Genomic DNA, 68,773 nt, shown 5'->3' with positions numbered 1-68,773 from the left:
GGGTAATAGGCCGAATTAGGTCAGTACCGCATTTAAGCGGTAGTCGGATAAGTTGCATATCATATCATGCATATACACCGAGCCTGAATTGATTTTATAATGGTCAAGCATTGATGTGGTGAATTATGTATTGCACATTGTGGATAGGTGGTGAGCAAAGTACACTGGTAAAAGTACAGAGATTGTGCTTGGAGATTGGGATTAGAAGTACATTGACTCCTAAAACTGTGAGTGAACTTATTATCGTCTTAATTATTTAGAGTAGTTTTATACAATTGTGTGATTTTATGAAAAATGGGTTTAAATGGTAAATGCTATGTTTTAGGAAAAATTGTGATTTTATAAAATAATTTTATAAACTTTTTGAAAAACTGAATACTGGTTTTGAAAATAGAGTAATTTGATATTGCCTGCTTGTGTTGTAAATTTATGATTTTAAATTGAATGGTTTATGACAATAAATGAGCATGAATGGCTAAAGTGATTTTGATGTTAGAATTATTTGTACTATGTATTCAGCCTTAAGAGGCTAGGTTGCGATAAATTGCCATGTCATGTAGAAAAAAATTTTATAAATCAGGTGGTAGATAAAATAATCCATAGTCACTGCAGTGGTGGGGGTTTTCGTGGACTGCCTATGAGAGGGGCACGGTAACCCAATTATATATTTACCTCCGGGGGGAGATGTTGGATGAAGTATCTCCTCAGGTAAAGATTTGAGTGCACTTCACGTGCACCACCGCGTGAGAGTGAGACTCAGCCAACGCCAAGGCATGGATAAAATTTTGGATGTAAAGACATTTAACAGCCTTGGTGGACTCGGTTGGGATAACTAATAATAACTGAGTATGAGAATGATTTTTGGTACGAGCCAAGCTTTTCAGGAAATCATAAGCCTAGTTGTTTATTTGGTTGAAATGAGTTAAAAAAGTAATGAAATTACAATATGATGACTTATTTTAATTCGTCTCCATTTACTTGCCTTTAAATAGTTTAGATGGTGTCGTATACACATTGGGATTTTATAATCTCACCACCCTCATTTCCTCACATTTCAGGCTCGAGGAATTCTATAGTTAGCTGACTTTGACAAGGACTTTCATTTGGACTTGAATCAGCAAAAGCTGTAGGCTTTCAGCTTTCGATGCATTTTGGTTAGATGTGAGCCCACATGTCACTGTAAATGTAATTTTATGCTTTGGTTATTTGCTTTATAGTATATATGAATATAATTAACTTTTACGCTATAAGAATTATTTACCGATAGTTTTATAAAAACTATTTTACAAAAAAATAGTTTATTTTATTGAATATTTTTATTATATTCAAATGGTCAAATTTTCACTTCAAATGAACGTTTTAGATACTTAATTTATTTTTAAATCACTAAATATATATTTTCTGCTTACCTGCTACATTTTTAGCAAGTTTTGAGATTTTCGACGAAAAATGACGAAAATGCCCCTGTGAGCTAGAAAATAATATGTTATGTTCTGATTTGGAAATGACTCGTAATCTTTCGAATTACGATGTATGATAACTATTGCTCACCGGGAAAGTGCGAAAGCTGATACGAGAGCCTTGCGAGATTTCGATCGGCATTCGGGGTGAAGAATGTCTGTCAAGGCTTCGCGGTTATGTTATGGGCTCGATGGAAGTTTCGGGTCGTCACAATTCAAGTGGTATCAGAGCTTTTGGTTTTAAAAATAAGAGTTTTTGGTTTTAAAGTAATTTTAAAAATTTACAATATCAGTGTGGCCCAGAGTTAAGTTAGGTTAGATCGAATAGAATGCATGTATCTGCATATAGAGCCTAAAGTTGCCTAAACTTGCTCGTTTTCTCTCATAGATTATAATGTCTCCTCGATGCGAACACCCACCTCTCACTAGATCAGTTGGGAGAGGAAGAGGTAGTTCCCAACGTCACCAGCTAGATGCAATAGAAGAGGAATCGACTGCATCCACCATTCGGGTAACACTTGCTGTTGAGCAGGTCGATAGTCCTCAACATCCTCCGCCACCTTCGAGCATTCCTGTCATGCCTCCTGAGGCAGCGCAGGCATTGGCAGCTTTCTTTACCGCAATGGCTGGTCAAGCTCAGATTAGTCAGGCTCCACCTATAGTGCCTCCAACTACTCCTTCAGTTCCGTCAGTACAGGATGTATCTATTTCCAAGAAGCTGAATGAGGCTAGACAATTAGGTTGTGCTTCTTTTACGGGCGATTTATATGCCACCGTAGCCAAAGATTGGATTAATCAGGTTTCAGAGACACTGTCAGATATGAGGTTGAATGATGACCTAAAGTTGATGGTGGCCACGATATTACTAGAAAAGAGAGCCCGTACATGGTGGAATTCAATAAAATCCTGTTCCACTACTCCTCTGACCTGGTCAGACTTCTTAAGAGAATTTAATGGTCAATATTTCACTTATTTCCATCAGAAAGAAAAGAAAAGAGAATTTCTGAGTTTGAAATAGGAGAATTTAATGGTCGAGCAGTATGAGGCTCGTTTTAACGAGCTGATGTTATATGTGCTAGATCTGGTAAAATCTGAGCAGGATTAGGCCAATTAGTTTGAGGAAGAGCTCTATAATGAAATTATAGAGCAGATGACAATGACTGGTAAGGAGCCGCATAAGGAAGTAGTGCAAATGGCTTTAAGGGCTGAAAAGCTCGCAAATAAAAATAAGAGAATGCGAGCTGAGTTTGCAAAGAAGAGGAATTCGAGTGTATCCTCCAGTCAGACGCCAAAAAGGGGCAAGGATTCACCTGTATCAGGAAGTAATACCTCTGTTCCAATAACATCTTCCCAACCTTCATTTTCACAGACGCAGTTGAGGCCTCCGAGATTCGGTAGGTCTGAGATGACTGTTTCTGGGAAAAGATCCCAAAGTTTTGATAAATGCAGAACGTGTGGGAATTATCATTTAGGGCTGTGTGAGGGGCCGGTACGATGTTTTCATTGTGATTAGCCCAGTCACATTAGGAGTAACTGTCTCCAATTAGGACAGGCTACTGTAGCTGCTCCATTCCCACTAGTTCGTGCGAATATACAGCGGAGAGATTTGGTTGAATCACAACAGAGGCAAGGTGTGAACATACAATCCGAAGTGGAGAGTAACACTCCAGTATATCCACCTTCTAAACCACAAACTCGTTCTTCGACAAGAGTTTTTGCTGTAACGGAAGATGAAGCACGAGTCCAACTTAGAGAAAGTGAGTGAAAAGTTATATGAAGATGTGAGATAGTGACAAAGAATGTTAATATCAAATGAGGAGAATGTAAATAAAAGTTTCAAGAATAATATAGTAAATGAGTTCATATGGAATATTACTGTAAGAATTTCTTATTATATTGTGGAAATTATAACTCAAAAATGCTTGAGGTATACAAAGTTTAAATGAATTTAAATCTTAAGAAACAAATTAATGTCGAAGTATAAAAAAGATACAAAGCAATATAGAGGCATGAAAGATGACTGAGGACAAAGGGATGACTTTGAGAAATTGTGATACTACATCGTATTCGATGATCAATGTTCCGATCATACATCTATAATAGAAAATTTACCTTTGCTAATTGTGGTAAACAGCGGAATAGTGGAGTTGACGTAGAGTCTTGTTTATAGTCAGTGACTGCAGCACCGATTATAGACAAAAGGCTGCGTAGACTCTTTATCTTGGGAAACCACCTAGTATAATCCTAAATGACATAAAGACTCATGATTGAGAGGATTATTGCTAATCAAATTCTAAAGGGTAATAATAGATATAAGTGAAGTATTCAAGTTGAGTTGGAAATAAATACGATGAGCAACTCAAGATTTCCTATAAAGGAGATAACAGGAGAAGTTGAACATCGAATAAAAGATAATACCCCACCTTTTTTTTGAGTTTGATAAGAGATTTTGAGGAAAAAATTTTATTTTAGGGGGGGAAGTGCTATTAAGCCCAGCCCTAAATTATCTACCATGTTACACATGAGACTGATAGAGTGATTACATATTTGAACAGCCCTAGAAGAATATTTAAAAGTCGATATTGTGCTTAGAAGTACAAGTAAGTCGATTTATACCTTGAACTAGTTCAAATAGAAATTTTAAGGTGAAATTAAGAGTTTCACAGTCCAAGAATGACTCAAAATGGTAATTTCGAGGATCAATTTGGAGTCAAACTGGAATTTTCACTATCTAGGGGTAAAATGGTCATTTGCCACTTGAGGACAAATGGGAATTTTAAAAAAGATTTATTTTGACCCCATTTGACTTATTGGAGTATGATTTGAGCATTGGAGTATGATTTGAGGTTTAGATGTGAAAAATTTTAATATCCGATATAATTTGGAGTATAGGGGGGAAATGATAATTTTACCACCTCAAGGGCAAATCGATAAATTTTCACCCCCTACACTTGTCAAGACCAAGAAATTTTATTCATCATGAAAATTGATAAACATGAGAAATGTGTGGTGGAGAATTAAAGAATTAAAAGTCAAATATTTAAAATTTAAATCAATAAGGAAATGTCATGTGTCATACTTTTATTATTTTATTGTTTTTTTATAAAAAATGCATAAAAATCAGCCCATTTCTTCCATATGGTCAGCCAAACCAAGAACAAAGAAGAACAAAGGGAGAAAAGAAAAACAAAAACCCTAGGTGGAGAAATTCAAGGAAATTTTGGTGAAAATTCAAGGAAACAAGTGACAAAATGTAAAATTTCTTGATTTTGACTTGTGATCTACCTTTTCCATGCAATTCTCCTCATTTTTCATGGTTAAATTACATGTTTTCATGATGAATTCATGGCTGGTTGGAATGGGTATGGAGAGAGAATGATGTTAGATTAATTTGATTCTAAGTTATGTTAGTGTTTTTAGTTAGTTAAGCATGTTTAAAAACAAAACAACAAGAAAAGAATCCATTTTCCCCATGAACCTTCAATGGCCGAACCCTATGTGAAGTGTAGAAGTAATGAATTGATTTTGTGATCAAGTGAATTGGTTGAAAAATTAATGAAATGATGATTTATGGTGAGAAAATGGAATGAGAAAATTTTTAGTGATAGTGCACCACAATGGCCGAAATTTTCAAGAAGAATTGTGAGGGTTGTTAAGCTGAATTTTAGATTATTGGAATTGTATTTAGTGAATTGAAATATTAGATATGAAATGGAGCAATTTGGAGCCAAATCGGACACAATTGTCATTTAATCGGGTAATAAGCCGAATTAGGTCGGTACCGCATTTAAGCGGTAGTCGGATAAGTTGCATATCATATCATGTATATACACTGAGCCTGAATTGATTTTATAATGGTCAAGCATTGATGTGGTGAATTATGTATTGTACATTGTGGATAGGTGGTGAGCAAATTACACTGGTAAAAGTACAAAGATTGTGCTTGGAGACTGGGATTAGGAGTATATTGACTCCTAGAACTATGAGTGAACTTATTATCGTCTTAATTATCTAGAGTAGTTTTATACAATTGTGTGATTTTATGAAAAATGGGTTTAAATGGTAAATGTCTATGTTTTAGGAGAAATTGTGATTTTATAAAATGATTTTATAAATTTTTTAGAAAATTGAATACTAGTTTTGAAAATAGAGTAATTGGAGATTGCCTGCTTGTGTTGTAAATTTATGGTTTTAAATTGAATGGCTTATGACAATAAATGAGCATAAATGGCTAAACTAATTTTGGTGTTAGAATTATTTGTACTATGTATTCAGCCTTGAGAGGATAGGTTGCGATAAATTACCATGTCATATAGAAAAAGATTTTATAAATCATGTGGTAGATAAAATAATCCATAGTCACTGCAGTGGTGGGGGTTTCCGTGGACTGCCTATGAGAGGGGCACGGTAACCCAATTATATATTTACCTCCGGGGGGAGATGTTGGATAAAGTATCTCCTGAGGTAAAGATTTGAGTGCACTTCACATGGACCACCGCGTGAGAGTGAGACTCAGCCAACGCCAAGGCATGGCTAAAATTTCGGATGTAAAGATATTTAACAGCCTTGGTGGACTCGGTTGGGATAACCCTCGATCAAGGTATCTCTGATAATTGAGTATGAAAATGATTTTTGGCACGAGCCAAGCTTTTCAGGAAATCAGAAGCCTAGTTATTTATTTGGTTGAAATGAGTTGAAAGGTAATGAAATTACAATATGATGACTTATTTTAATTCGTCTCCATTTACTCGCCTTTAGATAGTTTAGATGGTATCTGTTTACTCATTGAGATTTTATAATCTCGCCACCCTCATTTCCTCACATTTCAGGCTCGGGAAATTTCATAGTTAGCTGACTTTGACAAGGACCTTCATTTGGACTTGAATCGGCAAAAGCTGTAGGTTTTCAACTTCCGATGCATTTTGGTTAGATGTGGGCTCACGTGTCGCTGTAAAAGTAATTTTATGCTTTGGTTATTTGCTTTATAGTATATATGAATATAATTAACTTTTACGCTATAAGAATTATTTACCGATAGCTTTATAAAAATTATTTTGCAAAAATATAGTTTATTTTATTGAATATTTTTATTATATTCAAATAGTCAAATTTTCACTTCAAATGAACGTTTTAGATACTTAATTTGTTTTTAAATCACTAAATATATATTTTCTGCTTACCTGCTACATTTTTAGCAAGTTTTGAGATTTTCGACGAAAAATGATGAAAATGTCCCTGTGAGCTAGAAAATAATATGCTATGTTCTGATTTTAAAATGACTCGTACTACTTCGAATTACGATATTTGATAACTATTGCTCACCGGGAAAGTGCGAAAGCTGATACGAGAGCCTTGCGAGATTTCGATCGGCATTCGGGGTGAAAATGTCTGTCGAGGCTTCGCAGCGTTTGTCACGGGCTCAATGGGAGTTCCGGGTCATGACACTAGTTTTCTAAATTCATTAATGACCAGACTTTTATAAGTCGAACCCATCGAATATTAAACCCAAATTAATAGAAATGTCCCAAATAGAGTTGGCTTCCTTAGTTATCTCTTTATTGCTGTGGGCATTGTCATCATTCGGAGTTGAATCATCTGGCCCCATACTTGGAATTTTATCCCACCCTTTCAATACCTCTCTCAAATTTCTTTTTACAATTCGTCCATTCCTAACCGCAGAGATAATTCTATTGCTTTGAGTTTTTAAAGAGATTAACCCCTGTTGAAGACCATCGACATTCAAAGAACAAATGGATAAATCTGACCCTTCTAAAAATTGATTCACATTGACTTGATTGCTTGGAGAAAATCCTACCATGATATCTGAGGCCTTGTTAAGTTTAGTGATTTTAATAGAACTGAATTTACTAGAATTTTGAGGAAAAGAAGACTCGACACTAAGAGAACATCCATCTATAGTAGAAGACCTGGGCAAATCATTGTGAGTAACAAACAAGTTATCCTCATTGCAAGCTTTGAGAAGAGACTTACTACCATCACCAATGGAAGATAAACAGAAAAACCCCTTTTCACCTAAGCAGAGTCTTCTCTGAATAATTTTGTAAGAGCTTAAACCTTTACCACTGACTGATACTTGACATAACTCTTTTTCTTCACCCATTCTTTGGCTTTGTTTTATAAACTTAATTTCTTCCTTCCTCCCTTCTTTTTGTCTCTTTTTTTTTTTACGAACGCCACCCGTGTTCATCTTTTTGGTTATGTGTTTCTTAGCTTTCCCTTTTGCTTTCTAACCAGATCTTCCACCTTTAGTCTTTTGATAAAAAATCTCCTAACCATCAAGAAGGCTAGAAGGAGCATCACAATTAAAGGGAGTTGAAGTATCCAAGGGGAGATAGTTCGAATTAAAATTGAGCTTAGGAGAAATAAGAGACTCATCATGACAAAGCCTAGCCCTAAGGGAATCTTCCCTAGTAACCACACCCCTGCAAATGAGAGAAGGGTCCAAGCCTGAAGCCAAATCATTCCTAGAATTTTGCCTACCCAAAATATTGCCCAAAGGATTAGAAGAAAAAATAGGGTTAAACCCATGATCAACAAAAGGAAAGTCAAGCCCATCAACAGAGTTAGAAAACGACTCTTTAAAAAATATCCATAGCATTCAAAGTATCAGACTGGCATAAGACAAGGGAAACCACCAAATTCTGAATCTCAAAATCCACATCAAAAGACTTCTTTGACTTATCCAGCATCCAACGGCCTTGGAAAAACTTATCAGATACACCATCAACTACTTCATTAGTTTCCTGGGGGTAAATAATTATTTTCAGCAACAACTACTAAAGAACAGTCGCTTTCCTCCGATAGATGCTTAAACTACAATTTGACTTCAAAGTGAGATCATTACCATTGCAAGCAACCTTAAAAGCCTCACTTCTTTTCTGTACAGCTTTCTCTTTACTTAAGACAAGAACTTTAACCCCAAGAAAAAAGGAACCTTAATCTTTTTAGGAATATTTAGCAACCTCCACTAGAATGAAATCTCCCTCGAAGCTTTCCCTGTTGATTGTAGACTTATTAGAAATGATGAAACATCCCCATTGATCCACAACAGATTTAAAGAAATCATAATTCCACAAGTGAATAGGAACATCAGACAATTTGATCCAACCACAAGCTCCTGTCTCAAAAACATTATAGTTATAGGGGTGAAGAAACTGAAACCATAGCTCAAACAAATCACCATAAAACCAAAGAATAGTGTCCATGTCATCTTTATTACAGAATGTAACTAGAACTTTAAGGGCTCCCATTCTTTTTAATTTAACTAGAATGCCTTCTCTAACGAAGCCTGATCCAATAGAGCTTAGCAGGAACTCCTGTCTTAGGATCCTAATGGCACTTCTGTGGATCCATTCCATATCATCTGAAGGAAGGGAAGAGTTCCAACAAAAATTGAAATCATCGTCTTTAAATCCTTGATCACAGGAACATCACATCTTTTTGCAGAGATTGAGCGAACTTGAGCTTTTGAATTAGGAATAGTCTCATAGCACCATTCATCGGAACCTTAGGATTAGAAGACTCACCATTGACAAGAACATCTTTAAAAGAAACAAAGTTACGCGTAGAGTTGTTTGTTTTCTCACTCTTCAAAGTAGAAACATCGTTCCTCTGGATCGAAACTGAATTCATATTCTTGCCATACACTGCCTCTTTGGCCAAAATAGATTTAACATTGATTTTCCTTCCATTCTTATATTGAATCGCATTCCATATCTCCTCTTTCAACTTATATCTGATAAAACCAAACCTAGAGTCTTTCCTCCTTATATTAGAACTAAATTTAGGGATGAAAACATCCATGACAACTCTAAAATCCTTAGACCTCAAAGATAGACTTCACATCACTTCATGGAACCTTGATGTTGATATTATCCACAAAAACAAAAAACAGGCTTGATCTCCAAAGGTCGATGCTTCGGGCAAATTCTTGGATACCAAAATCTGTTTCTTGTAAAGCCTCCAATTTGGTTATGCCCCCTGAACTCTCTCTCTCTCTCTTTCATCTTGCCTTACTTAAGGTTACCTTACTTGTAGAGGCTTAATTGACTTTTTTAATAGAATTCAGGGACTTATTTGAGTATTTAGCGTAAAGGTTTACAATGAATATTAATTTTGTTTAATGACAGAAATACTATTTAAGAGAAAAAAAGGAGTTGCACCAAAGTAGTGAAACTGTCCACCAACGTAGCCAAAAGTCTAGCAAAAACCAATACCCACATAAGAAACGATCACAAAACAAAGACCAACCAAGATAAAAAAAAAAAAAAAAAAAAAAAAAAAAAAACCACCCACAAGGACATACAAAACAAGGCAAGAGCTGGAAAACAAACCAAGACTAGTGTCAAGTCCGGCAAAAAAGAAAACTCAGAAAAAACCAATAAAACCAAACAAGAAGGACAAACCTGCAGAGAGGTTAGTAGTTGAAAACCGGTAAGAAATCCTCAGATTGACCAATGCCGACCTTCATAAGACGATTAGCAAGTTTATTACCAAAATGAGGGAAGTAAACAACAGACCAATTGACAAATCTTCTTTTAAAGCAATTACTTTAATCCAAAATACCTTTAAAACACCAAGGGGTTGAAGCATGATGGTTGCACCATTTAATGGCGTTGGAGGAGTTAGATTCGATGATGAAAGCATGTGAGAAAACCCAAGAGGAAGTAATAAAAAGAAAAAAGGCTTCTTTTATAGTCTTAATTTCAACCAAATTTGAGTCACTAATCCCAAAGATTTAGAGAAAATAATTTTCACATTACCATTGGTATCATGCAAGGCACCTTCCATTCCCAACTAGCTTGGGCATCCCCTAACAGCAAGATCTACACTAAATGTCATGGAACCCTCAGGCGGAGAAATCCAATCACAAGAGATCTTGACTTCTATCAAAATAATAAGAATAATGAATATTAATTTACAGAGAACACCTATGTTGACACCTGAAAAAAGGGACATGGTTTGGCTTTTATTCTATTTTTTAAAGATATTTTAGTCATTTTATAAATTTTGGGACACTTTGGAAAGAAAAAGAGGAGAAAGAAACGAAGGTGAAATAAGAATTGCGAAGCTAGAGAGGGAAAGAAAATGAAGCAAAACTTGTTGCTATAATTATTTTTATTCAATTATTTCATAAGAATTATGTCATTGTAATTATTTTTTTAACATATTATAATTTTTAATATAATAAAAAAATAATTAACGTTAATGAAAAAAAAAATTATATGAAATAGGAAATAAACTTTTCACACATGAAAATCTCTCATTTCATTTAATTTCTAATTTATGACAAATTAATTAGTATAACAATATGATGAGAAATAAATTAATGAAAAAGGTTAAATATTATATATATATATACAATATTTTTAATGTTGAGAAAAATATTTTTGAAGTATTGTATAATTGATAAATGTTGATATTTTTATAGTGTTATTGTAGAAAATTATTGGATATGAAAAAAGTTTTAAAAATGGATTATGATGAAAATATATATATATATATATATATATATATTTTTTGGAATGATTCAAGCAATGAAAAAAATTGTCGAGAGTTAATCCAAATAATAAAAAATATTAAAATTGTTGATAATATATTTTACAAAGTAAAATTTATTTTTCGATTATCAAACCATGCTTAATATTAGTATTGACAACAAACAACATAAACTAAGGAAAACAGAAAAATGAGGAGAGACAAAGTGGGTGACGTGTCAATACCTTGAATGAAAGGGAATGGATAATGAATCCAAAGCCCCTCTTTCTACTCACCAACCCACCAAGTCCAGGTAGGGAAACGTCAATGAAATCTAGAACTCAAACAGTAAACCAATGTGGATCAGCTCTTTGGGTCCATGATTTGAACCCTTGACTACCAAAATAGTAAATAGGAGCTACGAATTTGGAATACTAAAAAAGATACAGAAAATAGAGTAAATAGTTGCTTGGAGGAGGAGACGTTTGTGTCTTTGTGTTTCTGTTGATGTAGCATTAATCTCCTGGATAAATGGTTATGATCTCCTTTTTCCTGGTTTTTTTTTTTTAAATATTTCAAAAGTCAAGGGATTTTACTGCGTGTGATTCATTAAAATAGTGCAACAGAGGCGAGGGTGGAGCATTAAACAGCTTAATGTTGGAATCAAATGATTACTATCGATTAAAGATGGGACGACGTCTCAACTGTTGAGGTAAAAGAAAAAGTTATGTGAAATGATTTTTAACTGCCAATGACATGGTGAGGTGGCCATTAATCTGTTCATAGTCATATAATGTCGCCAACCCCATCAACCCATTACCCAAGTAATCGTCATTGGCAACTCCCTCAAATCTCAATGACACCACTTGTGACTTGACTACTTTCTTTTCTCTCTTTTTTGGCTAGCTTAAATACTTCAATATTTTATTAACCGTGAATACTACGATTCTATCAAAGAAGGCATTTTTCAACCTTAGTATTTTCCAATTAATTATGATTTTAGATATCTGGGATGTAATTTTTAACATGACGTTGCCCATCTGCCATTGAAATTGCTCTTTCCTTTATTTTCCGCTGTGAAAGTCGGAAAGATGGAATGAATATTGAACCACTTACCATAAGTGGGTAAGCCTTTTTCCCAATTAATAAAGTTGAATTCATTTATTCAATTTTACCTAATTAATTATTATTATGTTTATGGTGACTTTGGAAAAGAACTATATAGATATATGCATAATTATTATATTATGGTGAAGGATTATGTGTTTGTTTTTTATTTCTTTGGGTATAATGAAAGATTATGTTATTGTTAGAATTAGTAATATTTTGGAATTGCGTGGGAAAGCTCTGGAGTGTTGCAGGGGTAAAAGCCACCGCGTAACAACCGACACCAACTTATATATGCTGAGGATTGGATTGGATGGACTATTAGGATTTAAGTGAACATAACATACATACATTATCATACTTTTTGAGACCAAAAGAAAAGACATTATCATACTGCTTACCAACCACTGAAGAAGCAAAAACCAGAAACCAGCCAATAGTTTCCGAAAATGGGCATAAAAGAAAGATTGGAATAACTTTAAAAAAGTCTTTAAATTATTTAAAAAATTTTAAAAAAATTATTATATTTAATTAAATCTTTGTAGATTTATCTTGAATAATTAACTAATATAGTCATATGATAAAATGATAAATAATATTTTATTGATAATAATTAATCTATTGTTAATCATAAAAAAATTAATTTAACTTAAAATAAAAAATATATATTTATTTCTTCTCAATTCCCGAACAATTTCCCCAACTCAGTACTTTGTTTCTCTCAACTGTCAGACCCATCTCTCACAGAATCCCATTCCACCAACGCCGATGATATCTTCATGGTTTCTCCATCAACAACCGCCCGTGAAATGCTTTAGAATCCCCCCTCGGCGTGCAGAATTTTTCTGTTTGTTGGTATTGGAATGTTGTACATGTTATTCTTGGGTGCTCTGTTATGTTTTTATCAATTGTAAACAGTTGCTTTCGTGTTCCATCTGGGGCTGTTGAGGTGTTGCGCACAGCTGTTCTGTTTTTCTAGTCTTGGTTCTTTATGACCAGATTTATGCATCAGACCTTGGACCCTCCTCAGAAACCAAAAAGAGGTGCATAAGCAGAACCTGTAAGGTCACCACACCCCCACCAGCCACATTAGTTCTGCATAATTAATGGAAACAATTTATTAAGACTATTTTTGAATTTAAGAGAACCTACTATAACCACAAAGGAGGGAACAGAGCATGGTTGATGAGTAAATTCATCACAATGAAGAATGGATGCCAGACCCTCAGCTGTGCGTCCACGAAGAAAGGCTTGAAACACAATCAGGTTTAACATATATAAAAATACCCAAAACCAAATTGAAAACTGAGAACTGCATGCGTTGCCTTGGCCATTTATTCTTCCATAGCAGCTGACCAAATCCCTTAGGCTTATGTAAGTATTTTTTGTTTGGTTTATGATGATTAACACGCTTCATTGTCGACTTATAATTCTTCCTCAAAGATTTTTGGAATTCTTCATGAATTTGTGCTTATGCCAAAGTTTCTCCACAAAAATAAAAACCGATCATAGGGAAATAAGGGCCAAAACAACATCGTTTGGTCCCTAAACCCAATCTACTAAACTTCATTATTAGTTTTATTAATTGGACCATATGCATTATGCAGGAAAATCTTTCTTTATTTTAATGAGTATAACTGAAATGACAAAAAAATAGTCAAATTGTAAGTGTAGAAAGGTATGGTAGAGATAAAAGCAACGGAGGAACGGGGAAAAGAAAGCTCCCCACATTCATTACGACTCATGAGTCAAGTCAAACTGTTCAATCATGAATTTTTAATAAAAACAATCTCAAAATCGCTGTAAATTCCCACTATCAACAAGACTGAAACTTCCTTTCCCCGACCCCACCGCTTTACCTAAATCACCCAACCCCACATTGGCACACGTAAGCACCATCCTCTTCGCCGCCCTGCTCCCATCACTCACCGCCGCGTTCTTCAAACTTCGCCACCAGCGAAGCCCTTCGCCGTCGATCTCACACACCACCAATTCCTCGGGCTCTCCAGGATTATATATATACAAAAATTCACCCATCAAACTTATTCTTATTGAAAATAAATTTGTCTGTTCCCCTTTCAGCGTCACCACCAACTCCTTTGGCATCACCCCCATTTCTTTACAAAACTCAAAAGACTCGCCCTTTAGTTCCCAGATTTTGACATCTTTAACATACTCGGAATTTCCAAGTAACCCCACCATGATCAAGCTATCCCCGTAATATCCAATCGCCGAAAAGTAAATGTTCTGGTCATGACGCAGATCGAACGGTTCAGACCAAATCCTGGAACTCGGATCAAAAGAGTACGTAACACCAGAAACTTGGTCCATGGCGTACAATTTTTTAGCATTGGCTGCGACAGAAAGCCACGTGGAAGCTGCAGAGTCTTTGAGGATTGCTGGCATGGACTCACACGTGGTCCACCTGCGTGTGTCGAGGTTGTAGATTTCAACCGAGAGTGGATCATCCTCGAAGTCGCACGCGCCGCCAGCGACGACGACATGGCAGCCAACGACGACGACGATGGGGTCGGTGCGCCAGACGAGGGGTGGGTCCACGTGATGCCACAATAGGTGGAGGGGGTCGAAGGAGAAGGAGAATTTAGAGAGAGAGAGCATGTAGAGGAGCGTGGAGTTGGAAGAACGGAGAGCGGAGACGTATTCGATGGGTGGGTTTTGGTTGATCCGAAGCCAAAGGTTGGAGCGTGGGTCGTAAGCAAGGGCGGTGGTGGCGTAAGGGGGACGTGAGCTCTGAGCATGGACAAGGAGCCAAGGTTTGGGCTTGTTGAAATGGCGAAGGGATGAGAAAACGGCGTGGTTCCATGATTTAGACACGTGAGTGGCTGGGAGGAGATGGATGAGAGGAACATGACACAAAATGGATTCTAAGACATCGCCTCGAATATCAGCAGCTTCTTCTGTTTTCCTCAGCTTTTGTTCGTCGGTCATCGTGATTGGTGAAAGCGTTGGAATAGTCGTATTTGTTTAGAGGCGTAGGCAGCAGGTTGGGCAATTTATAAAGGCATGGGAATGGGATCCTGTTGGGTGTTGGAAGAGAATAATGGCGTTCTTTAAGGGTCAGCGCTTCATTTCTTTTTTTCTTTAATTTATAAACCATATTGTATGTTCTTTTTTTCTGCCATTTATCTTCCATAAATTCGCTACTCATTCACGAAGGTTTCATTCGATTTATGCTTTTTTTTATTGTTTATTGTTTTTTTATTTTCTATTTAAATTTTGTGTTTTGCCTTTTCTTTTCTTTTTTTTTTGTAAAAAAACCAAAATATCAATAAAAGAAATTTTAATTATATTTAAGTTTGCGATAAATTACATCACTGTATACCTGAGTAAGTGGGACGACATGAAAACATCATTTCTCTAAGGGTGAAATTTTAAATAATTTTAAAATGAAGGCATTTAGATTGCATCAATTTAAAATAATAACATTTATAATTGCATCTTATGGATAAGTGTTTTTTTTTTAAAAAAATAAAAAGTTGACTACTGAAATTTTATAATATAAAATAAATAAGGACAACTATGTTAGGGATAGAAGAAAAACAATGAAAAAAATATAAAAAAGTTTTTATAATTAGAATTAAAGAAAATAAAAAATTATGACCCCTAAATAAATTTTGTGATGCATCCTTGCATATAGGGATTTATTATCCTTTAATGTGATGGTGGTCAACCTATCATTAGCTCCATTGAATGTAATTATGTCAACTCAATTTTATAACATTGAAAAGGCTAGACTAAATTTTTTTAATCTTATTTTTTGAGAAAATTTGGGTTATTGTTAGATAAGTGATTTTCATTTTTCTGTTTTATAATAATTTTGTATGGGTTTTGGGGTGCAATGGTATGCACGTTGCTGATATTAAGAGAAGAGTGGAATTAGAAATGAATTAATGGCCTGCCTTGTTAGACCGGGGTGTCAAAACTCAATGTTCCATATTTGGTGTGTGAAATTAAATAGGACAAGGCACAGGCCCAACTAAGACGCGAGTGTAGGAAACGCAGAGTGGGTCATCCCAGTCTCTGAGGAAACAGAATTTGATGGGTTTTTTACCCTTCCAGCCAGCCGCTTTGGACTAGGGTCGAGCATTGACGATTTCAGCGAATATATATGCAGATTGGCCTAAGACTAAGAATAAGATAAGTCTCAACAACCGGAAACAGTTGGTGTTTTTCCTTTTCCTATTTGTTGATGATTGGATTGACGAGAGTTTCCTCCAGTCAAGTCATCAAACGCATTCCCCTTCTGCTATTAAACCAAATAACCCTCTTTGACATACCCGAATTATGTCCCTTTTTTTCTACTTCTTGACAAGGGGAATACCCTCGATACAACAATACTGTTGAAGTTGTACCAATTCAATTAAGCACCAATTTTAGCATTTCACGGGATCAGATTGTTAAGCAAATGTGAAAAATCATTCTGGCACGGAACTTCTCAATTTTAAATAATTTGAATTCGTTCCATTTATATTTTTATTATTATCTTTTTATTTTATTTTGTATTTATTCTTTACTTGTAGCGACTCTTAGTCTATATTCTTATAACTGTATGATATATCATTGGAAGGAAAAGAAAAACTCAATCAAAATACCTAATATGATATACTCAAAGTATGTGTCAATTTTTGGACATAAACAGCAATAAATAAGTGGCTCCACAGCTTTGATTTTGAACCATATGTATCCTATCACTTGGATTCAAACCATAAGCTGTAGATCAGCTCTCGGATAGTTGAAATGGATCTTTATAAATTTATCCAGAATTCATTACATTAATAGAGATTGTTAAGAGTCAGTGGACCATTCCTTAGACATACGGTTACGAAGTAGAATGCCTTTGGTCACTTAACATGCCATTAGCTTAACTTTGATGTTGACTTTCCAAAATTGCAACATTCGAAGAATTTTGATATTTGATTGGAAAACCAAAACTGGGGACCCACCGCCACCAACCTCGTGATTTTGAAGAAGATGAAGAAGAGGCATTTACGAGTTAGGGACTGCTCACCGACCACCGAACAAAAATGAAGCCATTCATTGGATTTCAGCAGATAACAAAAGCTACTAAAAAATAAATAGATCAACTCAGTTTCCAGCCAACCAAAATTTTCATATCAATTTTTATTTTTTTTAATTATATCTAAATAAATTCATGAATCTTCGTACTATGAAAAAAATATTATGTTATACTTATGATTTTATTAGCCGTTAGGTTAATAATCAATTGATATTTTTTTTACATTCATTGTAAATGATATGAATGACATTTTTAATATAACGAAATTGATTAACTAGAATGATTTTATAGGAATGAAGGATTTTTAATATAAAAAATTTTGAAGCTAAATAATTACAATTTGGAGTAAACCACGCAAGACAGCCCAACATATTTAGTATTCAAAGACCAAATGAATGTGGCTTTGATGAATATTGCGAAAACATTCTTATACAAACTCAAAGTAACATGTAAGTTCAGTTGTCTGAAAGGGTATATAATAGATTAGTACTAACGGATAACAATTGATGTATTATCATCTGTCTCCCCATGAGAGTAGTAATTGAGCCAAGTTCCGTTGGTGAGGGGGAACCGTTTGGAAAGATTTATTAGTGATAGAGGTGAAGGGAGTTGAGTTACTGTTGGGCAGATGGAACTTCCTCCGTCAGTACAAAGGGTAACGTAAGCATCACATTATGTCCAGCTCATCTGGATGCCATGATCTGCCCCAACCCATGTTTCCCTCCACCAAGCTTCAATAATTCAATCAACTATCCTCTTTAATTTATGATTACCGTTTGAGTGACTGGCTAGCCTTGCTATCACACCATGCATATGAACACAAGTGAAACGTTGGGCCTCCTGTAGGCCCAAAACCTACTTCTTTTATAAGGAAAGTTAGGCCTCACCAAAGTTTATGTTCGCCTAATTTAATCAGTTTGCATTTCAAATTTTGGTCCAAGTACCTAGTAAATTCTTGTACTTTTAAAGTTTTCGTCAATTTAATCTCTTAACTTTAAAATTGATTAATTTAGTCCCTTTGTTTTGAGAGCCGACGTAATTAACATGGGGATGTAAAAAAGAAAAAAGCATAAACCCCCTTTTTTTCTGGAGAAGTGATTAACATCAGATTTTGAGGAAAAACGTATCGGTTCTAATTACATAACTTTATTATTACACAAAGGGACAGAGCTTAAAAGATAATATTCAAGTCTCAGAATTAGATGAATAGGAAAGGGTTGCATACGCTAGAAAAAAAAAAAAAACTAAATAACCCTAAGGTCTATTGCAAAAAGTAGAGATTAAGAAATAAAATGGACATAAACAAGAACTGAAAGTAGATATCAGAACAAACAAGGTCTAACAGTATGTTGGAAGAGTTGATCCCAAGTGCGAACAAACCATACTAGAATACTCCTTCAAAGACAAGACAAGAGGCTCATTTTCTGTTAAGACAGTATTTATAAGCTATGTCTACGCATGTTTTAGACAATTAAAGCGGTCAGGTGAAGGCAGGTCTAAGCATGCCGTGAGCATCAATAAGATTGGTAAATGTACATCAAGCTCATGGAAAGTTAATGGCATTAAGAAAATTAAGGTGAGGGGACAGAGATGTAGAACATTCTAAGAAGCTCTTTATTGCTGACAATGCCATCTACCTGAGATCTCATGTTCGTTCTCAGCAAACAATTGTAGATGGTTCATTGATATGATCTAACATTACTTTGTGAGGTTTCTAATACAATTGAAATGGAAACCTAATGAACATGTCCCACTAGAAAAGGTAACACAATCGGAGGTTGAACTCAAGAACCAAACAACTTATGCAGTTGCAGTGATGTACTGGATTGCCTGCTGGCATATACCGGTCATTGTTGCTTCAGGACCATAAACCTATGAGAAAAGCACCAAAACAGGAATACAACTATCAGCAAAATTTTGTTTTGGGGAGCAATTTTCTTCGATTCATTGTTTCTTATTTAAATATACAGTATTAAGATTTAGAGTAATCATCATTTACATGTTGTGGTTTATATATAGTTCTATAATATATACCTCAATAGGGATACCAATTTCCTCTCCAAGTGCCCGCATTTTTGCAAGACCCCTCTGGTAATTTGGACCTCCTCTCCTCACATATATGTGCATCTGCGCGGCTTTAAGCTTTGGTTCCTATATATATTTGCATATCCAGTTATTCATAAGAAATTAACAAGGACAAGAAGTAAAGCAAACGCCACTATAGTTGAGCTTACCTTCTCCTTCAAGGCTCGAATTATGCCATTAAATGTAGCACCCACATCAGTAAAGTTAGCTATTCCTCCACCAATTACAAGAGCCCTTTTGTGACCATCAGGGTCTGCAGTTGCACACTGTAGAGGAATAATGAAATTATTTGTACTGCCTAAATCAAATACTTAAACCAGTTTGAAAATGTGTGTGAGTGAGCACTGAAACTGTGCCCATAATGCTTATTAATGCACAGCTATTTTTCTCTCTGGAATTACTTGGCAAATGTTTCATAGGATCTTCAACAAAAATTAAAGACAGCACTAGTTGGTCATGTACAATACCAAGGCTTCTACTCTAATAACATTTTAATGAGAATTGAGAGCCAGAGTCCTTACATCAATTACTACTCTGGCATATTGCAACACTTCCTCTTCATTGGGTGCTCCACTATATTCTGCATAGTTCCCAAGCTCAGATGCAAAGCCAAGATCTCCAACCTGATAGGGTAATAAACTGTACTTAAAAGTAAATTCAAAGAGCATGACTCAAAATTACAGGGTTTTTGTCCTATAAAGAAAACCCTGAGAGTGGAAAAAAGAGAACCAACTGTATCAGCATAGATGACACTTGCGCCTCCTCCAGCTACCATTGTCCAAATGCGTCCCTTAGGGTTCAACACTGTAAATTTCAAAGATGCACTTGTCTGCAAGAATTTTTTTTCTAAAGTTAATACCATATTTGTGGATGAAGCTAGTAAATGAAATGCAATGTAGTTTACCCTTTTTTAATCCAAGAAGAGTTCCTAGGTTGTAAAATGGATAGTTAACCATTCATGGAAAATGAATTGAACATTCAGGTGTACTTAAAGACAACATGTATGATGTGGTGACCAATAAAAAAATTCTCTTATCTGCCTCAATATTTCTTCTTAAAAAAATGATAAAAGAAAACTCATATACAGCTTAAGTTTCCCCTGCAACTGGGTGATTATCTAGTCAAAAGAAGATTTCGGATACAAGGCCAACCATTTATCAAATCTAGCATACCTTCTCATCTAGCCCATGAATATATCTTTCAGTTGCACTCATTACTCTTCCGAATGGCATTGGAAATTCAATACTACCCCACCTGTAGAAAAATAAAATGGCATCAGATGATGTTCATCCCTACTAAAATTGCATTGAAAAGATAAATAAAACAGATACTAAATAAAAGGGGATATACTTCTTGAAGTTCTTGAAAGTGGCAGTGTCATCCAGCTCCCCTCTCATATCCAAAGGATAAGGCTTTCCATCAACAAGAGTGAAAGGGTTCATCTCAAGGAAAGTGAAGTCAAGATCTGACATTTTGAAACTTGAAAAAGTTAATGACAAGTTCCAAAAGTTAATGTGAATAATCTTAGATTCGACACAGATACATGACAAACCTTGAAATAGAGCAAAAATCACTTTGACAAACTCCTCAATTTCTCCTTTGACCTATGATAAAACAACATACATTGTGACAAAGATTATTGTATGCATATATATTAATTTTCTGATGTATTCGGCAAATCCATCAAATGAACTTGTCTGTTGGAAGATGAAGGAATGTGCTCAAGTTATGAAAAGGAAAATCTAATTCTAATTAAACTGCTGACATAAAAATTCTAGTGAAACTACAATCAAGATTTAAGAAGCAAAAACAGGTCACGAAATAATTAACTATTGGGAAATATTACCTCCAAGGGAAGGGTTGCAACAAGTGGAGCACAAGTTTCTGATGTGAAAGATGACCCGGTTGGGACAAATATGGTCTTGACCTATATAAAGTTTAACACCATCTTAGTTATGGAACTATAACGCAAGATAACACAAGAAACAAAGGTGAACTGACAAGGAGTGTTAGTTATCTAAGAGTACCTTGTCCCAGTTCTCTTCAATTTCAATTCCTCCACACTCTGAGAAGCTAATGCTGCAACCAAGTCGGTCAGAGACAATGTTAAGGTAGAACTCTTCATTGTGAGGAATGAAAGGTTCAACGATGAATGTTGTAACAGGTCCTTTACATCCACCCATTTCTACCTGTAAGTCGTGAGAGGTAAACATAACGCCGAACTCTCAACCTTATTAATGTCAAATAAAGGCTGTAAAAGAGGAACAAAAATAGAAAGTGAACCTCTTTGCCAAGGCGCTCATTCACAAAAGCAATAACTTGAGCGAAATCCAGATTTAAGCCAACCAAACCACTCTTTCCACGCTTTCCGAACAACATGTCAGGTTTAACAACCAGTTTCTGCGACGAAAGCCATGGCTCCTTCTCTACTAGCTCATTAAAATCAGTCGACTCCGTAACCTGAAATCAGCAACGGGACCAAACAAATCATTGAAATAATCATTAACCAACGAATCATGGAGGATCAACATCTTAAATTCATGTTCATATTTCGATCTAGAAAGATTTTTTTTCATAAAACAAAGAGAAACAAAAGGAGTGACAAATTAAAGCAAACAAAAGTAGATCCACAAATTCCAAATCCAGACAGGGAAATGCTGATGCTCATTGAACCGAAAATCGAGATCTAGAAGGAGAAATTTGAACTGACTTGCGCAGATTTGATTGGCAATTCTTTGCCGCAAAGCCTCTTGAAATGCTCCTTCAACAATCTCTTGGAATCGTACTCTCTGATCTTCTTGCGTGCCATTTTTTTTTCTTTATCTGGAAAATTGCATCCAAATCAAAACTTTCGAAACAAATTAGAGAAACCTTCTTGATTCAGATCTAAACAAAATCTAATAAAAATGTGGAGAAAAATGGGAAATAAGTACCGTTGAAAGACCAGCGAAGTGGATGGTTGTCCAAATACGAGGCAGGCTGAGGTGGTTGGAGCTACTACCAATGAAACTTGAAAATGTGTTATGTCACCTTATATTTCTTTGGCGTATTTATAGCTGTGAATTTGGGTTTTTTTTCTTATATAATTTGTCAAACTTTGATTCCTAAAAAAGAGAAAAATATATAGAATATCGAAAGTAATGCTATTTTGTCTTAATTGTTCAGAAATCATATTCACACCTAATAAATTATATATTTATGACTATTTATTCACAATATTACTTTTTGGGAGTATTAATATTTCAAAACATTTAGCAGATCATTTCCAAATTAGTAATTAATCCGCGGGAACTTATTGGAGATGGACACATGCGGGTACCTAACCGCTCCAGACCAACGCTTCAACTGGTACAACAACAAAAGTAATAAACTAACCAAAAACTGGTTTCGGAAGTTTTTTGGTGAATGAGATTCAGTGGATCTCCGGCTGATTGAATGGACAAGATCAAGTGCAGTTAATCACCGTTGATTTCTCTGTAGTACGACATTTCTCAAGGCCAAGGAGGCTGCTGCTCCAGTCCAAATGTAAGAACTTTAGATGGACAGTTAGGTTGAAACACTGGCTGCTCACATTATCAAAATTGTTGTTATTCACATTTTACATGTTTAGTGCTTGAAAATTTTATTTTCATTTTTCAAAATCTTTAAATCTTTTTTTATTTTTTATTATTTAGTAGTAGTATTTTACATGTTGATTTTAATATTATAAATATAGTAAAACGGATTGAATGTGTCAAATTAGTCAAACTTCCAAAAAAAGTTTAATTAGTAAAAATTTATGGAAAAAAAAAAAAGAAGAGAGATACTTGTTTACGTACCCTTAGCTTTTGACATTTTTCTATAAAAACTCCAAGTTGATCTGCTATCATTTTGACCAATGTAAATTAACATTATTCTATATAAACTTTAATTTGAATTTCTAACTTGTTTAGACTAAAGTCCAACTATATATATTTAATTAGTATTAAATTAATGCTCAAATATTGCACAAAAATCAACTACTGCTTATGGCCGAGGCAAAAAGAAAAGAAAAAAATAAATAACAATTGCTTACTATGAAAACTCTCATCGTATAAATGTATATCCTTTTATTATTATTATTATTATTATTATTATTATTATTACATTGGACATGTCGTTGGTAGACTTTTTCTTTCTTGCATATATATATACATATATACATGGCTTGTGAATTATGAGTTGGTTGCAGTACCATCTTTAGGTAGTAGAGATGACAAGCTGCCTAAGTTGGTTAATTAACTTTCCTTTTACTGCGCAATAGAGAGCTGCCTAATTCCCTAAGAATAGGTTTGGCCAGAAAAGATTGGATACAAAGGACACTTGGCCAAATATTAAACAAGGCAAAATTAATTAGTGCAAGTAACGAAATAGTCAAACCTAATCAATTTGGTATTTAATATAATTAAATCATGAATTGTATGAATTGACTCGTTATTTCTACTTATTACTTGAATAAATATATTCTTTTTCGAAGTTGATTAAATTTAAATTTATAGGAACTTGTCTATTCTAAATTTAAACCCCATTACTTGGAGGCATATGGCTTACTCTATCAAGGACCTGGATTCAAATCCCATTTTATTTTTGTTTTTGTTAGGGAATGAAGAATTTATTGAGAAGGGAATATGTATATCACTTTCTGTCATATAAATGTGGGCATGCAAACATCATGCACAGAAAATTAGCTATAAACAGAATAGCCAAAACAAATTCATTTTCAGATCGGACAACCAAAATGATCGCTGAAAACAATCAATCTGCCATGTTCTTTTATTGTTTATTTTTTTTAAAAAAAAAAATGGGATTTGGAACCTCACCAACCCTTAGTCAAGAATGAAGATAAAAGAGTATTGTTTAACCCATGATGAAGCCAAAACCCCCAGTCAACACTGGGCAGCTGCTCTCTCTCTGGTTGACTTGGTTTTGCAAGTTGCTTGGTAAATCTTTGCCAAGAAACGGAAAAGAAACACCCTGCGTTCCACGGAGCCATAAATAAACAAAATATTCAATGAGGCTTTAGATAGCACACACCACAAGTCACGAGTCATTGCCAACCCCGTGCAGCATGGCACATTTTAAAGTCTTTGCTTTCGAAAATTATTTTTGGGTTTCATGGGCAGAAAGTATTGACCTTTGTTTGTTTTCATGCCCCTTTAATTTCTTTCTTTCATTCAACGGACTGTATTTCTAAGTTTGGAGAGTTGAGAATTACATATGATCAAAAAGTCTTTTTTGTACTCCCTAGTGTTTTTGGTATTACTATTCCTCAAATGGCCGAGTCAATGTTCAGCATATATAGTTGGGTTGGGTTGGGTTGGGATGAAATACGCTTTGTTTCCGTTTGTTAAGAATATTTATTTAAGATATTAGCAACAGATGCAGGCCCTTTTTTCCTAGGTGGTATAGTTTTCGTAGACCCATTTAGCCAACGTCACCAATCAGGGCACATTGTCACTTTGCTCGGGCGGTGACAAAGAGGGCCATTTCTGTTAGAGCATGTTTGGTAAGAGGAATATCTAAGCTATTTTTTTTTATTTTTAAGACATTTTGGTTCTTTTATTTGGTTAAAAAATCATTTAAGTAATAGTCATTTCATAAAAATAGTTATTTTTCAAAATCTTTCAAAATTATGAAATAACTAATACCATCCTCTCCCATGATATTAGTTATTTCATGATTTAAAAATAAATTCAAAAAATAATAAAAACGAAAATGAATAAATAATTAATTTTTAATTTTTAAAAATAAAATAAAATAATTGATCATAATAATATTTAAATTAAATAAAATATTAATATTTTAAAATAAAATAATTAAATTATAAATAAAATATTAATATTTTAATGATCAATTATTAATATTTTAAATAAATTATCAATTATTAATATTTTAAAAAATAAAATAAAATAAAAATTAATCATAATAATATTTAAAGTAAATAAAATATTAATATTTAAATTATTAATTATTAATATTTTACTTAAATTATAGATTATTAATATTTAAAAAATCTAATATAAATAAATAATCATATAAATAATAAAAAGATTTTTATCTTTTTATTTTCTATTCTTTTCTTATTTTAAAATTATTATTATCAACCAAATACTACAATAAGTCGTAATAATTATTATTGTCATATTTTCTTTACCGTACTAAATAAAGTAATAATTATTTTATTCTATTTCTACCTCATTTTATTTTTACATAATAATTATTCTATTTCGTTTCTGTCTATTTTACCAACCAAACATAACCTTACGTGTTGAAAATATCCCAAAGTTAAATTTCAGGGGCAATTTCCAACGGGACCAATCCAAGTACAGCGCGTCTTTTATTTCTTTGGGGCACTTACGTTTACTGACGGTGTTTTCTTGTAGCATTTAAGGCCTCGCACTGGCTATTTATTTGCTTACTACTCGAACACCGTCAGCAGTAACTTTCAATTTCATCCTTCTTAATTATAACATCTTTATGACTTATTTATTTGATTTCATGGAACCCTTCTCGTCTGTGCCGACGGAACAACATACGTATCTCATGCGGCAGGAGAGAGATTAAAGAAATGAACTCATTCTAAATTTATTATATACTATTTATTATCAGTAAGTCGTAACGTCTAGGGTGTTTCAATTATTATATACTTACACTATGCAAGTAGAGCAATGTGGACAGTTGGAATTTAAGTGAAGAATGTTGTATATCTACCATGTCCTAAATAGCTTCTATACAAATTCAATCATATATTGATCTAACTGAGCTACCTTGGACTGGACTCTGTAGATTCCGGTTCAACAATAATTAGAAAGAAGACACCTGATTTTAGTGATCTTCCTGCCATGCTATCTGATAGAATGTAGTGGCGGCCCAATTCCAATCCCAACACCAGCAAAGCAATCTGTCTTCTACCTCCATTTTCGATAACACTCCGGGACAGACCTTGACAATGAAAAGTCTTTGAATTTAATTATTAAAGCAAAGATGCCATAGCACGGAACGTGCATCAGTCCTACTCCCAGGTACCTGTTCAGGCCATGTTTGCAACACAGATGGTAAGCGCACCCGCACCACATGCTAATCAGTTTCACCACAACTTACCGGCTACACATCAAAATAATTAAAATATATATATCTTTGATAATTTATTAAATTAATTATTTTGTCTTTCATTAATTGTCTTTTTATTAAATTATAATATTGACTCATTTTTATTTATTTATTTTCTAAGATTAATCCAAATCCTTACTAAAATAAATATTGATTTGAATAAATATTGACTATCATGATTCACAAACTTGATCATCACGTTACTTATTAATATAAGTTAAGCATATAATCAAATTAATCTAAACTATTAGTTTGATTATAAATTTGTTTTCATAAAAAGATCTTTTTCACATTTGTTGGTATTATTATTAGTTAGTTACATATCACAATGCTCAAAATAAAAAAAGAATAAACTTTCCAAAGATACATTAAATGCTTCTCTTCCTGGACCTAAATGAACTTTAATTTAGTTTAATCATTAATAAATGTAAGTAATTATCTATACAATATGTTTTATACTAAAAATCATTTATTATTACTTATTTACAGCAGAATTATTTTTATTACTAAAAAAATAGAATTTTCATGTAAATATTATAATATTTAAGTATTAAATCATTGTGCAGCACTGAACTAAAAATGCATGTGCTTTAGGTTTCAGTGATATGTTAGCAACAAAGGGTGGCTGCAAATAACTTTAGGATGACACAAGCCTCAAATAAAGCCTTTCACTTCTAATAATTTCGGAAACAAACTGATGCCTACTAAAATCCTTTTTGGAAATATCAAGGGCCCAAAATTTCTAAATGTTCATTAATTCAGCCATTCAAAGAATTGCCTTCAATTGGTTTCTTAAATTTCTAAAACAAAAGTTTTGTAATATGTGTGTGTATGTGTGTGTGTGTGTGTGTGTGTATGCGCTCTTCCTAAAAAACCATAACCACAAAGATATCTCATAAAAGATTAAAAGTGTACCATAAGGGAGCATATGTGGATGACAAGTCAAGAAATGGATATGGCCACCTGCAAACAGAGAGGTGTCACCATATGAGAATAAAGCCTTTTGAAAAAGAGAGAGAGAGAGAGCTAGGCAATAAAACAAAATATTTGAACTAGTAGGTACAACTGTAAGATGTAAATATAACTTTACCAAAGATTAACACAAGCATGGATGATCCATTGGAAAACAACAAATGTGCCAGTCCATAAAACAAAATATGCAAACCGGAACAAAGGGAACCGCTGCAAGGAAAAGATTAGTTTATATCTGCAATTTTTGGGAAGGTACAGCAAATGAAATGCCACTGGGACTATCAAAAAAATAAACTTACCATGCAATTCAAAATTGTGTCACCGAGTAGGAAAACAGCATTGATTGAGTGCATACAGACAATCAGCTGCAGTTGAAAGGGTGGACATAAATCCCAGATAAAAGATGTCGTATAAATAACAGAGGAGCAATTCAACTGGTCTTAAATGATAATCCAAATGGCAACAGGTCAAAACACAGCAAAGTCTTTCCACCTTTTATAGCCCAAGTTACTTCATAGTAAAACAAAAAGATTGAGGCACTACTACCACATAAGTCATGTGATGGCAATTGCTCATAAGTGGCAGAATATAATGACATCTAACCAAATATTTTGACAAAATTTTAAGTTACACTCTCACAAGGGTTTGAGACAATCAACAAACAAAAGCTTCATTCATGGATTTCTGTGCTCATATTTAGAACACAAATAAAGGTTGCAGTTCATAGTTTCAGTGTTGGTTTACTAGCCCACCATGCACACATGCACACATGCACACAAAAGAAGAAGAAAGTATGAATGAGATTAAGAAGTTGACAGCACTAGCCACAAAGCTCTTTGATCACCTTCCCAAGTTTACACTGCATTGTGGTGAAGAAATTTAGGCACAATGGTAAACTTCAAAATGCAATGCACTGCTAAGACAATCTGTGTTACAAAATATTTTTCAACTTAAAAGAAAATAAGATAGATAACACAGTTAATAGAGCACAGGGGTTTGATCATACATACAGCAAAATCAATTCCAACTAAAAACAGAAGAAAAACCAGGAGAATAAATTTTGTAGCCTCATACTTACAAAATTCAGACCGTAATCTTTGGATGTTAGGAATGGAAAAAGAATGAGCCAAAATACAGAATCAGTAAGCATTACTGCACCTGCACAAGTCTATTGGGAGGCACCAAAAGAATAAAAAATCAGGTCAAAGGCAGTTATAGTGTGATCTAAATAATCAGGATAAAATCAACAGCAGATAGCACTAGAATCCCAGAAGAGCATCATTCAAGGTAAAACAGAAATCATACAGTCAATTCATCCAGGATCTGCACAATCAAGGCCACATAATCTATAGGCCCACCATAATAGCTCCATCTATGCATCTAGGCTTTTAAACATACTTCCTTCACTTCACTATATAATAATTACTTCATGTTCCCTTGAACAAAGTTCACAAGACTTTCTGTTCCAGTACTGATAGTCATCTTTCTTTCTTCGAGATATATTTTACTAGTTACATCCCAGATTTTGCTAAAGAAACAGAAGTAGAAAGAAAATAACAAAGTAATGACCAGTGGAAGACAAAACAGAGAGCAGGAGTCAGATAAGTAAAATGTAGAAGTTGACCTATGGAAGCGGATTTTAGGAGAAAACTTACCTGATAAATAATTTGAAAGGCATAAATCCATGCACCTGCTTTGGGAGGATGATAAGGTGCTTCATGGGTATCCAAATGTTTCAACTGGTTGCTCGCATCTGCAGTTTCCCCAAGAGTGGGAGGTATGTAGGTGCCTTGCTCAGAATCTGAACTTACCTGATCAGCCTTATCACCACCAACCTTTCCCCAGTGTTTGCAACATCCATATATGGAGATAGCAGATCCAACCTACAATTGTGGTTGAGAATATCAACAAGTTATGACATAAGGCAATCCCAGTAATTTGAAACAGAGGGAGCAGCATACTTCAAAAAAAAAAAAAAAAGATGACAAAAATCGTACAAGAGACATACCCCAAAGTAGATTGTGACCAAAGTAAATGTCCACCTGTTAGGGAAAACAAACAAATCTGTTATAACAAAATACAAACCAAACATTAAGACCATTGGAAATCTGGTCACAAAGATAGCATCTTGATTAACAATAAATCACCTTAAACTATTTTTTACTTATTTTTTTAATCTTTCTCATATGTACGAAACTTGAAACTTTCATGCAATCAAGCAGTTAATTTCAAGCTGTTTTAACCTCTTAACGGAGAACTCTCTTTACAAAAATAGAAAAAACATAGCATTATCATGCATAGGTTAAAACCATGCTTACTTATAATATAAGGCACTACATATTTAGTTATTTTAAGCATGCTGAAATCACAATGGCTTTTGGAACTAACCTAAAAATAACTAAGTCGGAACATTTTTAGACAAATATCATCTCGCACATCCACAATGGTAAAACTAGAAGCAATGCAGAGTATGTAAAGTGGGAACGATATGATGCACAGACAAACCATCATCAAGTTGTAGGAGAGTCTGTTCAATGTCAAGTGCATGATTCAAGTAATCACCTTAAATACAACCAAGTTTACTTTCTATTGAAATATATGGTAAAAAACATAAAATAAATAAGAAAGCTGCAGAGATATATCACTCACTGTGTATAAAAGTAAAATATGCCACCTCCATCAATGACAACATTGGCCATGAGCAATGCCAAAAGCATGATGAAAGCAAATACTCTAAAACTAAGCAGCCAAGCAGGGTGAATGGATTTAAGACATGTATTCCAAGCTTCATTCTCGCATAAAAACCCTGGTGCTTCCTTCTGATTTTCTCTCTCCTGATGTTCTGATCTCTTCCGACCTTCAAATTTCCAAATTATAATTGCTGACACAACCATAGAGGTTAAGATGAATAGTGCACAGAGTAAGAACCTCCAGTTCAACCAGTAACTTAAGGTGGCAGTATCGGCAGTCATGACGGGCTGCCAGGTATGTGTTGAGGATCCTGTTAAGAAACTCAAGAAATTACTCCTACTTGCTCCACTGGTTATCATAATTTCTTCTTTGTATTCCAATGCACAATGTTCAGATGACAAATGCAAGTCTCTCTACCCAAAAATTCAACTTAACTAACTACCAACATAAACGTTCAGAAAGGGTAATTCTTAAAATCAGATAAAAATTGAAAACCAAACAGCTGAAGGCAAAGAATTAATTTTCAGCGACCAATAGAATAATTTATTCAACAAGAAAAAATAACAAAGAAGTTCTTTTTCTTTTAAAAAAATGGGGTGTACTATTTGATTGTTAGAACACTTCTTCCATTGGATCAAAATGGGGGGAAAAATCAGAAGAATATATTTAAAAAGAAATAAAAGAATTAAGAAGCCGAATCCTCAAAGTCAGTCACATATATATGGTCATTGGGCTAATGTTTATAGAATTTTTCAGGGAAACACCGGAAAGCAAACGCAAAGGAAGGAATACTGGATAACCAAACATCATGACTAAACATAAATTTAGAACGAAAAAAAAAAAACAGAGATTCCTTACTTTAGATGGGTTCTTCCCGTAAAGATATGATCACATTAAAAATGGGACAAAAATATGGAAGAGAGAAGGGTCGATATCGATGAAAAAGAAAGATGGGTTTTAAGGCGCTCACAGTTAACGAATAAGAATGCTGAGGATCTTACTGAACAGGAGACTCCACGTTGAAAACAGAATATGCTTTGCTTCTTCTTTGTATCGTAGTTTTCCTTTTCATAGCAAGAAAAAAAAAAACACACGAAAGCAAAGTGCAGTGCAGTTTACCTTTGTCTCGAGGGAATTAGTTAATGAGGCGGGGCAGAGAGCAAGGTAGGCAGGGGACTTTATTGTCTTTCCCTCTGATTTCTTCAATCTCTAGAGAGAATGGCTTGGCCTTTAAGGCTTTTTGGTCATCAGTTAGTAAGATGGACACATTTTTAAACAGAAGTTTCCCTGTTTTTTCATTTAGAAAACAGGTGTTGGGTTTGTTTGGAGGGTGGGATGGACTTGGTGGGATGGGGACAAAGGAGGCGATTTGTAGAAGAAAAAACCAATCAATTTTCGTTAGGCTTAGGGTAGTTGAATACGAGAGTGAAAGCCAGGACTTGTCGACTACAAAGATATCTAAAAAACATGACACGTTTCCTAACTGGGCAACTACCAGCCACAAGAAATAAATAGTAGAAAATTTAGTTGTTATTAGTAGATATAATAATATAAATATCCAAGAATACTAAATTTTCCTTTTCTTCTTTTTTTTTTTTTTCACAGGAGAAAATGATAAACGAAATTTGTGCTAAGCGGAGGCCAGCCATTCCCTTCAATTCTACATTTCTGCATGGATATGTCCATTTTCTCATTATGGAAAACCTAGTAAAAGTTAAATATATGCTTCAAAGAATATATTACGATTTATAAGAATTTAAGGACCCAAATATTCATATATTTACGTATGTACATGTTACATTTAAAGCTACAGCTGTACAATATGAAAAGCTTGGCGGGTTGCGAGAAGATGAAGAGGATGACACAGACGTTTCCATTGCCATTTAGAGCAAGAAAAGAAGACAACAATATAACATAATCATACATCTCATTCTACCCAGCTTGTGATGGTGAAAACAAATAAATAGGTGACTAGAGAAATTGCAGCCCAGCAGAATGACCCTTCATTTTGATTCCCGTCTAAGCCTTTCTGCTATCTTGTCGACAGGTAATGACCCTAGCGGGATAGATGAATCCACCTCTTCAACATCATAATATTCATCATTAATGATGTCATCATCACTGTAAATCTCATTTTCACCACCAAAATCCTCACTGTAAGAACCAGCTTCCGACTCTGCCATGGAACTACCAGAACCATCTTCACTGGACAAGACTAATGCTTCACAGGAATGCTCTGTGACTAGAGAAATGCCTTCGAATTCCTCCACCTTCTCCAGAAGAGCATCAGGACCAAGAGCAATCTCATCCAGCAACAATGCCTTGTTTGACTCGATCGCATTATTCCAAAGGGTCATCATTTTTGGGCTTGATATACCATTTTTGATGTCCGGTGTATGACAATCGTCAGAAGACTTGGCTGCAGTGCACCAAATAAACCTCATTAAAAACCAACAAAGCTGTATTGTTGACCAAAAAATTTCAAAAGCTGTAGCACAATGGATCAAAACTGCACAATCAAGCAAATTACTAAGGGAAACTAGAAAAAATGGTGGCCGCTAGTGAGAACCACCTGTCTACACAATACTATTAACCCTCTCCACATGGTAAAAGCTAACTATGTCTACATCAATCTCAAAATTCAAGAAGAAGAAAATGAAGGGAAAAAGGAAGAAAAAAAAAAAAACAAATGGACAACATATGGAGCAAGGACAGTAGACAGCAAACTTTCAAGGAAACCCCCGTCCTTGCCACATCTAATATGCATCATTACAGATTTTCCTCCTTAGTAGGTTGTACTTGTTGCCTTTACCCAAAATCCAAACAAAATGCCCGGTTAGATAATTTTGTCCCAAATAACTGTCTACTTAACTGGAATGCCAGTAGTGTTATGCTTCCCTGACACATAATGGCCAACAGAATCTTCCTTGAATTTGTTTGAAACACATAAATGCTAAAACAGCTAAGAATAATGGGCATCAACCATTCTTTACAACTGTAAATTTACCATTCATGACACTGTTTGTGGTAGGCCCTACATGTAAGCCTATGATATATCCCACCTCAGCATTATCTAGAAGCCACAATTACAAAGTTTCATCTGAATATCTTGATCCTAGCACCAAGTAACCAATATAATCTCTTAGGAATTTGTAACAATCACAACAATTATCTGGGTCAAAATCCTTACCATCTCCATCTTACAATATATAGAAATATATTGTATGATAACTTACTGGACCAAATATTAAAAGTTTTTATCACCACACTATGCACTCCCAATTGCACTCTAAATTATTCTTTTGAAAGAAAACTAATAAAAATGTATCCTAATACTCTCTCTAATGCATACCTGAATCATCTAAACCACTTGAAATGCCAGATTTAGAAGGAAGTAAGGTTGAAGGAGCTTCTGGGTACATTGACTTCCAATCCTGTCCCCTCCACATCAAAATTTGTTCATCATCAAAAGATAATAGCACACAAGGAGCCAATTCCTGCCGAAAAAGAAGAAGAAGAAAGGTTAGAGGACAAAGAGACTAGCCACAATTACCAGGGCAACTCATAAAGAAATTAGTAAAATGACCAACAAACAGTATAACAGATATTATTGTGGAGATCTGGACTTGTATCTTCTCTGTATATTTGGTGCTCAACAAAGTACCAGATATAAGAGGAACATTCTCAAAGGCTCTCAAAACTGGCTTCACCTGAGCTAAATACTCTAGGAGGGCTCCACTAATTTTAGCCTGGCTGCCTTATAGGAGCATATATTCAGTAAAATTCAACCAAAATAAGAGATCTCAACTCTTTAATGCCTTAAATCCTTTTAAGCAAACTTCCAGTTCAAAAGCTTTGTGGCTTACATCAAAAGATATGGTAAAAAAAAAAAAAAACAATAAATCACATCCCCTAAGCAACCTGTTCCGAAGATTCAATCAGAACATTACAAGGAGAAATTAATTCATCACTGAAATCAGAGATTCAACTATCCTGCAAGAAAGTAAATAGTTGTGGTTTCATAAGTGTGGGAAACAGAAAACTGTGAGAATGCTCATCCCCTCAAGTTTTCCTAAAGAAACTCTGGAGAATTATGAGAATGGTCATCCCCTCAAGTTCTCCCAACAGATCTCTGGATCTGTACCAATTGAACACTACATCAACTAGCAAACCAGGTCCCTCATTCAGGCATGCCGTTGAATAAACCACAAAACTTTATATCCAGCCCCAAGCTGTGTTCTTGCCTAATTCAGGACTAATACAAATCAGCTTCAAAGATAATATCCTTGTAAGAATAAAAAAGAGCCAATGACAAACATCAAAATTCATCTTTTCATACTAGCTAGATGAAATACTTCAATTAAGCTTTATTATTTAATTCAAAGATGTAATAGAATATAGATCAACATTTTATCAGTCCCTCAGCTAGCATTATCATTATATATAGTCTTTTATGACAAGGTCAAATCTACTAGGATCAACTCAAGATCCCTGATAAGGGCCATGTTTGCATGACACCAATGTTAAACTACTGCCAGATTAATTATTCTTGGAATATTTCATTTTGTATTAGATTATTTTGGTTAATTAACCTTGATGAGTCTCTAACAATTTCTAGTCAATTTAGGCATTAAAATCAAGAAACACTGTATGACCTAAGGAATAGCAAAAAAATGTTTAGAGACCTTGAGCTTAGCCCCTATTTTCTTGTAGTCACTTGCATGCATCCCTTTGCAGTCAATCTTCACCAAAGGACTTCCTTCGAAAGCATCTCTAACATCTTTCACCAGGGAAGCATATACACCATTTTTTGCTGCAACATAAACAAAGATAATAATTACTTCTGGAAGAGGCAAATGCATACTAGTAAAATCCCCCCATGAAAACCAATTAATAAATCTACAAGATTGCCAGTAATGCATCCCAAAATGAGTAATTGTTGATTTACCTAGTTTACATATAGGCAGAAGAGATTTCCCTTTCTTCCGCAACACATCAGTTTCAGCTTTTGTCAATCCTTCTGGAGCTTCTTGGATAAGTTTTGGATAGACTGGAGCAGCTGGTTTCCAAAGCATCACTGGGTACTGTGGACGAGTACGGTAGTTATAGTTTCGGCCCCGGAAAAGATAAACAACACCACCAACTCGATGAATGATTTTTCCCCCAGTTTTTTCCTGACATTAAGAATATACTTGAGAAAAAAAAGAAATAAGAGGTTTGCCTATTTTCTTGAGTAAGACATGTCCATTCAAAATACATAAAGCCTAGATATTTTTTGGGAAAAGAGGACACAAGGGGTTAAAAAAATATTGCACTTAAAAATTATGGTCATATACAAACATTGGATGCCAGCTTACTTCCAGAAGAATTTTGTTGAAGTAGATACCAAATCAAGGATAGAAAGAGAAACAGTAACCATTTTAATTGGTTACCAGAACATGCTTTCTCTTTTCACAGCACAAATTAGTGAAAACATCTTGTATCTAGATTCTCAAAGGAGAGAGCATGGGGAATGTATCCTCTAAAATCACAGAAAAGGAGATAAATTCAACTTTCAAACCAATTCATAAGGGGCCTTGCACTATAAGCAACTAATGTTTTCTAAACAAGTTTGCAAGAAATAATATCTCCACCCAATTCACAACCTGAAGGAAAATGATTTGAGATTGAAGAAGAAAAAGAATAAAAACTTATTACTACTTCATAATGCTAAAATATTACTACTGCTGTGCTACGCAAAAACAAAGCAATACTGTACTACGCATAAATTGTCTATATAGATTATACAAAGAAACCACCAGACATGGCACCTGAGTAATTGCAGAAGAAAATTTTCCTCCAACAATAATACAGCGACAGATGAAAACCGGCTTAGTTCCCATCATATTACCAAAATTAAGCCGACCGTAAATATAAACCCAAAGGCGAAGCTACATTGTTAGCAAAACACAATTCTGCAGGAACATAAACAATTCAAAAGGTTCAAAGCAAAAGAGCATTAAAACAAAAGTACCTCAATATGGCGACAAACATTATCCATGTCCACGGTGGGAACTCCTTTGCACTTAATTTTGCAAACACGACGCCGTTTCCAATGCGTGTGTATCAAGTCCAACATGTTATGCGTCAATCCATCCCTCCCTAAGACCACCAAATCCAAATTGATTAAATATTAATCCCTTGATTAAAACAACTTTTTAACACTCTAATTCAAAAACTCACCGAGGTTAACTTGACGATTATCGGATAATAGAGGTTTAACAAGCATCTTAATCTCCCATTTCTTCAACGACTCTCCCAATATCTCCTCTCTCGTTTTCCCTTCCTTCGGATATTTGCCGTATGGAAACGGCCCTGGCATTTCCACGTATTTCACGCCCTTTTTATCGGGAGGAGGAGGGTTAAACGAATCAAAAAGAGGAATCTTCTTCTTCGACTTTATCAACGGAGCCTTGCCTGTCCAAGGCCGCGGCATTGTCGGCGGCGCGAACGGCAAAAAAGCCGGCTCTCGAATGGCTATCGGTTCGGCCTTCGGCGTCTCGGAGTAACTGAACTGGAATTCGAAAGGAGCGCCAGGGAGCTGATAGGATACGCCGTTTTCGCCGATGACGACGCATCGATCACCGTCCGATGAGATGACTCCCTTTTTGACTGGCTTGCGGTAGTTGGAACGGCGGTGAGGGAGGGAGATGGCGGGGTTGGATTGGGGAAGGGTCCTTTGGGGATTTCGTTTGCGGGGGGGAGGGTATTTGGGAATGGGGAAGGGAGGGGAGGGGGAAGGAGTGGGTGAAGTGGCGTCGTTTTGTGGTGGGTTTGATGGAAGTGAAGAGAAGAGGTTGAGGCCTGGGAGCGAGGCTAGAATTGGCATTGAGAAAATGTTGAATTTGGATTGGTTTGTTTCAGTCTCAGTGGCTTACAATTCGCAATTCAAGAGAGCGGATGGATAATCCCTTCTGGTTCTTCGGTTTCAAAGTGGAGGAAGGAGAGTGAGACTGTGAGAGAGCCAAAAACCTGCATGATATTTTTTTCATTTTTACTGGAGCCCACCAAACGACCACGTTTCATACGCCTGTTTAATTTGGCGCCGTTTCGCTGTTTTGTGCTGTTACTGTTTCCCTTCGCCGTAAATATGTAAGTGAAGGATTTACTCCCATTTTATTGAAATGGGATTGTTATGAAAGTAATTGTTAGTATTAAATTATTAGAAAAAAATTAGAGTGTTAAGTATATATATTTATATGATAAAATGTTAATTAAAATTTTGAAAAGATAATATTGTAGTATTTAATTTATAAATATTTTATTAAAAATGCAACGTTAATTTTTGAAATTACTTTTATTTATTAAAATGTAAATTTAATACACTTGCATGTTTTTTAAGATAAATTTTTAAGTTTTCAAATTTTATACACTAAATTATTAATGGCATGTTTATTTCACAAAATAAAATAGACCAAAAATAAATTAATTATGTCATGAAAATAAAATAAGATAAAAATAATTATAATGTAGTTTAATTTATGAAATAGAATTAACATTTTTACATATTCCAATGTTCGAATAAAAAAATATTACTTTGGAATAACAAAAAATTAAATAATAAAAAGATAAAAAGACTCTATAATATAATAATGCTTGTGCTTTTTCTTACGTCTATTATCAAATATTAGTTTTAGACTATGAATAGCATATTATCGCTAATGCTAAAAAAACTGCCTTTCAAAAAACCCCCTTATAAGATAAGTTCATCTAAAGAACTAAATGTATTTAATAGGACATCTAATTGGTTAGAAATTGAATTTTCAACATTAAGATATTAATTTTTGAAGAGGGTAAGTATAGATTATATAAAATATATTGAAAAAAAGTTACACTTCTTTATAGTATGCATAATATTTAAATAAGTCTCTAAATTATTTTAAAAAAAAATCAGAGAGTGAAATTGTCTTTTAGAGAAAAACTCTCACTTAGAGAAAGTGAAGAAGTTAAAATAGAAAAAAAAAAAAAAAAAAAGGAAGAGAAGGAAAGTTTTTATACCAAAAGCAAAACTACGTTTAAGGCTCCAAAAAAATGTAAAATTTTGGTGAATTCGATTGTAGCCTGTCCCTTGACCCAGACCTTGCTATAAGTGTTGGAGATAATCTCATAAATTATTTTTACAAGAAGAGGTTTATTTTTAAATAATTATTACTCACATGAAATAATAGTCGAACTACAATACTAATATTTTTGTGTAAATTTGATAAAAATATAAATAAATAAAGATTCTCTAACGATGGAATTTCAAAAAGGCTATAAGTGATAGCTTTATGAAATATTTTATGTGATAGACTTTTCTTAAATTTTATCATAAGTATTGGAGTTTTCAAGAAATATTTCAATATCAAAGATTTTTTGTTTATTTTGAGAAAATAAAAAAAAATTAAATATTGAATTTAATAAGGCTAAAAGATAACAAGTATTTAATAGGTACAATTAAATGGACGTTGTGAGGGTACTAATATTTTCTTTACACGTAACTGTAGTCTCAAATCTAAATCTGTCTTGTAGGCAAAAATCTATTCTTTTTAATGAACTTAAGTCAAGCTTAGGACCTTATTAGGAAAAATAAATTCACGTAAGCGGTCAATCGCATCTAAATAAAAAAGATTGATGATGACTCTTCTCTAAGTCAAACTGTTAAGTTTTAGGACTCACACTATAACAACTTGGCAACTCCACCAGGGAATTCAAGAGTCGAGCCTATAACTAATTATTTTTTGTTTTAAGACTTAATTCATGATAGTTTAAATTTATTTTTCTTATTATTTTGTTCACATTCCTTATACATAATTTGTTTTTTTACACGTTATACTTGCATGTATAAGCCTTCAACCCAAGCTTTGTCCGTTTTAAGATGAAGTAGAGTACACTGCTCTCATAATTTGATAATCTTTGTATAAGCACTTGAAATACTTCCACTCAAATTAAACATTTTTCGTTGGTAGCCTATAATAGGTGAGGATTGGGGTGCCTTACTGTTCTATAGTGGATGACAATAAAAACAATTTAAGAACTTTTAGCTTTGTGTCTAATCTAAACTTAGCATATACTAAACCTTATGGAGTCAACCTTAAGTAAAGCCCTCCTTCCATGTCACATAGAAAACACCCAAAGATAGGTACATATGATTTTGGTATAATATGTTGTTTTGTGTTAACTTATGTAATTTTTATCTTTTTACAATCATGCACTTGCATCATGCATCCATCACATAGGGATATTTGCTATGTGACATATGACAAAAGAAAGTCTCCCTTCATTATTTATCATTGTGTGGCAAATATCCAAAATATATTTATAATATGCATTTACATAACCAAGATTTTTTATGAGTATACATATGCACAATAACATGAAAAGCATCGTAATTCATATTTATGGTAAAAAAGATCCTCAAGATAGCTCAACCACCAAAACCACTTGCTCGTCGCCCATATAATACTCGGTTACAAACCAAGATTATGAAAAACGAACATGCTATGTGAATGGACCAAATGGAGAAGGTTCAAGAGGAGATGAAAGAGCAATTGGCTAAAGTGACAGAGTTGATTATGAACATTAGCAAAGGGAACATAGTGGTTGAAGAACCTTCCTACCAAGCCAACCAACAGACCTCAAGCAATAATGATTCCATGTACCAATCGTTACTATCTCAAAAACAACACCAATACCCCATACCACTTGTGGGAAGACATCTTTATTATGGCAAGCAATCATCGATGCTGGGAGCCACCATTGGAGTAAATCCCACTAATTCTATTATAGTTCCAGATTTGAATGATCCAAGAGGATACTTGAGAGAAGAGAACGAGAGTAAGGGAAACAATGAGAGAAAAAAAAAAAGAAAACAATAAAAAAATTACTTATGTTAAATAAAATATTATGACTTAATTTTTTTGGATTTTTTCACTTCAAAGTTATGAGTTTTTTCTAATTGTTAATGAAAGAATCCTAAATAATTTGTTTCCTTCTTTTAATATTTTTTTCATTATTATGTGTCTTTTTTTATTTTTTTTAAGTTGATAAACGTTTAATAAAAACTATTTTTATTATTCTTTAATTAAATTAGATTATAAAATTTTTTTAATTATTGAGAATAATTATAATTTTTTATATTTATAAAATAATTATGAACTAATGTTAATAAAAAAATCAACGCAATTTAAATAAAAAATTAAAGTGTACTTTAGAGATGTATTGCGTTTTTTTTTTTTTTACCTACACAATTTCTCCAGATGAGTTCCATCAAAACTCCATCCAACGGATCCCATACCCGCAAGAGCATCACTACTCATGAACCCGCACCACACTGCCACTTGCCAAAACCCAACCCTAATTATAAATCCCCTATAAAATCGCCCATTATTTCTGACTTCACTTCCCAATCCCTCTGGCCCTCGCCGCGCCACCCAAAACCCGCAACCATGCAGATCTTCGTGAAAACCCTAACGGGTAAGACCATAACCTTGGAGGTCGAATCCTCCGACACCATCGACAACGTCAAGGCCAAGATCCAAGACAAGGAAGGCATCCCTCCGGACCAACAACGTCTCATCTTCGCCGGCAAGCAGCTTGAAGACGGCCGTACCCTAGCCGACTATAACATTCAGAAGGAGTCCACCCTCCATCTGGTCCTCCGCCTCCGCGGTGGCGCCAAGAAGAGAAAGAAGAAGACTTACACCAAGCCCAAGAAGATCAAGCACAAGAAGAAGAAGGTGAAGCTCGCTGTGCTTCAGTTTTACAAGGTGGATGATTCTGGAAAAGTCCAGAGGTTGAGGAAAGAGTGCCCTAATGCTGAGTGTGGTGCCGGCACTTTCATGGCCAATCATTTCGATAGGCATTACTGTGGGAAGTGTGGCTTGACCTATGTTTACCAGAAAGCTGGTGGTGATTAGCTTTTTTGTCTGGGTTTTAATGGTATTATTTTGAGGTTTTATATTTGATGTTTTGGTTTTAGTTTAATGGCACTTATTTGTTGAATTTAGTACTTTTGGAATAGATGGTAATTGTTGGATTTTGAAATTTTGGTTGGTTAATTAGATATTTGATATATGTCGATTTTAAGTTAAAGTGGTTTATGTGGTTTCTTCATGTTGTTTCTTTGATTATGCTTCCAATTCTTTGTGTGTTTGGAATGGTGATTGTAATGATTTCTTTGGTTAAATCTTAAAAATTTGGTTTATGTTTGATATAACATAGAAACCAGTTCAGATGATGATGATGATGATGTTTTATGATTAAATCGAATTTTTGGGATAGTGAATTGGAGCAGATAAATTAAGTAACCTGTTACTGCATTTTTCTTTGTTGATTGAACAAAAAAAATGCCATAGCTGCTTTCAGAAATGAGTTTGCCATTCATACACATTCGCGCTTAGGATTTGCTATGAGCTGAAGTTTGTTACTTTTGAAGCAAGTGAAATGTAATTGTTGCTTATTTGATAGTCTAGGACCTGCTGTCATTCGCTGTATTTCATTTTAAATGATGACTGTAAGACCTTTGCTTGTACAGTTATAGGAAGTGTAGTAAAATGTATTCGGATTTAGTTTTTGGGATCTTATTACCTTCCCATCCATGTTATTATATGAAGCTTGTTTGGTAGAATATGAAGGTTTGTTTCCTTCCATAGGTTTTCTTTAATCATAGCCTGATCATAATGCCTGGTTTCTTTAATCTGACATAGGTCTTTGATTTAATGTTTGGTTCCATGTATCTGTGTATCATCATGTTTGTGGGACTGCTTGTGGGCAATGTTCTGTAGATCATGTTGCTGTGGGGTTTGAAGGAACGTCTGGGTCTAAAAAAGCAAATGTTTTACTATATTGTGCAAAACTAGTCGAATAGCAGGATGTTTTGTAAGAGTTGGCTGTGTGATAGTTACACAATGTCCCCAGGTCTAGAAGGTCACTTACAAAAATATTTGGTGCCAGTATGCTACCATACCCTTTTGTGAAGCTGGACTCATCGAGTTGCCAATGCCGGTTGTAATCTGGATCCAGATTTTTCCTTTTATTGACAATTTATAAGTTTCATGTCTCTGTTGCAGCGGAGCACTTGGTTCAGTGTTGGTGTTACGGATCCTGCACAACAACCGGATTCAAATCCTCATTTCCACATTTCCTAAATAAACTTGAAAAAAAGGGTTCCTGACACAGGTGTATTAACATGTTGGTGTTTTTATAATTATTTGCACATGAGAGTTGCGTTGCCTACTTTACAGCCAGCAAATTAGCTAGTTATACCCACTACGTTTATCCGGGCCTGGTGTTTTCATCGTTACTTAGCATGCTGAGGAAAATGCCATGGCGAGTGATGCCTGTCCTAAGGCTAAGGTCAGCCCTCGTATCAATACGGAATTGCACGATTGCAGGTAGAACATGTTGTACCACATGTAAGCGTCGTGATGAAGTTTTGGGCTTCATCATCTCTTCTGATGCTGTTTTTGTTGGCATCTCACCCAGCGACGATGGTAAATGTTTGTTAAATCTATTTTGTATTCAAATGCTCTAAAATGTTGACATCATCATCCCTCTCGAGACGGAGAGCATGGGAAAGATGGTACGTGGGTTTGCAGAGCTATTCACTTGGGATGAAAAGAAAAACGAAATGGCAGTGAAACGTTTCTTCAACTTGCGCTCAGTCGTACGGCCTCTGGACATATGTTTTCAAAGAAACTTTTCTAGCGATTATACGTTCAGCGCAAAACGTGTAATGATGTTTGTATTCGTCACCTTGCGAAGGCAAAAATTGCACCACACATGGCTAATCAAGCTTCTAATGGTAAGGCAAAAACAAATGGACTAAAACCTATCACTTCCCTCGCCAGGTGAATGAGAAAAAGAACACGTGTATCCGACAATAAATTCATTGATGCTTGTTGATTCCTACCAACCCATCACTAGTAATTTCTACCCATCATAAATTTGTTAAGAATTGGTCCCTCAATGAAGTCAATGTGAGTTTACATATTTCTAAAATTTTCACATCCTAATAAATTAGACATTAGTTCATTGAGCTGTTTCTTGATGTCCCTGTCTGTCTCCATGATTTAAGATGAAGCCATCAAAATAGGCTGTCCTGACATTACCATTTTTAATCTATGGTCGTGGGGACATCACGTGCGAGCACATGGGCGAGACAGTCAACTACAGAGCGAAGTGAAAGCAAGGAAAGGAGAGGTGAAATGGAAATGGACAATGGGTAGGTAAATGTTAGCATTAACGATGCTACCAGCGAAATAAAGGGCGCCCAAGTAACATGAAGAAAGGCAGCAGTGAAAGTTGGAAGCGAGGCATTGCTCATTGTCAATCAAACTTACCCTCTTTGAGGAAAGACAAATCCTGAGATGCTTCTTTTCCTTCTCCATACACCCTTCTAGAAACTTCCCCCCACCCCATAATGGCAAAACTCTCTGCGCTTTCACTTTCTAGGGGAAGAAATGGGGGCTTAGAGAGACAGAAGAGAAAAGAATACAGAAAACAACACATGAAACCAATAGGCACTGTCTCTTTTACATAACTGGCCTATACAACTTTGAACCTTTGGCAAGCATCAAAACCACAAAAGTTGAAGTTTGCCATTAGTTTTTAGCACATTAATTAAAACACTGTGAATTACAATGTTGACAAGCTAGCTAGGACTACATTTGTCAGAAAATGAATTGACAAGAAAGTTAATTTTCTTCAATTTTTTCCTTTCCTTTTTTCTTTTAAGTAGTAGTAATTTTTAAGAAGGGAGAGACTTATAGGCAATAGGGTTTGAAAAAAATAGTTTCATAATGAAAGTAGTAATAATATTGCCGTATTGGCAACAAGGATCTGCCATATATGCTTGATATATCATTAATTGTTCCATGAATGAAAGAAACTCATTTTCTGGTTATAAACAAAAATGAAAGCACAGTGTTTAAGGAATTAAGTATAAGATATCAAAGAAAGAAAGGTAATCATTGTAGTTAGTGTCTTTTACAATCTATAAATCTCACCTTCTTGGATCAGAAATCCACATCATCCTCATTGTAATCACCCAAAACCTGCTGCTCTCTCTCCCTCACTTTCCCACACACAAACTCTCAGAAACAGAGAAACCAACAAAAAAATGTCAACACTGAATCATCTCTTTGATCTCCCTGAGCAGATTTGCTATGTGGAATGTGGTTTCTGCACTACCATTTTACTGGTAACCCATTGTATGCATTTTTTCCCCTCAATGTATCATAGAATTAATTCTTCTTTGAAAAATGCAGGTAAGTGTCCCATGCAGCAGCTTGTCCATGGTGGTGACAGTGAGATGTGGGCACTGCTCAAGCCTTCTGTCGGTCAATATGATGAAAGCCTCGTTTGTCCCACTCCAGCTCCTAGCTTCCCTTGGTCATGACCATGATGATGAGGTATAAGTAGCTAGTTTCTCTTTGCCAAGTCATTATTCCTTTAAATATGCTTTGCTGGTTTTTTGGCAACTAGGTTCCCCAATCTAGCTCAAGCAGCTATATGTATATACACACACACTTTACTTAATCAAATTCCAATTCGAGACTTTTTTGTCTTTACACCCTTATAAACTTATTTTGCTAAGTAAAAAAAAACTTATCTTGCTAAGTATTGTAGCGGGAATAATGGTAGTAAATAGTAGTACTATAGTAATCGACATATGAACACTTTACCTTGTACGTCGGTGAGGTGTATCTTTGATGATTCATTAATTTATAGCTATGCTCTTGAGGTCATATTACTGGTTTATCACCAAAGAAAATCATTCTTAGATGGTTATGAATTCCATTAACATTCTATGCTCTCTATGCAAGCAGCCAAAAGAAGGAGCAGTTTGCGAAGAAGTGGCTGCCCCAAGGAAGACCGCCGCACACAGGCGAAGCCCATCATTGATGACCTCTTCTGACAATGAAGAAGAAGACATAGTTCGAGTGAATCCCACAGTCAACAAGCGTGCGTTTTTCTAAATTTGGTTAATAGTTGCAGTAGTACTGGAGTAGCACGTAACGGAGTAGTTATCATTCTAATACTGGTTTAGTCAAATTTTACAGCTCCGGAGAAGAGGCAAAGAGCTCCATCAGCTTACAACCGCTTCATCAAGTAATAAGCAATGCATCTCTATGTATACAAACAAACATTTGTTTGACTTAATAAGGAAATTATCATATATAGACTTATTTTTGGTGGCAGAGAAGAGATCAGGAGACTAAAAGCTCAAAATCCCAACATTCCACACAAAGAAGCCTTCAGCACTGCAGCAAAAAATGTAAGTTTTTTATAGAACCAAAAGGGATCAACAAGACACACCATCTTTCTTCGGACATGTTTTTGATCTACTATATATATATATATATATGTTTTTGGGGATGTTATCTGATTCCTGAACTTGTCTTAATGTTTCAGTGGGCCCACTTTCCTCCCATGGACACCAAAGGAGACGGAGAGAGCTGTGGCCTGGATGAAGGAGAGGCGTTATGGAACTCTGATGCTACCCAGGTTAGGTTTTTCTGATGCCTATGTGTTCCTACTAAACATTTCTGATCGTTTATTAAACACAAGCCACTATACTTCCAAGCACATACAGCATCAAACTACGGTAGAACGTAAAGATTTATCAATTTCAATAGATATTTAGTACTACAAATTTATTTGAAATTGAACTACCATGAGCAGATCACTATAGTACAATTGTTATTATAAGACTTATATGATGGTTTCATGGTGAATTATATTTGTCTGTGCACTAACTATACTGGATACTTAAATTTCATCATGATCATTGACATCCACCTTTACCTTTTTTTTTTTTTGGCCAGACAACAACCTTTTCTCAAATTGTCTGATTCAACCATCCATTCTGAAATATCTCAGGGGCTCAAATGTGAGTTCCCATATGGTAGAATGGGAACAAGATACTTGCATTAATTACACTGCGTTTAGTAAATATTGTGGATGTGTATACGAACTTGTTACTTGTATACATGCATGAATGCACTCTTGCATGTGGCCTCTGCAGCCTTTCCATGCTTATCCTGCTTCCATGCTGCATCCATAGGTACTTCATGTTTCTCGTTTCGATGGAAAAAATAAGTAAGCAATGCAGTAGTATAAACGGTTCATTACTCAAAGGCTCCCCAATATTGCTAAGGAGATATTGGCCTCGACTAACGGTAGTGAGAGCACATAAATAAGCCTCGATCGAGCTGATCAGTACATGAAGAGAAGAGAAGTGAGACTTTATAGACTGATTGGTGATCCAGAAGTTTTAGATTAGGCTATTAGATGAGTTAACATGATTACCTACTTTTTCACTCCCATCAAATTTCTTGAGATTGAAGGCTAGTCACTTTCTAGCAGTTCAACTACTACATGTCGAAAATTTATTAGTTAACCTTTTGGGGGCACTTCAACATACTGTTAAGACTTCTTTAGCTCCACTGTGTTTGCGGTAACTTTTGCCACAGAAATGGGAGCATGACTTTCTGTTGTGACAAATTTTCAGGTTCACATACAAGGCAATGCTTTCCGTGAAAGAAAAGCCGCAAGGAGTTCCATATGGGCCAAGACACCGTTTGAGAGAAGACGCCCTTGATATAGATTTCTACTAGTCTGCTTCTCCTTTAACTCCTAATTTATGGTTAGGCCATCGCTAGGTTTTAAACCATTTGCCCTTCTTTTTTTTATTTGCCGGGGAATGAGGTCAGAGCACTCACTGACTGACTTAAAACAACAACTTGAGTAATTTTTAGACAGATTCGTAGTTTACTACTACTTCTGCATGGGTTTTTAGATTGTTCTTCTGAAATATTACTAATAACGTCAACTGATATCTTGCTTTCTTTTCTTAACTAAGAATGAGCTTAATGATAAAGGGTTCACATGAATTAATTTGCTTAATTTTGTTAGTGATTAACTTGGACAAATTGCTTAATTATACATTTTAGATGAGCTTCAACTGGATGATTAATTAAGGAAGCACACAAGGGCTAATATCTTTAGACCATATACAAAGTTTTATTGAGTTTCCAAAACTCATAAAGGCCCTTTCATTTGGAAAACCCTAATGGGATCCGGATGCATGAGCTCCAATTCTTTTCCCTAATTCTATCATTCACCTCCACTACTGCTTTTTCCTTTCAAATCTCGGTTTCCTTTGGATATACCTACCTACCTGAAATATGAAAAAAAGGCAAACTTGTAATTACCAATGGGCAGTCAGTAACAGATATATCTGTATATATAAATGGAAACCCGAGTTATTTGAAGATCAACGAACTTATGTACTATTCTTGTTGTTTTCTTGCATCTACATGGAATATGGTACGGAATATTTAGGGTATAGGGTACTCTTTAACTCTTACCCATGAAAGGCCTGGGAGATAGGGCATGAAAATATGCTTGAAAAAAGTCCCTATTCTCTTTCTGTAGCTCCCTCCACACTGCAAAGAGACATTGGCATTTCTACTTTCCTTAGTTAAACGTTAAATTCCCAAACTTGCAGTACTGTTATATATGTTGCGCGGTTGTCACCTACTCACCTGTAACGGTAATGCACGGCCGAATGCTGGCATACTTTGCTAATGCCTTGACGCATTGTTGTCGGTTCATGTGAAGAAGCAAACATCTCTCAATCAGATGCTGAATCTGACTCAGTAAATTTCCCATGCAAAACCAAAAGCAAAATTAACATTAGTTTTCAATTCTGTAAATTTCTTCAACTTGACTTGGATGTATTGCAAACTAAAGGTTGTATTATTATCATATATGAGTATAGCTAGACTGTTGGGAGGATTTTCACTTACCATCCGAATGTAGCTATGTGGGTGGCAATGAAGGCAAGGGAGAACATGGTGGTGGTTGTAGTTGTGACAGTACATTATTTCCCTCGAACAGAAATGGCCAAAACGAAGAGAACAACATAAAGAAGCAAGTAATAAAGAATAGAAAATCGCCAAAAGGAAAAGGAAAGCAAAAAATTGAAGTACTGCAGACAAAGCTACGAATTGGGAAGGATATATATAGTATTAGTAAAATAGAACAACCAAACTTGGAGGGAGAGAGACTGTTATCCACAGATATCTAAGTGAAGGGCCAAAAGATCACAAGAAATCCAAACGATAGATTCACCTCATCTTCGGGAGATAAGAAAGATTAAAGACATTACTTGTTTTGATATCGAAAATGTGTTTCTGATGATGACAACAACCGTGGCCAAGCGTTTGAAACCATCAGCTCATCACCATGACCGATCGCTGCATTTTCTATTATGGGTCCCCATAATGAATGCTGAAAGGCTCCTGATTTAAGTCAAGGGATTGCCACGGTGGGTTCCGTCAGATCCTTTGATGAATGAATTATGACCCTACGATCGAGGGGGTTGCTTTGTGTTCAAAAGAGGAGCCACGTTATGGGGTTAATTTGGTGACTCCAGGGTCCTTTCCCTCATGTTAATGCAGAGGAAAGATGAGAGGCTGGCAGCTCGGCACTATAAAGTGGAGGCAGTTCAATCAATTTTTTGGACTCTGAGCTCAGGAATTTTGTATGATAGTCTAGGTCTGAAACTGGAAGCGTGTTTCAATGTGTAACAGAGAGAGGTCCAAGGTCTGTGAAACTCTCTCTCGTTCTCTGGTCCACAATTCAGCTCAGCTTGAATGAGATGTGCAATTTTTAAATACTAGCTATTTCAATAAAATGAAAATTTAAGGGTGCAAGAGAAGTTGGACCATCAACCCCATTATTCTCTCATGAATTGCAAAAAAATTACAATACCAAGAGGTTATCTATCTTGATATTATTCTCACTTAAACATGTTTAATTATAAATTTTTGATGAAATTTGATACATTAATCCTGGCATAATCACATTCAAAATTATGCTAAGAAGTTTAAAAACCGTAACAAAATTGTATTCGGAAGAGGTCACAATTGAGCAGAAACATGTAAATGATTCACATGTATCCCAAGAATTAAAGAAAATAGATATTGCCAACAATTAAATGACCTAAGGAAGGGAAAGGACCATTTTAATTGTTTTTTGCCTTTGAAAAAATACAAAATGGAAGATGTAGTGGCCTATTTAGGCCTGCCCTCATCAAAATATATCGGATTGGAGGCCTTGTCATTTATTCCCACTCCCCTCAGCCTGACAGCCTTTGAGCCTTGAGGACTCTTCGGGTCTGTTTCCACTTTTCTGCACTCTTGTACCTTGTATCACCTGTAAATAAAACTTTACCCTTCTACTCACCTCCCTATCCAGCTATGAACTAACTTAACAATTACAGAGTTTTCCTTTTTAATAAAATAAAGGGAAAAATATAAAAGCCTCCAGAGAATTGATATTGGTATATAATATATTAAGTGCTTATTTGGTCTGATTTTTTTTTCAACTTACCAATTTTTTAAAAGCAAATGTCAGTCTAAACAAGAATTTGAAAATGTTCTTAAAAAAATAAACAGCTTTTTTTTAAAAAAAAATAAAATTTTGAAAAAAAAAAGAGATTTAGAAAAAGCTTCAGGGAGGAGCTTTCTTTCTTCTTTTTTAAAAAACACACCTCTTTTTTAGGAAAATTTTTCTTTTTGTTTCGAAAATATCCTCATCTATTAAAAATAATTTCAATATTATTTATTTTTATTTTTATATGATTTATTATTAATTATAAATTTTATGTTATATAAAAATACTTTTAATTCTTTTATAAATAAAAAAATAAAATTAACTTTTTTTCATTATAAACAAAAGAATTTGTGATTAATAAAAAATTATTTATTAAATAACCTTTATGGTAATTTTAATCAAAATTAAAACTTATATAAATTATTTTATCAAATGACTTATTTATAAAAAAAAACTTATAAAAGTAAATTTACTAAACAGATTTAGTTTAATTTTAAAAATTATTATTTTTATAAGAGTTTCATAATATCTTTTAAACTAAAAAAAAATCAAGTCAAACAGACTCCTATTCTTTAGTTTGAAAAATACTCTTTTTACTCTCTTAAAAGTTTGATAAAAAATACACTCATTTCCCTGAAAGGATAATAATGTTAATTATTAATTTAACTTTAAATAAAAAGACATACCTATGTAACTTTTATTAATTATTTATTTATCTCTTTTTCTTTTTTTTTCTTTTATCCAAGACTTTTTTAAAGAATAATAAGTGTCTTTCAATCAAATTTTAGGAGAATAAAGGAGAATGTATCATCTAGCAATCCTAGTACCATTTTCTCTTTGTAAGGAAGAACATCTAGGTTTATATATATATATATATATATATACACAAATTTACATGTACAAATGCAATTAATAATTATAATTAAAACAATTTTTAAGATAAGCCAAATGCACATATGATGAGACAAAATTCATTACCAATTTTAAGAGATCTCTTTTTGGTTATGGGTATGAACAAGTGCTGCAAGCTGAGTAGCAGAAATGAGTTGATTATTAGCCCAATGCTTGGCTATAAATAGCGACAGCCCCTAAATTTTTGAACGCGGAGTATGCGGTGGTCAAACTGACAAGCGGAAGCGTTATTAAATGGTTTGGTTCCAAACGACAGTGGTTGCTGTGCTTGCAAGTTCCAACCCATATCTTAATTACTCATTATTGATTTAAATGGCTTCGAAATTTGGATGACGTTCAGCTCCGAGTCCTTGCTTATTCGGCTCCCCAGTTTAATTGGGGAGTTAGACCGCTGCAGTTTACCATAGTACTTGGTTATTATCAAAGGAAAAGCTTAAAATAAAAGCGTATAGAGCACACGAGAAGAGAAACACTCAAGATTAAGTACCCGCAAAGACAGAAGCGATCATGTACGAGCCACCACCCTTTTGTCTCTCAAATATACATGTCGTTACTTAAAATTACATTAAACCATCATACCTTTTCATCCTGGACTTCACTTCTTAGGCACATATCTGTACAAGTGTAACTCACAAATCAAAGTTGTGCCCCAGGCCTACAGGGATCCAAAGCAAGGTGACATTCAAACATAAAATGATCTCAATCTACCATCAAAACTGGATGACACATGCAATTTCATCTAGCCCCTCCTAAAATTAAGTGCTCAAGTTACGCAATGTCTAATTGATCCACTAATTTCAGTTGGATCTTGATGAGGAAATTAATACATGTCACGCCTCAAATTCTAATCACATCCATCAATCATATCCTTCGACTAAACAATTATTCAAGGAAACAGCACATTTCTGAACAACAGCCACAATGTTCCAATCATTTAATATTTAAAATTACCAGGTAGGTTCAACTATAAAAATGATCCATTATAGAAATAAAAGATAAAAGTTGACTACCATTGAAGTCTTTCATTCTTTGGCTTCTGACCATGGTCCACATTACACAAAACTGAGAATCGCAGAGGCACTCACAACTGCAACAGACCATGCAGGACTAACTTCTACATGTTTCCTCAACTGGTCTCTGACTTCTCCAAAGCTGCAAAAATGATTTGAAGTAAGTGGAAGGAGACACCAAACAAATGTAGCACTAAAATGCACATAAACATGAGGAAGAGAGAGAGAGAGAGAGAGAGAGAGAGACTCAAAACAGATTGTGGGTGGGGAAATGAGACAGAGAGAGATTACTATTGTAATTCAGAAGCTTCTCAATGAGGTCAACATGAGTCATAAGCATTCGCCGACAACAATAACGAACCAAGCCCAAAGCATCAAGAGCATCTCTGCATGCCAAACAAATCACAACTTATTCTCTACATACTAATGCTAGTAATACCAATTTGAGTGTTGAAGCTAGGCTGACTACCATGATTCATAGATGAGCAATAATGCATAAATTTGATTGTTACATCAACTCAACATAATATTTTCATGTACATGCTTGGGTGCTTGGATTAGTACATTTCCTCATTCCACATGGGTGCAGGAACTTACATATTTTCATCAATCTAGTCACATTAGACAACACTGACAATTTTGCATTTGGGAGGAACAGAAAAGCATGCAAAACATATTTCTTAAGCAGGAAACCTCCAACAGCAGTCCCTTCACTTTGGGAGGATAACACTTATAATAACTCTCGAAGTTTCAATGTTTACATTTAGACCTTAAAATTGCAATAATGAGCTCTTACCATGCACTGATGTTCAATTTAGCAAATGACATTAGTTCAAATAAGTTAATAAGCATAAATAACTTGACCACATGATTGTGGCATGAGTAACATCAGATTTCAAAAGGTTGAAAATAATTAGCAACAAAAATCAACAAAAAAACAGCAACTAGGATCTGATTTGCATTTAGCTAAAGCAGTTCTTTCTTTAGCAACAGAACTCCCCAACCTCCACCTGCAGAACTTTAACCCTTTCTCAACCAATCAAGCAGCTTTCTCTGTACTTCCAACCTAATTTATCTGGTTCCTTATCACATCCTTGCTCGAGTTTTCCTACAATCTTTATTTCCCAACGAATAATTCTACCAACTCTTTTTTTTTTATGACCAGTGACCACACCCCTGCTTCACAACCTTTTTCATTTTTTGGTGTTTCTTGATCAACACAAATCACTAACACATCCAGTTCAGTCCCAACAAAAAGGACAAAAGGAAAAAAAAAAAAAACCCAAACAGTGAAAGTCTAGAATTTAGATGATAGTTATGCAACCAAATTGATGCAGGCGCATTTAGAATTCCATTTTATTGATAAAAGGCTTTTTGATCACATCAACTCAGATTTCCAACTCTCTCAAGTCGAAAATCAAAGAAATCATCCCAAGCTCCAATCATATGCATTCACTTATAGTTATAGCAACAATGCAATTGGCACAACGGATAATTTATAGCAACAATGCAATCACTTAAAACCTATTAAATAAACAACAAGAATAAAGCCGAAAAACAATCACTAAGAAGATGATTAACGATTAAATAAGCGAGAGAGAGAGAGGTTGTCACTAACCCTTCTGTGTAGTCGGCCTGGAGAAGATCAAGGTAAGTGTCCCATTTATTACCAATAACCTACAAATACCCATACCAAATTTGCAAGTTAAACCAACACAGTCACCAAAACCCTAAAATTATTACCTGCCTACATTAAATCGAACAAAATCAAAATCTAAGGACAAAATAGAGTATGTATTGTTCTTTTACGGTGTTTTTAGAGATAATTACAAAGGAGAAAGAAGGGCAAGTGAGTAAAAGACCTTCCCACATGTGAAGCAGCGAACTGGAATAATCATCCTCTTTAGTTCTTGTTCTTGGCTTTTCCCTAGTTCCCGCCTCTTCACTCTCCCAGCTTTTTCTACTGCCCTAGAATGTTCTGACCGGGATTTTAGGTTGTTTGAAGGCGGAGTCGTTTCAGCCATTAACTTTGTCTTATAAACGACGTCGTTTTAACCCGCTGACACCTTTCTTTTTTCTTTTCTTTTTTTTTAATAGAAATAACAGACCTGCTGAAACCTTTTCCTAAACTCCCAAACTTGGCTAAAATTTAAGTTAAAAATAAGTACGATAAGATATATAAATCAGTACTATAATAAAAAAATAACAATTATTTAAAATTCTTTTAATAATTTAAAGATTTTTTTGGAGAATCATGTGCATGTTACTGAGTATTTAGAATAGACGGTTTCGTGTTGTTGACAGCGAAACCACATCACCACCGTGCTTTGCGCTTCTCGAAGCCTAGTGCCACGATTCTTCACTCTCTGTAGTGTCACTATCTATAGATTTGGACCTTGGTGAGTTTTATAAAGGAATTAATCTGTTGAAGGCATTTTGGAATGAACAACCTTTTTATGTTTCTTGTATCTCATTGGTTTTAAAGCATGTGTTTGCTTTCAGTAGTAACTTTATATAGTCTCCATTACATACGAAACTGGGTAGAATTCTTTACATTTTGTTTAATTAGTTGTTACTTGTTTAGGCTCTGTCCAATTTGTCATAGAGCCCCTTTCTATAAACATTGAATAACACTAGTACTACATACAATGGGTGCTGCACCGTGACTCTAGCTATCAAAGCCTATATTTCTAGGTAGCGGGGAAAAAACAGACCCCCAAAAACATGAACAATTGGTCTCTGTGCCCCAGCAAATTAAAATTCTTGCCAACTGAAATAGTACAACTTGTACCGAATACAGAGGTGATGACTCTTCACAAAAGTTGAAGAAAATTCAACGCAACTTCTGCCAAAATCGACACGTGACGGCAATTGAGAAAGCAGCCAAGGAGTCGTAGTCTCGTTAAAAGTTTCATATGAGCGGTTCCTTTCTTTTTCTTTTTCGTGTGTTTTTTGTCGATTTGATGAGAATGTAAAGGATTGGGCAAAGTTGAAGGGACGACTGACGAATATGATGACTTTTAGCTAAGGGATTAGCGAGCGACCTTGATTGATTTTGTTTGGCCGCACATTTTGCAATAGAATCATTCCTTTGATTAGTTAATACAGTGCTAAAATAGGAAATCAACTTTCAAACGTGTGGTTTTCTGCTATGGGTCTCGTAGATCACCATCCAGCTTGAGCGTGTTAATTACGTAGCCCGCCAGTCAGACGTGGAGTACTGGGTTCATTTCATTCACTCTTTATGTTTTTTTTTTTAATTTTATTTTATTGTTTTTCTCTAGGCTGCGTCAAATGCACGAGACCACGACGCCATTAATGCATCCTTAATTCATCTTAATTGATCGCATACATTCATTCCAATTCCAACCCAGTGACCGATTGATTAAAGATTAGTTTGGCAGTGGATTTTTATTTAAAATTTAATCTTAATTCTTTTATTTATTTATTTATTTTTAGCAATGGAACCTATTACTTCTAAATTCAATGTTATGCAAACTATATAGGAAGAAACCCAAAGTTTGATGCCAAAAACCAAAAAACTTTAAATCTCTTGAATCATCTAAAAACGTGGATTATTTAGGTGAGTCAACATGATTTGGTCCATTGAAATAGTGGTAGTTTTATTATGGGTTGATGGATGGAATAAACGTTTACGTATTGGCCACGAGCGAGTGACGAGTGGATTAAGAAATACTATTAGTTTTTGCCCCATAAAAAAAGAGGGGTGACCATTGGTTCGTCTAATCCCGTGAAAGGTGGAAAGGGGGAGGGCCTCGTCGTTTGCTCACCCGCCAAAATTACCCGCCAACAAACAAAGTCCGTTCCCTGGGACCCGCAAAGGAAGGAGCAGTGAGTCAGGTCAGGGCAGCCAACTCCCGCTTTCCCATTTCCCGCTTTCATATTAAATTCTTGTTGATGGGCCTCGTAGCGACCACCGTGACATCTCTTCATCATTCCCCATTAAAATATCTGTATAAAGCTAAATAAAGAAAGGGAGCAAAATTTTTTGTACGACCATTTGTGATCATAAATTCCAAATACAAAACGTTATCACAAATTACTTGTTCCTCTTAAATTTGTAAATTAGAAAATTATTTATTTTGTAAACTAAGAAAAAAATAATAATAAATTACAATATAGATAGGGGACGGATGTCAAAAGGTTTTGTCTCCCATCAATGCATTTCATTCCAGTTTGCTTAGAAGGTTGGTGAGTGGAGATATTATCTGGTGAATTAGGAGACGTGTCCACTGATCATCGTGTATTTTCGGTCACCAATATCATTATTTATTTTATTATTCGACGCATGCTTTTTATAATCTTTTAATTCTTTGTAGCTAAATGTGAATGGGATTTGAGTATTTGACAAAATATTCGATACCATTATGGACTTAAGCGTGACTATATATGGCATAGATTGTTTCATATACATTTTTTTATATTGTTTATTTGGAATAAGATGATAGCAATATCCTTCTAACAAATCTTGATTTATAAGCCTAAATCTATTAATAAAACGATTAATTTTAGGTAGAAAAATTTGATGCATGAACGAGTTTAAGATCTGAATCTCAGCTTGAATTGAATTGGCATGTCACTTATGGAACAAGTTCCGTATTGGGAAACGTGACAAGTATGTTATTGGTTGATTTGGTATTTGCCCATGCCCTCAAACTCTATATATGGTTTGATGATCTAGTGAGGGAAAATGGATTAGAACGGACCTCCAAACTCCGATCCATATCAAGGCAATGCTTCAAAGAAAAATCTGTATTTTTTTAACGAGACTTAAATTTAGGTATTTCTAGAAGAAAAGAAGAGAGGGTAGAAACCAAACTAATTAAAGGGTTATTATATAGATAGGTTAACAACTCTTCTTCAAGTTTAAACCAAAAATTCACACCAAGCTTAACCCATTTCTTTACACCAAGGAAGCCTAATTTTTTATTCAAGCTACTCATGCGCTGATCCAACGGAAACAACCCCAATCAAGTCATCCGCTCCTTTATTAATGCTGCTCATTATTTTCGTGGATAACCCCATACATTATGTGCATATACATAACCTAAAAAATAAAAATAAATGATTACATTAAATCCAAAAAAAATAAATAAATGGTTACATTTATTTTTTTTTAAAAATATAATATTTGAGATTTTTTTTGAATTATTTAAAATTTTTTATTTTAAATTAAATACTTTTTATAATTTATAATTAATTAATTATTATAATTTAAAATATTTATATTCATGTGATATTAATATTGAACATAAAAAACATTGTAATATCACGTTTTTCTGTCACATTATGCATTATGATACGTCAATGTTACTTAATATAAAATAATAAGAGATATTTTAATTGATAATAATTAGTTATTTATTAATTATAAAAATTTATTTGATTTAAAATAGAAATATATAAATTTAATTAAAAAATTATTAAAAGTTTTTAAAATACTTAAAAAATATTACTGTTGTCAAATGGTAGTACTGAATTTTGAAGGAAAAAAATGAAAAGGGAAAAAGGGGGAAAATGAAGGAACGGAAATCAGTTAGCGTAACCGCTGAGTAGTAAGAAAGACAGGCGCTTAGTTTGTACCACGGATTATTTCAATAATTCTGCTCCCAACTTCCCCCCACTCTGCCTCTTCCCCTTCCCTTTTTTATTTATCTCCCTTCACTTCCTCTATCTGTCCGTTTCCTTCCTTTTGTTTCTTTCTTTCCATCTATGTATCTTTCGCGTTTTTGAGGTCAATACTTTCAGATCCTAAATGATCCGTTCATCTCTTTGATTTCTTCGCCAGAAACGTTACATTTTGAGGTACGTTTCTCTCTCTCTCTCTCTCTTTTTATGACTCCGTATTTTGTTTTGTTTTGTTTTCTCCTTTGTCTATGCTTTATCTGTTCCTGCTTTTACTTTTCTTTTTTTTTTTTTTTCTGGGTGATTGAAGATTGGTTTGGGATTGTAGGATCTGGAGAGTTACTGTTGTTGGAACTGAATCAAAGGAGCTTGCATATCGCAGGTAAATTTGTTTCTGATTGTTAGATTTTTCATGCCTTCTTTTATTTTTTGCCTTTAGTAGGTCATGTTTTTCTTTTATCGTTTTGTTACGTTGGGAGATTCATCGGAATCGTAAAAGAGATCCTAATCTTATAGTTTGTATAAGATTATTACCCTTTAAAGAAGGTCTAAACTGGATTGATATGTCATGTTTTCTGTTTTGATCTTCCCCAAAATTTATCCTATGTCTTCCTTCTTGTCCAGGTTTATCCTTCTCTTGTCTATCTTTATATATCATGCTATTTCTTTGTAACCAAAGAAACCCAAAAAGAAAAAAAATTGGAATCTGAGTTTTGTGAAGGTATCAGTCTTTTTTTAGGAAGTAAAATCTATTATCAGCCCTATTTCTTTCTCCAATGTTATTTGTGAAACCATCATTAAGTTATCGGCACGATCTTCTGTTTACCCTTTACACTGTAGAATCTACTTTGGGCACTTAATTATGAAGGTTTTGTCAGTCAATGGAGCAATTCCTTGGTCTACTTGTTTTTTCCTTATCCTCTTTATTGCATCCTGTTATTTCTGATGGAGTTTCTAAGTATTTTCACAGGTCACAGCTGCTTAGAGAAAGCTGCTTCTTGCACGTATTTGTGTTTGCATTTGAAATCCTAGACTTCCTACGTGTTGGTATCAATGGGGTTCATGTATGTTCATGTGCATGGACTTTTGGATAATTAACCACGTGGTCTCGTTCGTTTCTAATAGGATATAAAAATTAGCAATAGCATTTATTGTGAACCTAATGGAGCAAGACAATTATATGTTTGTTTGTTTCCTGAATATACAGGTTAGTAGCGATGTATTAGTAGCGCATTGTCGTTGTCTAAAAGTTTATATTGGATCATATGTCTCATAAATGTAGAGTACAATACTGACATTGCATTATGGTGATGTCAAAAGTGTCGATGGTGAACTTTTATCCTTGGGAGTCATCGTGCCTTATTTCCTTATTTTTAAAATTTACTTGAAGCTGCTACAAAGAATATGACTGGAAATATTCTATTGTAACCATCGTTGTTGTGGTAGTGAAATACTTGAAATAACACCTTGAGGTTGTTATGTCCTTTTTAATATGCGCATGAGTTCGATACAGTTTTGCCATTAAGATTCTCATTAAACCTATCTTGTTTTACAAACTTTCAGCATATAATTTCCTTTAACAAAAAGTTTGTCTTTCATCCCTTGTAGCTCCATCTTATACCTGCTTGTTAAAATGGTGGCTATGCTTTTACCGACATTGGAAAACAATTTAAAAGGGAAATTGTTGAGATTTGTTATTATTTGTGTAACAGTAACAACTTAGGTGGCCTTTGACTTTATTCCTGTTGGATGGTGGCAAGACAATGTATCAGGAACACATGTCGAAAAACTGAGATAGGTACATGACTTGGTAGAGTGTCACATCTTTTGGTTCTTGAGCTGTCAAATGTGTTTGAATTACCAAGATTGAACTCGTTTGGCTGACCTGAGGTTAATGATCATACACGTCATAGTATGAATGAGAAGCACCTTTGATTGAATATTTCATCGGATCTGACTGTTATGCAGGCATTCTTAAACAGTTTTTCACTATTGATAGCTTGATAATTTAGATTTAACTATATTTCATTTCTTGTGCAGGCAGATTCTCAGTGGACACTCTTCGGAGAGCTATATAATTTATAGTAGTTTTGGTTTTAATATAGGAAAATGTTAGGAGGCAACAACAGTAATCCTGTGCTTCCCAGTTTCCTGGATGAGAATCGTTTTCAGTATCAGACTAATGCATCAAATCAACTGCAGTTATTTGGAAGTTGTATGGTCTTTCTTTGATTTATTTTAGAAATTAGATTCTGCTTTTTTTCCCTTTCAAGTACTAGCTTGTCATGCAGAATGACACAAATATATTCTCTGTTTCTTTTATTTTGAATGGTGACTGATTAATATTTTGTTAAACTTTCAGTGCCAGCTGGGTGTACCATTGATCCTGTAAATTTTGTTGGAAATGACCATCTCACTTCCATGATTCGGCCCAGTAAAAGAGGCAGGGAAACAGAAGATATTCAAAGGCAGCAAAAGCTACAAATTTCGTTGAATTATAATGTTTGTCAAGAGGAAGCTGACCGCTCAGCTAGCAATCCAAATCCTAATGCTGTGTCAACTGGGTTACGGCTATCATATGATGATGATGAACGGAACTCATCTGTGACTTCTGCAAGTGGAAGCATGACACAAGGGCCATCAATGATCTTGTCACTTGGTGACAATGTTAGAAGCGAACTTGATCGTCAGAAAGAGGAATTTGATCAATATATCAAAATTCAGGTACTGTTGCCCACCAAGAAAAATAAAATCTGTCACCTTGTGGTCTTTTCTTCAATATCAGAGGTTTTTTAATTACAGAATTCAAACAGTTTAAATACAATCAGATGCTCTTCTTTTTCAGAAAAGTTTGAACTATAGGTTTCTCTTCTTCTTTAATTTTTACCTTGTTTAGATTGACTGATATGGAGATCTTAATTCCCAAGTTTTTTACTACGGCATAGCAGTTCTTAATAACTTGTATTTATGCTGACGCATTTTATTTTGGCTGCAACAAAACACTTAATACATTTTTGTTTACAATAATCCAGATGAATCTTCTGTATTGGAGTTATCCTCCGTTCTAGACTCTGAACTTCCATCAGGATAGTGGCACTGTAATTCATAGTCAATATTCAAATGCTCATGGTTGTTTGTCATTCTAGGGTTAATATACCTAGGATATTTACTCAATTCAATGTTATTAATATCTCTGCCTGTATTGTTTACATTATGACACTCGAAGTTAGTAACAATGCTATCTAATTGGATATTTAGTTAAATGTGATGGTGCTATAACGCTCTTCTTTGGAACTTTTGATTCATTTCATTTTCGTAATCAGGAAGAGCACTTGACAAAGGGAATAAGAGACATGAAGCAAAGACACATGGCTTCTTTTCTTGCTGCTATCGAGAAAGGTGTCAGCAAGAAGCTTAGGGAGAAAGACATAGAACTAGAGACTACGAATCGCAAGAATAGGGAACTGGTTGAGAGGATAAAGCAGGTGGCTACAGAAGCCCAGAATTGGCACTACAGAGCAAAATACAATGAGTCGGTTGTTAATGTCTTGAAGAGCAACCTTCAGCAGGCAATCTCGCAGGGTGCTGAACAAGGGAAGGAAGGTTTTGGAGACAGTGAAGTTGATGATGCTGCCTCTTATGTCGATCCAAACAACTTTCTCAGCATTCCAGTTGGTGCTGCAAAATCCTTTTCCAGGAATCACCATGGCGCGAAAGAACAGATGATTTGCAGAGCATGCAAGGCAAAGGAGGTGTCCATTTTGTTGATGCCGTGTAGGCACCTGTGCTTATGTAAAGACTGTGATGTATTTATCAATGTTTGTCCTGTATGCCAGGTAATGAAAACCGCTGGTGTCCAAGTGTATTTATCCTAAACTGTGAAGCAAATTACTCAAAGATGAAAAGTTTATACTTTTTCTTCCGTGAGACATGCCGGCAATTTCTTTCTCCATCAGACAATGTATGAAAGTAAACAGATATCTTAAAATGGAGTTTGCAAAGCGTCGATTGTTCTCCCTCTCTATCTTTTGTCATTTTGCGTGTGTGGCTGTGATACGCATGGTGCTAGGGAAAGGTGTTCCCCACGTCTTAACGTTTGTCAAAAGTGTTTCTAGCGTTAGCTAAGAAAAAGTGACGTTAAATTGGATGGTTAAACCATACGCCAAGGTCAAGGGTTCCGAGTCTACCATGGGAAGGTGAAGACTCGTTCAAGAATGATAGTGTAGTCCGTGACTCCGTGTCTTTCAATTTTCTAATTAGAGTATCTCCCTGGGGACCATTGTCCTTTTTCCATTTGAACTAGTGTTTTCTTGCAAGAAGAAAAGGCAGGCAGACGGTGCAATTGTCAGTTTGTAGCGATGATGCTCTTGGCTGCGTGATTAGTGCGTAACAATGAGTCAGGACTGTCATTGGCCAAGTCTGCAGTTTTGCTCTTGATGTTCTGACATGTATGGAAAGACAAAGTGGTGAAAAGAAAAACAACAAACAACACTAAATAAACCGAAAGGGAAAAAAACATTTCTGGAAATAAAGTTCGTCATTCGCTGGGAGTGTTGCCTTTGTCTTTATCCTTGTTGTCTATTTTGCTGTTAACATTTCGATAAAATATACCCTATTGTTTCCTCTCCCGCATGATGCACAAGCTTGTTGGTTCAGGCAGGTCACAAAGTGCAACAAAACTTGGAGAAGATCAAAGCTCTCATCAATGAGTAACTGACACTGTCGACAAACCTCAATCCAAAACCAAAAACATCGTCGACTACTTCCTTTCCTTTCCTTTCCTTTCCAGCTATGCTCCACTTGTTGCTTTCCTCCTTTTTCTGCCTTTCTTGTACACTGCGCATTCCCAGTAAACTAGGGACACCATACCCTAACTGCATTCAGACAGAGTGAAACTTTACTCCATTTCCTCCTTTGTCTGCTTTGGCTGAGGCCAAGATTGTCAGAAACCAATTTAAGTTGTACTGTATACTAGTAATTCTTGAATGCCAGAGTGATTCATTTCAAATTATCAACTACAAAATTTCAAATAAATCAAAAGATGTTTATGTTGTACCAAGATTTACAATATATATATATATATATATCATGGATAAGACATCAGGAGAAAAAAATATTTGCTGTGGCAAGATGAAACTATCACACTTTTCATATCCAGCCCCCTACTTGATCCTAGAAACCTCATCAGATTCTTCTTCTATTGTCCACTCTTGTTTTCTTGGATGCAGGTTCAGCTTGTAAATGCTCAGTGCTTGATTGAATCTAAAGTAATTGGGGAGAAAACGAAGAAGAAAGTTACTACTATAAAAATTTAACATAACTTACTTCTCAAAAGGCAATCATGCAGTAGAGATTTATCACCTTATTGAGTTTGTCCCTGACCATTTTAACTGTCTGATTCATTGACTGTGAGGGGAAGTAATCCTGAAAGCAATTTCAAGAGGAAAGATGAATATCAGCAATGGGCAAATTGGGCAAACTTCTGTAGGAAAATAAAAGCCCAACAACATTTACAGAGTATTGAATCTTTTATGTGCTGTCCATTCTCGAGTGACCCAAAAAAAGTCAGAAAAATCTGACAAATCAAAAGATTTAACAGAAGGTAAAAACTCTGAGCAAGTGTAGAGTTTGTGCTCAATTTAAATTGCAAATTGCCAAATGGTTGTAACAAAATACTATTAATTTATTAACAGATGAGTAGAGTGAAAAAGAAGCATAAAATCCCCCCAGAATTGAAACAGACATCAGGCCTTACTGTCCAGCAAATGAACAGTTAGACTCTAAGGATAAAGGGCATTCTACAGCTAGCATTCAGAATGCCTCCAACCACAAAATTTTAAAGCAAGAGTGTCTGCAACTGTTGGATAGTTCACTTCAGGACATTGTGTGGAGGGCAATTTGGAGGGGGGGGGGGGAGGGGCGGGCGAACACTGTGAATAGAATCTCATCCTTCAATTAAGCAACCAGGGTGGGAAAAACAGGCTACTGAAGAGAAAGGAAAGGCCTGCAATTGAAGACTAAAGCAAAAGTGAAGCAAGCAAGGGTGAAAGTGAGAGCATGCAACAGTGGCCAGAACAAATATCTATGTTTAAAATTACACCAAAGACAAAAAGACATAATCTTTTTTTCAGTAACGTTATCTAGGTTGTCTTCTTTACGCAGGTCAATAAGCACTCTGCCAGATGCACAATAAAAGACAGTGTACATACTCAAGAATGACATGTACTCTGTCCTAATCCAGCCAACTGGACCTAACATAATCCAAATTGGGTTTAGCAACTGAAAGCCAGTTAAGCTACACAATATACTTGCTGGCTTAGCCTTAGGACTTTACTTCATCTCAAGTCTTAACCAACTACAAGTTACCATGTACCACTGCCAGTAAAATTTTCACTTGCCAAATTCTAATAAAGAACAAGAAAGAAAGAAAAAAGGGCTAATGGCCCTTGGTACCTAAGAATTCACTTCAGTTTATAATCTAATTTCGAACAGTGAACAAGTTGAAGCAGCAGAATCAGGAATGATATTATAGGAGAGTAGTCCACACCTTGTCAGATGATACTCTTGTTATTGGAGCAATATTAGCGTGAGACTTGTACTCTGAATCTCCAACATCCCTATAGAGAGGGAAAACCATAGTTTATATAGATAAAGAATGCAAAAGGCCAACAATGATGAAGATAGCAGCATGAATTTGAACAGTGTCTCACCTCAGCCCTGAATTTATCTGCTTGGGAATCTGCTGAGATGAACCAGCAAGCGATGGAGCCTCACCGGCGGGGAACAGGTGATGAACTGGATGCCCTTTAGATCTTGGAGCTGATATCACAATATAACAAAATAATATGCTTGAGCATATATTATCACAACCAGCAGCAGTTCTATTTGAAACATAGAAAATTATTTCCCAGTATATGGCAAAGTTAGATAAATTAAAAAGTTGGCTTTCTAGAGTAGAACGAAAGCTTACTATTCAATCTTGCAAGGACTTCCTTTCTTCTGCCTTCTAACTTATCCTCAGTGTCATCAAGGCTCTCAAATTGAGGAGCATATGAGACCTGCAACCGGTTCCCCAAGAAAACAAACTCATCCAATTTTCTCTTTGCAAACCTATAGGGAAAATGGTTCACAAAATATATCAATTTTCACCAATTGCGTAGTTATCTATCCACAAAATAACTTTTGAACAGGGGTTCATTCTTTTCTAACTGCACAAATAAGGCGATGGATATGGATAGAAAATGTTTGAAAAGGATCAAGTTTAATGACCTGGCATTGCTGATGAGTCGAAATTTGATCCAATAAACATCAGTGAATTGCTCACAATCTTCTGCATCCATTGGTTTACATCTGAAAGGCAAAACAAAATTGGTCATTGGCATCATCAAAAGTTTCAAACTTGTAATAGAAGTACAAATATAAATTGAAAATGGAAAGGAAAAAAAGAAAAGGAGAGAGAGAACCTACTTACTCTTCAACGTCTCCATAAGTGGCAAACAGTTTCAACAACTCGTCGCCACATCCAAGCGCGGGAATATTCCTCACAATCAAATATCTTTTTCAAATAAAGAAAAAAAATATTAATCAAAAGGGGATGATTTTCTCTTCCTGGGAAGATAACTGTTACTTCAACTCTTTGACTTTTAGGGCTTTTTGATGATTTGATCGTGCAATCAAAAGAAATTTCAATTCGTCAAAGTAAATCAAAATGATAATCTTCTTTGTACTCACGACGCACCTCGATTCGTCACAAACCGTATATACGCGAACGGCAGGGGTATCGTCCTTGTAACGAGGCATGTTGAAAATTGTTTACTTTACCTCCAAAACCCCAATACTTCAACTGAGAACACCACTGGCCATAATTTTGATTCCGTTGCGAGCCTGGATATCCCCGCCGTAAATACTTCTTCTTCGGGCCTTTCTTAAAGAAACAATGATTCATTATTTATCGAATCCTATGCGCCAGCTCCATGCTGAGGCCCAACCATAGCTCACATTGCCTCATCCCTAAGCTTTAACCCACATTTTTGTAGGACTTAGTAGACAAGGTGTCCTCTATCTTTGTGAGTATACTTTTTGGTTAAATTATACAATTAATATTTTTATAAATTTAGTTTTTGCACTATAATTTATGTAAATTGAATTTTCATATTTTGTAAATTTATTAATTATAGTCCATTACTCTATCTTCATCAAGATGGCGTTTAGTATTTACAATGTAATGTGATTGTAAAAAAAATAATATTACAGTGTTTGGTATATAAATAAAATAATTATTAAAATATAAAAAAAATATTACAACGTTTGATTTATAAGTACTTTGCTGGGAATATAATGTCAATTTTCATAATTATCTCTATTTATTAAAATGCAAGTTTTATAAACTTGTATTTTTTTGTTAATTTTTATATAATATTATTTTTTAAATATATTTTTAATATCATATATTTTATTTTTATTTTTTATTATAATCTTATATATTTTATTTTCATCTCTTAATATAATTTTCTATATTATATATTTTATTTTAATTTTTTTCTTTTAAAAAATAATATAAATTTTATTGATAGTCACCATGACTATTGAGAATAATAAAAAGATATTCTCAAAATCTATATAAAAAAATAAATTATAAGATCATAAACTGTTTTTAATAACGTAATAAAGTTGAAAGGTAAAAATATCTTTAATAATATTAAAGAGTGCAATGCAATTTCATTGCATTGATTTTGAGCTGCAATCACATTATATTCATTGGCTATAATGTTATTGCAGTGCAATTTTACATTGTAATGGTTTGTTGTAAAATAAATACTGTAATGTAATTTAATTTGGCACACTACAGGGAATATGCTTTCACTTCCCTCATACTAAACGCTACTTCAATTTAACTGTTAAATATGCTGACGTGGTATTGACTATGTATTGATGTGGCACAAATGTTGACATGGCACAACATTGACAAGACATAATGTTAACGTTTCCACATGAATTAAAAAAAATTAATAAAAGCATCCTAACCCTAAATTAAATAAAATTTACAAACAAACAAAAAAAGAAAATTAACAACCCACCAAAAACATATTAACAAAAGCACCCTCACATGAATCTATCTTCTCTCATGGGAATCACCCTTTTTTTTTTTTACTCAAGTGAAGAAAAAATAAAATTAAAACAGAAAATTTTTTGAAAATAATAAAGAGAAAAAATAAGAAAAACAAGAAAAAAAGTTTTATTATTGGAAAAACTATTTTATATTCAATTAGGTATTCAAGGTTTTCCTGTAACAATCCAAAAAGTTAGTTTTAGTTTGTAGAACAAAACAAAAGCCAGCAATGAAAAATACCTAAAAGAAAACTAAGTGTAATATGTTTATAATTTGTAAAAAACTGATAAGAACCGAGAGGATTTACAAGAGAACTAGTTATGCCCGATTAGCTTTGCACCATTTAGAACTCAAAAACATATTAACAAAACCTTACCAAATCTTTGTTTCTTTTTTACTGTTTGGTCCACCAAAATCTCACAACTTGTCCAAAACTCATCAAAAATTATGTTAATTGAGAATTAAGATTCAAAGCAAGGTCAAAAATCATGATCATACATATCTTAAATTTTAACTATTCAATTCTAGAACCAGTTATTTCTCCCTTTCTTGATTCTCCCTCTTGGGTTGGTAATTTTTTTTGTTTGTTTGTTTGTAAATTTCATTTAATTTAGGTTAACGTGCTTTTTGTTATTATTTTTTTAAATTCATGTGGCCATGTTAGCATTGTGTAATGTCAACATTGATCCCACATCAACCTGTAATCAATGCTACGTTCGCATACTTAATAGTTAAATTTAACGGTGTTAGAATAATGGATTGTAATTAACCAATTCACAAAGTATAAAGATTTAATTTATAAAAATTATTGTACATAGATTAAATCTATTCTTTTTGTAAAGTATAAGGACTAATTGCATAATTTAACCTATTTTTGAACAGTAAATTTCACAGACTACTTGTGATATAATATTTTCTCACAAAACACCTTTAGATTTTTTTTTTAACATAACATCTTGTGCTATACTACTATTTTCACAAAGGTAACAATATTACATTTTCAATTAAATTTTCATGAAAAAGACAATAAAACCCTTATTTATAAAAATCTTATTTTTCTCTTTGAAAAACAATATATTTTAAATAAATAATTTTAAAATTTTGTATTATAATAATTTCATCATGTGGGTTTTTGGCAACATTCAAGTAAATGGGGTTCACTTTGCTCAAGATAAGTTCAACAACACATTGGATAAACTCCAATTCATGCCTATATCAAAACAATTCAATTATAAATAAAAAAATTTCAAACTTAAGAAAATTGACTATTATAAACTATAAATTTATAATAAGACAATCTAAAAACAAAGCATCAAGTATGACCTCCCAAACAATCAAGAGCTTTACATCCATAGAATTGATCATTCTAGTCGTTTCGGATGAAAAGGTGTTGTTATTAATTTTGTAACAAGTGATGAAATCAAAATATTTAGAGATATAATACAGTATTACAGTACCCAAATTGATAAAATATCATACCACAAGGGGTTTATATGAGTCTATAAATAATATTAAACCAAGCCTTGAAATGATTGTGTATAAATAATTGGTTTATGGATGATATAACATATTGATTTCTTGAGCTTCATAAATGCATCAAAGAATTGATGATTTAACTAAATTGAGACACTAGAGAGTAAGTCTTGTTGTCACACTAGATTTCATGTGACCTTGGTGCACAAAGTTGGCTTTAGTTAAAGGTACATTTATGGGGATGCCTATAAGCTTATGGTTACATAGCAAGACCACGAGATTGTACTTATACGTGGCAAAGACCATGGGCTATAATTATATTTGCTTAGATTATTGGCCATAGTGATACGTGGAATACCACTGATATTGGGAAGTAAGGGGAAAGCCCTCGAAAATTATTTATGTGGGAGAGGGCCCACGGGTTTTTTATACCTACTTGTGAGTGATACTCTTTTATTAATTGAAGTATTGATTATGGCATGGTAATGGTTTTAAATTTGTTTTCTACACGGCAAGGGATTTTTCACATGCGTTTAAGGTACGAGCATAAAATGAGATTTATGCATTGATATTGTTTTATAATTGCCATGGTGAATTAAACAAAAAGTATATGGTTGGGAATTGTGGTTTCACATGCTTTATTTAAAAGTGTTATAACTTAAAGATATTTGGTTATACATCTACTGAATTTCTAATAAATATCTTCTTTTTACATGGTTTGGAATTAATTGTGTTTTAATACAATGTTTATGTACTAATTCATATCTTATACTTGCAAGGCTACCCTAACTTGTGTTCATTGGTTAATTTTAGTTATTTATATTCTAGTTTTTCTTTGTGTTCATTGGTTAATTTTAGTTATTATATTCTAATTTTCTTATTCAAATGTTCCACCTTAATGCGTGTTTCTCATCATTGGTTGCTTATTAAGCCGATGATCATTTAGTCCGTAAGATTCACCACATGTATCTTATTTTGTAGATAAGTGATCCGTTTAGTACATCATTTGGTGAGTTTCTCTTCCACTATTACATAAATAATGGCATCTCATAGGACCTTCCTTAGTGTCACTCCACTGCTAGAGGTCTTTATGGTGATAAGGTGTTTTAGATGGTTTATGCCTAATGGTGATTTGGAGGATTGCAATATTGGCACTTAACTTTATATATTAATTATGGGACATATGGACATAATATTTCTAAGTACTTATGTTAAAACT

General features: G+C 34.5%; 9 protein-coding genes and 1 pseudogene across 29 annotated transcripts; 3 read left to right on the top strand and 7 right to left on the bottom strand.

Moving 5' to 3' along the window:
- Positions 1–13,777: 13,777 nt before the first annotated feature.
- On the bottom strand, positions 13,778–15,188 carry LOC18609505 (F-box/kelch-repeat protein At1g23390 pseudogene; annotated as a pseudogene).
- Positions 15,189–18,694: 3,506 nt separating this feature from the next.
- LOC18609504 (ATP-citrate synthase alpha chain protein 1) lies at positions 18,695–22,256 on the bottom strand. 2 transcript variants are annotated; one of them, XM_007044642.3, is made up of 13 exons: positions 22,122–22,256; positions 21,899–22,011; positions 21,472–21,648; positions 21,216–21,377; positions 21,035–21,115; positions 20,741–20,792; positions 20,539–20,653; positions 20,361–20,442; positions 19,922–20,017; positions 19,710–19,811; positions 19,338–19,454; positions 19,138–19,254; positions 18,695–18,975 (listed from the first exon to the last, which is right to left on the bottom strand). In XM_007044642.3, the coding sequence occupies exons 2-13, from the start codon at positions 21,995–21,997 to the stop codon at positions 18,904–18,906; spliced, it is 1,272 nt and encodes a 423-aa protein (XP_007044704.1). In that variant the 5' UTR covers positions 21,998–22,011; positions 22,122–22,256; the 3' UTR covers positions 18,695–18,903. The 2 variants fall into 2 exon arrangements, with proteins under 2 accessions (XP_007044704.1, XP_088659903.1); XM_088803777.1 differs by having other exon boundaries at positions 21,899–22,036; positions 22,122–22,229.
- A 3,524-nt stretch (positions 22,257–25,780) lies between these two features.
- LOC18609503 (uncharacterized) lies at positions 25,781–31,349 on the bottom strand. Of its 5 annotated transcripts, none has more exons than XM_018116463.2 (9): positions 30,838–31,349; positions 29,938–30,289; positions 29,297–29,330; positions 28,944–29,171; positions 28,367–28,456; positions 27,588–27,653; positions 27,407–27,498; positions 27,232–27,279; positions 25,781–26,232 (listed from the first exon to the last, which is right to left on the bottom strand). In XM_018116463.2, the coding sequence occupies exons 2-9, from the start codon at positions 30,258–30,260 to the stop codon at positions 26,115–26,117; spliced, it is 999 nt and encodes a 332-aa protein (XP_017971952.1). In that variant the 5' UTR covers positions 30,261–30,289; positions 30,838–31,349; the 3' UTR covers positions 25,781–26,114. The 5 variants fall into 5 exon arrangements, with proteins under 5 accessions (XP_017971952.1, XP_017971951.1, XP_007044702.2 ...); XM_018116462.2 differs by having other exon boundaries at positions 30,981–31,349; XM_007044640.3 differs by having other exon boundaries at positions 31,099–31,349.
- A 385-nt stretch (positions 31,350–31,734) lies between these two features.
- CAF2 (RNA-binding CRS1 / YhbY (CRM) domain-containing protein) lies at positions 31,735–36,974 on the bottom strand. Its single transcript, XM_007044639.3, has 6 exons — positions 36,202–36,974; positions 35,993–36,120; positions 34,928–35,153; positions 34,665–34,792; positions 33,332–33,476; positions 31,735–32,398 (listed from the first exon to the last, which is right to left on the bottom strand). The coding sequence occupies exons 1-6, from the start codon at positions 36,845–36,847 to the stop codon at positions 31,983–31,985; spliced, it is 1,689 nt and encodes a 562-aa protein (XP_007044701.2). The 5' UTR covers positions 36,848–36,974; the 3' UTR covers positions 31,735–31,982.
- A 3,403-nt stretch (positions 36,975–40,377) lies between these two features.
- On the top strand, positions 40,378–41,091 carry LOC18609501 (Ribosomal protein S27a / Ubiquitin family protein). Its single transcript, XM_018114468.2, has one exon. It carries the CDS (start codon positions 40,446–40,448, stop codon positions 40,914–40,916), a length of 471 nt encoding a protein of 156 aa, XP_017969957.1. The 5' UTR covers positions 40,378–40,445; the 3' UTR covers positions 40,917–41,091.
- A 3,028-nt stretch (positions 41,092–44,119) lies between these two features.
- On the top strand, positions 44,120–46,603 carry INO (Plant-specific transcription factor YABBY family protein). The gene is given in 8 exon segments (XM_088803574.1): positions 44,120–44,200; positions 44,268–44,411; positions 44,829–44,968; positions 45,009–45,025; positions 45,063–45,111; positions 45,202–45,277; positions 45,415–45,507; positions 46,514–46,603. Coding segments are annotated over 8 exon segments (690 nt in total).
- A 395-nt stretch (positions 46,604–46,998) lies between these two features.
- Positions 46,999–48,294, bottom strand: LOC18609498 (uncharacterized). Of its 2 annotated transcripts, none has more exons than XM_018114588.2 (4): positions 47,814–48,294; positions 47,550–47,655; positions 47,373–47,450; positions 46,999–47,182 (listed from the first exon to the last, which is right to left on the bottom strand). In XM_018114588.2, exons 1-4 carry the CDS (start codon positions 47,886–47,888, stop codon positions 47,175–47,177), a joined length of 267 nt encoding a protein of 88 aa, XP_017970077.1. In that variant the 5' UTR covers positions 47,889–48,294; the 3' UTR covers positions 46,999–47,174. The 2 variants fall into 2 exon arrangements, with proteins under 2 accessions (XP_017970077.1, XP_017970076.1); XM_018114587.2 differs by having other exon boundaries at positions 46,999–47,178; positions 47,814–48,290.
- Positions 48,295–50,437: 2,143 nt separating this feature from the next.
- On the bottom strand, positions 50,438–53,365 carry LOC18609497 (DNA-directed RNA polymerases I, II, and III subunit RPABC5). Of its 11 annotated transcripts, none has more exons than XR_016024423.1 (6): positions 53,189–53,346; positions 52,945–53,003; positions 51,618–51,712; positions 51,327–51,468; positions 50,804–50,971; positions 50,438–50,707 (listed from the first exon to the last, which is right to left on the bottom strand). XR_016024423.1 is itself a non-coding variant. In XM_018114527.2 (4 exons), exons 1-4 carry the CDS (start codon positions 53,222–53,224, stop codon positions 51,443–51,445), a joined length of 216 nt encoding a protein of 71 aa, XP_017970016.2. In that variant the 5' UTR covers positions 53,225–53,346; the 3' UTR covers positions 51,100–51,442. The 11 variants fall into 11 exon arrangements, 2 of the variants coding, with proteins under 2 accessions (XP_017970016.2, XP_017970017.1); XR_016024424.1 differs by having other exon boundaries at positions 50,896–50,971; XR_016024422.1 differs by having other exon boundaries at positions 50,804–50,930.
- A 3,548-nt stretch (positions 53,366–56,913) lies between these two features.
- LOC18609496 (SBP (S-ribonuclease binding protein) family protein) lies at positions 56,914–60,894 on the top strand. 4 transcript variants are annotated; one of them, XM_007044629.3, is made up of 6 exons: positions 56,915–57,152; positions 57,301–57,354; positions 58,685–58,770; positions 59,013–59,187; positions 59,335–59,696; positions 60,296–60,894. In XM_007044629.3, the coding sequence occupies exons 4-6, from the start codon at positions 59,082–59,084 to the stop codon at positions 60,845–60,847; spliced, it is 1,020 nt and encodes a 339-aa protein (XP_007044691.1). In that variant the 5' UTR covers positions 56,915–57,152; positions 57,301–57,354; positions 58,685–58,770; positions 59,013–59,081; the 3' UTR covers positions 60,848–60,894. The 4 variants fall into 4 exon arrangements, with proteins under 4 accessions (XP_017971485.1, XP_007044691.1, XP_007044693.1 ...); XM_018115996.2 differs by lacking the exon at positions 58,685–58,770 and having other exon boundaries at positions 56,914–57,152; positions 59,017–59,187; XM_007044631.3 differs by lacking the exon at positions 58,685–58,770.
- A 1,056-nt stretch (positions 60,895–61,950) lies between these two features.
- LOC18609494 (RNA-binding (RRM/RBD/RNP motifs) family protein) lies at positions 61,951–64,963 on the bottom strand. Of its 2 annotated transcripts, none has more exons than XM_018115999.2 (8): positions 64,711–64,963; positions 64,440–64,527; positions 64,242–64,322; positions 63,943–64,082; positions 63,683–63,791; positions 63,520–63,589; positions 62,334–62,396; positions 61,951–62,234 (listed from the first exon to the last, which is right to left on the bottom strand). In XM_018115999.2, the coding sequence occupies exons 2-8, from the start codon at positions 64,457–64,459 to the stop codon at positions 62,157–62,159; spliced, it is 561 nt and encodes a 186-aa protein (XP_017971488.1). In that variant the 5' UTR covers positions 64,460–64,527; positions 64,711–64,963; the 3' UTR covers positions 61,951–62,156. The 2 variants fall into 2 exon arrangements, with proteins under 2 accessions (XP_017971488.1, XP_007044689.2); XM_007044627.3 differs by having other exon boundaries at positions 64,444–64,527; positions 64,711–64,962.
- Positions 64,964–68,773: the final 3,810 nt, after the last annotated feature.

This window comes from Theobroma cacao, chromosome 2, assembly GCF_053813885.1.
Source record: "Theobroma cacao isolate CCN51 chromosome 2, ASM5381388v1, whole genome shotgun sequence".
NCBI classification, from domain to species: Eukaryota; Viridiplantae; Streptophyta; class Magnoliopsida; order Malvales; family Malvaceae; genus Theobroma; species Theobroma cacao.
The sequence above is the reverse complement of the archived record's forward strand: the minus strand, read 5'-3'. Positions and strand labels throughout refer to the sequence as shown.

Excerpts from the sequence above, each read along its gene's own strand:
- LOC18609503 (XM_088804062.1), bottom strand. The coding sequence starts at position 30,338 with ATGATAACCAGTGGAGCAAGTAGGAGTAATTTCTTGAGTTTCTTAACA. Across the intron at positions 29,172-29,296 it reads TGGTCACAATCTACTTTGGG|GTTGGATCTGCTATCTCCAT; the intron begins GTATGTCTCTTG and ends CCACAATTGTAG. Across the intron at positions 28,457-28,943 it reads CCTTTCAAATTATTTATCAG|ACTTGTGCAGGTGCAGTAAT; the intron begins GTAAGTTTTCTC and ends GCCTCCCAATAG.
- LOC18609494 (XM_007044627.3), bottom strand. The coding sequence starts at position 64,772 with ATGCCTCGTTACAAGGACGATACCCCTGCCGTTCGCGTATATACGGTT. Across the intron at positions 64,528-64,710 it reads ACGGTTTGTGACGAATCGAG|ATATTTGATTGTGAGGAATA; the intron begins GTGCGTCGTGAG and ends TATTTGAAAAAG. Across the intron at positions 64,323-64,443 it reads ACTTATGGAGACGTTGAAGA|ATGTAAACCAATGGATGCAG; the intron begins GTAAGTAGGTTC and ends TTTGCCTTTCAG.
- LOC18609504 (XM_007044642.3), bottom strand. The coding sequence starts at position 21,997 with ATGGCACGCAAGAAGATCAGAGAGTACGATTCCAAGAGATTGTTGAAG. Across the intron at positions 21,649-21,898 it reads TGCCAATCAAATCTGCGCAA|GTTACGGAGTCGACTGATTT; the intron begins GTCAGTTCAAAT and ends TGCTGATTTCAG. Across the intron at positions 21,378-21,471 it reads ATGAGCGCCTTGGCAAAGAG|GTAGAAATGGGTGGATGTAA; the intron begins GTTCACTTTCTA and ends CACGACTTACAG.
- LOC18609501 (XM_018114468.2), top strand. The coding sequence starts at position 40,446 with ATGCAGATCTTCGTGAAAACCCTAACGGGTAAGACCATAACCTTGGAG.
- CAF2 (XM_007044639.3), bottom strand. The coding sequence starts at position 36,847 with ATGCCAATTCTAGCCTCGCTCCCAGGCCTCAACCTCTTCTCTTCACTT. Across the intron at positions 36,121-36,201 it reads TAATCGTCAAGTTAACCTCG|GGAGGGATGGATTGACGCAT; the intron begins GTGAGTTTTTGA and ends TGGTGGTCTTAG. Across the intron at positions 33,477-34,664 it reads AAATAGGGGCTAAGCTCAAG|GAATTGGCTCCTTGTGTGCT; the intron begins GTCTCTAAACAT and ends CTTTTTCGGCAG.
- LOC18609496 (XM_018115996.2), top strand. The coding sequence starts at position 59,082 with ATGTTAGGAGGCAACAACAGTAATCCTGTGCTTCCCAGTTTCCTGGAT. Across the intron at positions 59,188-59,334 it reads ACTGCAGTTATTTGGAAGTT|TGCCAGCTGGGTGTACCATT; the intron begins GTATGGTCTTTC and ends TTAAACTTTCAG. Across the intron at positions 59,697-60,295 it reads ATCAATATATCAAAATTCAG|GAAGAGCACTTGACAAAGGG; the intron begins GTACTGTTGCCC and ends TTTCGTAATCAG.
- LOC18609498 (XM_018114587.2), bottom strand. The coding sequence starts at position 47,888 with ATGTACTGTCACAACTACAACCACCACCATGTTCTCCCTTGCCTTCAT. Across the intron at positions 47,451-47,549 it reads GCCGTGCATTACCGTTACAG|TGTGGAGGGAGCTACAGAAA; the intron begins GTGAGTAGGTGA and ends GTCTCTTTGCAG. Across the intron at positions 47,179-47,372 it reads ATCTCCCAGGCCTTTCATGG|GTAGGTATATCCAAAGGAAA; the intron begins GTAAGAGTTAAA and ends TATTTCAGGTAG.
- LOC18609497 (XM_018114528.2), bottom strand. The coding sequence starts at position 53,350 with ATGGCTGAAACGACTCCGCCTTCAAACAACCTAAAATCCCGGTCAGAA. Across the intron at positions 53,004-53,188 it reads GCTGCTTCACATGTGGGAAG|GTTATTGGTAATAAATGGGA; the intron begins GTCTTTTACTCA and ends GGGTATTTGTAG. Across the intron at positions 51,469-52,944 it reads CAGGCCGACTACACAGAAGG|CTTTGGAGAAGTCAGAGACC; the intron begins GTTAGTGACAAC and ends TCATTTTTGCAG.